Below are 71673 nucleotides of genomic sequence, written 5' to 3' on the forward strand. Positions count from 1 at the left end.
AGGAGCTATAGATCAACCCCTACGTAGAACTCCTAGCTACTTATAATGACTAGAGATACTATACCGTAATCGCGGGCGAACGAGGCGTTATTCCGAGGATATATATATATATAAGTAAGACTATAGACCTTAAGTCGTAGAAGGTTATACTACCGTAGTAGAGTAACCTAGGAGACATAACATTAATCTAGATCGATACGATATAAGGCTCTATCTAGATCTATAACGTTTATAACCCGCTACCGTAGGGTCGGACGAGTAGGGAACTAGGGACCCTCGCCTACCTAGAGCGGACCCTAAGCTAAGATACGAAGTAAGTACTCCTCGGCGAGTTTAACCTCTACTACCTATAGTAGGAATTCGACTTCACTCCCCCGTACGCGGTTTTAGGGGGAAAGCTACTAGATATGACCGTACGCTACGGAATAGCCTTAGTAATACTAAAGGGAATAGAGACGTAGAAGGCCCGAACAAGTATAAGTATAATCGACCTATACTTTCTATTACGAGAACTTAAAGAGAGACTAGTCTAATGCCGACCGAACTACGCGCTAGAGGCCTCCTTAGACTATATCTCTATTTAAACGACGCTAGGGGTGAAGGCAATAGAGGAGCTAGTAAGTAAACTAAGCCGTAACTAAAAGAAGGTACGCTAGGACGATATAAGAGACTTCCTAATAGTAAACCTACCGTAGTATAGGGAACTCGAGACGATAGCTTAGCTAAATTAAGTAGCGGACTAGATTACCTCGGTTATATAGTAAGTAGCGGAATAATATACGCCGTTACTTCGGCCCTTAACGTAGTAGAAGGCCTTCTAGACCCCTAAGTACACTACGAAGGTAAAGGAGGCTAGAAGGGCAAGGCGATAGTAGACGAAGGAGTATACCTAAGAGACGTAGGAGCAATACTATTGCGCGATATAAGAGAAGAAGGCATAGATAAGACGCGATAAGCTATAGGACTAGAGAGTAATAATCGGGCTCGTTATAGAAAACCCGGGATAGATATAGAGACTAGCTATATAGGCACGACTACCTAAAGAGTAACGAACCCTTACTTCCCTCTAATCGTAGACCGCGAAGGGATTGCCTAGACTACGCCCCGGGGTAAGATAAAAGTATTAGCCGACTATTTCTTTTCGACGTAAGTAAAGGTAGACCTTACGGATAACGACCCGAGTATATACTCGGAACTCCTAGATATAGATTAGGCGGTTAGCTCTAATATAGTAATAGGAGTTATAAGTAAGCTAGAAGGACAAAAAGCCCTAGGCCTAGATAGGATACTAAATATACTACTAAAAGAGTATAGAGAAGAGATCGCGCCGAGCCTTATAAACCTATTTACCGCGTACCTACGGCTAGGTTATTACCCGAAGCCGTATAGAGAGTCTATAACAGTAGTGCTACGTAGACTATAGAAGGAGGACTATACTTAGCCTAAATCGTATAGGCTAATCGTACTTCTAAATACGATAGGGAAGGTTCTAGAGAAGATAGTAGCCTAGAGACTTACGTAGCTAGCCGAGAACAACTACGTACTCCTAGTAAGACAGATAGGGGGAAGAAGCTAGCGATCGACACTAATAGTAATAGAGCTAATTACGGAGCGAATTTAGACCCTCTAGTACTACGGTAGGAACCGAGCGGCGTCCTTACTATCCCTCGACATCGTAGAAGCCTTCGATAATATCTTATACTAAAGGCTAATATATATCCTATAATAGAAAGGTATCCCCTAGTAGGTCACGAAGTTCGTCTACTCCTTTCTCTAGAAACGGACGATATACCTAGTCCTAGGGAGGTATACGTCCGACCCGGTAAAGGTAGAGGCTAGAGTACCTTAGGGATCTACTCTCTCCCCTATCCTATTTCTAATATTTATGTCTAATCTAATTCCCCTACTTACCTCTCCGTAAACCTTAGTATCGGGATTCGTAGACGATATAAACATTCTAGCCTAGTTAGACTCGATAGCGGAGAACTGTCGCCTCCTTAAAGATAGGTATAAGAAATACGAGGAGTAGGTAAAGAAGTATAGTACCCGGTTCGCCCCTAAAAAGTACTAGCTTATATACTTTAGTAAAGCCAGAATATACTATAATAAAAAGGCGGCGGTAAGAATCTAAGGCTACGAGACTAAGCTATTAGCGGAGCTACGAGTACTAGGGATCTAGCTCGACCCGAAGCTAAGCTAGATTGTATAGATTAAGAAAGCCTAGAGTCGAGCGTAAGTCAATAAAGCCTCGATAAAGAGGCTTACGGCATCTATATAGGGAGTAACATTCGATAAGGTAAGAGTAATATATAAGGCGATCGTTAGACTAGCTATATTATACGGGGTATAGATTTAGGGAATAGGAGGCGTAGGTAAGCCGATCCCGAAACGGATAGAGCAACCCCTAAATAGGATATAGGTAGGTAACCTACGTAGGATACTAGGCGTATATAAGACAACGTTAATAAGTACGGTAGAAATAGAGACGGGAACACTACTAATCGGCCAATATATCCGGGGAATAAGAATTTAATACGCGGTAAAGACGATAGATTACCTAGTATAAACTACGATATAGGAGGTAAAGACTAAGATAGAAAGCCGCTACCGGAGAGGGGCTAGATATAGGACAAGCTAAAAAGAGGATGACCTTACTACCTTTACGGCCGTATAGATAAGTACCGAATGGCTAGCACGAAAAGAGGAGGAGCGTAGGACTCGCTAGGTCGGCGGGAGTAAGGCTAAGACCTAAAGTCTAGCGGAATAGATAGCGAGCTACCTATAGGAGTAGGACTAGAAAAGGAAGCCCCTAAAGATAATAGGCCCGATCGTACTCTAAGCCTTCTAGAGACATAATTACTAGCTATATAGGGACCTAACAAGGGCCGAAGTGAGTATAGCAATCTAAATTAGGTCCAAATATATTAGATTAAGCGCCTACCTATTTAGGGGACGCGTACTAGATATCTAAAGCCTAGCCTACTAGTATAGCTATCTATTATAAAACCTAGAATATATACTACTACGATACCCGTAGTAGGCTAATAGTAGGAGAAATTAGAGGCACTAAGCGGGAAGGAGAGACTATAAGTTAATTATTAGAGACAAAGGTAACATTCGCTAAATCTCTCGGTAGATACTATAGTAGAGATACCTCTAGTAGTTTAGCCTCGCTAGCGAGATAGAGGAGTAGATAGATAAGAGGCGGAAGCTAGGGGGGTTATAGATAGGGTAGTTATTAGGCTAGGCCTATAATACTAGCGTACCCTTAATAAGGGAAGTCTAAGACAATAACGAGGGGTAAAAGATAGGCGGGAAGGAGGAGGCGTTTTTACTAATACGGTTTCCCCTCTATATATACGAAAATAAGATAGTATAGCTATATAGGCCAAAGGGCACTATAATAGCTTAATAGAATATCTATATATATATTATAGAACCGTAGCCGGCGCGTAAAGTATATTAGATTGTACTTTTCTAGAGCAAACCGAGCCCTATACCTCCTAGCCTAGTCCTCGTAGATCTTATACTTCTTTTCTAGTAGCCTATAGTTCTCCTTAGTCGAGGACGACTACGCTAGGATGTTTATATTGTCTACGAAGCCGCTCGTAGCGGTGTTCTAGGATTCTAGGGCTAGGAGTAGCGTCGCTATAAAGAAGAGGAACAGAATAGGTACTAGCGTTAAGCCTTACGGGATTCTAGTATAGACTACTTGAAATAGGCTTCTATACTAACCGACTAGGATCGACGTGCTACGGGTTTAGAGGTAGGACCGTACGTAGTTAATAAGCTACTTAGGGAGTCCTTTCGACCTTAGGATATAGAGTAGCCGTAGGTATAATACGTAGTTAAAGGCTCCCGATATGTCTAGACTAAGTAAGGATACTACCTTATCCCTATTCCTATACTAGATAGCCTTTACCTAAGAGGTAATAAGTTCTATCGCGGATAGCGTCGATCGCTATAGGCGCGTACCTATCTAGGTGTCCGGGAGTAGGGAGTACTCCTCTACCGCCTCGGATAGTCTCGTTATAACTAGCTTCTTAAGCGTCTTCCTAAGAGTATTAAGGAGCGTAATTAGGCGGTACGACTTTACCTACGTATAGTCTTCCTTTTACGGCTTACGTAGGACTACTATCGTCGATTATTTAAATACTATCGGGTAGTATCCGGTCTATAGGCAGGCGTTAAAGATCGCTACGACTACTAGGGCTAGTTGATCTCTATACTTCTTTAGTAGCTCGTTTAGGATCCTATCCGGCCCCGGGGCTTTCTTCGCCGGTAACTTCCTAAGTATAGCGGTAACTTCTCCCTCGGACACCTCCTATTAGACCGCGATACTAGGGGCTAGGGGAGTAGAGCTATTTATATCGCTTAGGTTAGCCTCGACTAGGGGCGGGAAGAACTTACTAGCTAGTAGACGCGCCTTAGCCTCGGGGTCGCTAACCGGGCTACTAGGCGATTATAGCGCTAGGATAGAGAAGGAGGGGCCCTATATAGGGTCCTATCGGGCCTATTTCGCTAACTTCTACATCCTCGCTAGCTTACCGGCGATTTCTTCTACTATAGCTCTCTAGCCGACTACTTTCTCCCTCTGTATTATAGCTTTCTTCTATTAGTATACCTCCCTATATACGTTCTAGGCCTCCTCGCTATAGCTACTCGTCTATACCCGGCGGGCTCTCTCTACTTCTCTTACTACCGTAGTGTACTCTAGCGTCTAGTATAGTTTAGACTATATCGTTAGTTAAATAGCGGAACGTAAAGTAAGGTCGCTTTTCTTATTTCGTCTATTAACCCTTAGACTGCCTCGTCTATCTCGTCTTTACTATTATATTACTACTACGTAATCTAGACTAGCCTCTCGGAGTTATCGAGGTACGTGTTAAACAGGTACGGGTAGATAGTAGCGGAGTGGAGTAAGAGATCAATCTTCAACTAACTAATAGCACGAGCATGTAGCAATATATTAGGAACCAATATGTTGATTGTGTTAGATGTCTATCTAAGCTAAAGGGGAGAGAAGGTATCTCCCTACAAGCTGAGTCATTATGGATGCCTCAGGCTGCCAGATCACTTCCTGATTGTTGACTCCCTTTGAGATGCTACATCTTAACACTCCCACTCATCTCGTATGGGAGGTTACAGTCTGCTCACTTCCTGTCAATAGTACTTGGACCTTTTTATGACAGGTTCAGCTGGCTTACAAACCTCTGGAAGTGTGGACCAGTCTTTGGTTTTGTAAACCCGTCTGCAACCATCTCAGAGGTTGGGGTGTACTCAACAGCAATAAGCCTCCTCCACCAAAGTTTCCTAACAGCGTTATAGGCAATGTCAATGTGCTTCGACTTGTCATGAACATGTGCATCTTTCACTAGGGTGAGGGCAGCTTGATTGTCACCTCTTAATTGGACTGGTCTCAAATTTGATACAGTCTCCTGGTTTCCAGTGAGTCTTGGTTGATGGGAACAGTCTCCCACTAACTCTGGACAATCCATTTCCCTCAGCAGTGAAGCTAGGAATTGGGACTGCTTCGCACATGCATTCATAGCCATGTATTCAGCCTCCATTGTGGATGTTGCTACAGACTTTTGCTTCTTGCTCATCCAAGAAACTGGTGCCCCACAGAGGAAGAAGACATACCCAAGGATTGAGACTCTGTCTGCTTTGTCCATTGCATAATCAGAATCACAGTATCCAATAAGGTGTCCTTTTCCAGACTTTGAGAACTGAAGTCCTAGATCAGGGTATGATCTTAGGTACCTAGTGATCTTCTTCAAAGCCTTCATGTGGTAGGTGGATGGGTCACTCACAAATGAGCTCATCCTTCCTAGGGCAAAAGCAATGTCTGGCCTTGTGATTGTTGCTGGCCACATCCAAGTACCATTAATACTCTGGTACTCTGCCTTGTCACACCTCTCATCCATGTGGCTTGAAGGTTTGAGGGCCTCATAGCTGTCCATGGGTGAGTGTGTAGGTGCTGCCTTCTCATGGTTCATTCCCATCTTGGCTAGGCTGTCCCTAACAAAGTGTCCTTGGTCAAGTTTCAGGATTCCTCTCTTCCTGTCCCTTGTGACTCTCATGCCAAGGATCTTTTCAGGTTCACCTAGATCTTTGATCTTGAAGATCTTGCCAAGTTCTCTTTTGAACCAGAGAACATCTGTCAACTTTGGTGCAGCAATTGGAATGTCATCCACATGTATAAGGATTATGATCTCCCTCTTCTTATGGATAAGTAGGCATGGATCCACTTCTGACTGTGTGAATCCAATCTCTCTGAGCTTTGACACACAGAGTTGATTCCAATCTCTAGCTGCTTGCTTAAGTCCATACAAGCTTTTGAGGATTTTGAACACCATGTTTGGTGGAAGCTCAACTCCTGGTGGTGGTAACATGAAGATGTCTTCATGGAGGGTGCTTTCTGTGAATGCATTGTTCACATCCACTTGGTGAAGATGAAGATCCTTCTTACACACAATAGCCATAAACACCCTAAGGGTGTCCTGTCTTACTGTAGGTGCAAATGTCTCCATAAAGTCAACACCAAACTTCTGTGAGAAGCCCCTTGCAACTAGTCTAGCCTTGAACTTTTCAATAGCTCCACTAATGCTTCTCTTAATATCAAAGACCCATCTTGATGTAACCAGATTTGCTCCTTTTGGTGGAACAGAATTTTCCCAGGTGTTGTTACTCTGTAGAGCATCTAGTTCCTTTTGGATTGCTTCCTTCCAAAGATGTCCCCATTTCTTGTCATTCACAGCATCCTTGTAGGATTTTGGAATTGGGACCTCTTGCTTGTATGCAATGGCTTCTACAGTTGCTGCAAAGGCCATTTCCTCAACTTCTTCCAGGAATTCGCTATCCCATGGTATTGAACTGTCCACTGATTGCATGGCTGCAAAGAAAGCTTGGTGAAAAGCAGCAAGGTTCTCTGAGAGGTCCATTGCTTCTCCCACTTCAGTGGTTAGTTCGGGCTTAGGGACCATGGATCTTGGGGCTTTCTGTTTCATGTCATAGCCCTCAACATCATAGTCAGCCTTTCTCTTTCCAAGGGATGATTTAGGGACCGTCACTTGTGACCTGGTAACGTCTATTTCCTGGGGATCTAGGGAGCTTCTCTCAATTGGCTGATCGATTTTCTGAAATTCCCCTACGTTCTCCGGAGGCTGGGGAAGTTGCACAAACAGCTTTCTCGGCTGAGCGACTTTAGGGCTCTCAATTGGCTGATCTATTTCGGGGGGGCTCTGATGGACGCCTGAATGGTAGGTAGATTGTCCTAAGGATACGTTCTTCCTCGGCCTTCCTAAGGGCTTCCTAGCTGGTGCACTGCTTGGTAGATTCAATGTTGGAACATTGAGACCCATATCACCTCCAGGCTGGTCCTCAAAGAAGTCTGCATGTGTCTGTTGTTTAACAGCTCTCATGTCTGGTTCCCAAAAGAGCCAGGCTTTAGCTGTGTTTTCAACATACCCAATAAACACTGCTTCTTTACCCCTATTCATTAGCTTGTCACTTCTTGCCCATTGAGGTTGGGATCTTGTGTCCATATAGACAACAGCTTTGCATCCCCAAACTTTCAAATGGTTGATGGTCGGTTTGATACCATCAAAAGCCTCATCTGGTGAAACCTTGAACCCATCGTAATCTGGGCCATTTGGCAGTTTGTTCCTCATATAAGTTTGGGCCTCTAGTGCTTCAGGCCAAAATTCAACCGGCATTTTAGCCTCTTCAAGCATTGCCCTTATAGAGTCCTCTGAGGATTGTATTGACCTCTCAACTGGTCCATTCTGTAGAGAGTTGTATGCCTCAGTCGGCTCGAGCCCAATCCCCAAATCCTTCTCCCACTGCTTCACTAATGCAATAAGTTCTTTTGCATTGTCAAGTCTTACTGCTTTCAGCTGCGCTGATGATTTCCTCTCTGCTTTGATTTTCCAGTTCTGGAGAGCAACTGGAGCATCTTCTCTTTTCCTAAGAGGAAAGGTCCACTTCTTCCTAGAGAAGTTGTCAACAATCTCAAGCCAGTATTTGAATCCTAGTCTTGAGATTGGTAGTGGGCCACATATGTCAATAGATACAAGGGCAAGTCTTTCAGGTCTTCTCTCTGTAACTTTGCCTTTGTACTTCTTCATCTTTGCTATTGAGCATACTCTGCACTGGTGAAAGCCATCCTTAGGGATAGGAATGGGTTCTTTCAAGTCTGTTACCTTGTGAAGATTCTGGAGCAAATTCTTCCCAAAGTGTGCAAATGTTCTATGCCAAAGCTCCCACTGCTTCAGGTCGGTCTCTGATTGAGCAGTCACAAAGGCATTCTCCATTGGTGGTGCACATGATGAGTAATGTGCCCGTTCTTGTAGGAGAGGAGAAATCTCATCAATGAATGGAACCCCCCCAAGGAGCTTTGTCTGGACAACAGTCTCACCAGAGGGGGAAACAAGAGAAAATGATGGAGGTTGCACACCAAACTGCTTGCTAAACTGGTTCTATGAAACCAGGTTCACTCCTAGCTTGGGTACAAGCAGGACATCTTCCAAAACAACTTTTCTGCCAGCTCTCCCACTCATCTCTGCATTCCCAATATGAGTGGCCAATAAAAACCCACCTCCCACTTTGATCCATTTCTTCCTTGTCAAGGGAGTCATAGATCTAAAGAGGCAGCTTTGGTCAGTCATATAGGATGAAGCACAGGAGTCAAGTAACCACTCTGACGAGGGGAACTTGCCTTGGACTTCTGCAGTTGAGTGAGCCACTTCATCATACTCATCATCATCAGACATTGTCTCTGGGGATGAGCTGCATGGTGACTCTTGGGCGGAGAAACCTTTTCCAGTCTTCTTTGCTTTAGAGGTATAAGACTGGGCCTAGTTCTTCTGGAGTGACAGCATGTCAGAGCTGAGTTTCTTCACCATTTTCTTAAGTTCTTCCATAGAGGACTTCTCTCTTGGTGTCCTCCTTGAAGTGGGTGGTGGAGTTCTCTTCTTCTTGACATGTGTTGTATTCTGGGAAGATGGTGGTTGGGAATGAGATCTAAGGACCTTTCTTGCCTCAGGCAAACTAGGGCAGTCCTTGATCAGATGATCCTTCTCACAGAGAAGGCAGGAGAGTGGTCTTGCTAGACCTGAGGGCTTGACCCAGGTGGCTGCCATGCCATACTCAGCCTTAGAGGGATCCAACCTGGCTTCTTGAGCTTCAAGGATCTTTAAGGTCCTTTCATGATCCATCTTTGGCTGAGCCATGATAGTATCCCTGGCTACATGGTAGTCAGGTGGCAGTGAGCTTAAGAGCTGGGTCATCCTCACATCAGCTTTCCTGTAATGCTGACCCTCTGGGTCAACATCAGCAATCCTTTTTCCAAGAGAAACCAGGTGTGTCCATGCAGATCTGATGGTGAACTCTTCACTCATCTCAAAGGTCACAAATTGCTTTGTGAGCTCATGTGCATGGGTTGGTAGCACCTGGCTATACTTGTTCCAGAGATACACCCACTTCTCAGCAGCTCTTCCAGATTCACATGAGCCCTCAAGCTCAAATTCATCTTCTTCTGTGATCCTACTAAGGATACTGAAGTTGCATACTGCATTGTGTCTTGTCCATGTTGGCGTATTGAGGATCTCTTTGGTTGTAGCCTCTTCTTGGAGTTTCAGAGTCTTGCCCTTGATGTTGTCAAAAGACACTTCCATTAGGTCATCAATTGCAAAGAATGCTGATTGGCTCTCCATCTTGTATCTCTGAAGGTTGAACCATCTCTTCCAATTGTCCCTCCCAAGAATTTGGATTTTGCCTCCCTTCTCCTCTGTCTTCTCTTGGTATGAATCCATAATAAATTGGATGTAATGAAACAAGGTGTGTATGTTCCAAGGTGGTGGCTCAGATCCTGCTGAGGCTTCTGGTGTAGAATGGGAAAGTTCGTAGGTGTGGATACCAAGGCCTGCTTGGTAAAGTAAAGAAGGAGCGGTGTGAGGTCTCGAGGCTAGGACACAGGTCTGTCTCTCCTAGCAGAGCTTCAAATGACTTACTTGAAGTCCTTCTTGATAGTATCTCGATGCAGTTCTGCCTACAGAGTATCTTCAAGGTATTGGCTTTGAGTAAGCCGCACAGAGTCCTTGTCTGGGTTACCTATCACTTAGTATCGAACTAAGCTCCTTGATAGGATAGACGGGGTAGACTTCTGATTCCCAGATGTTTTCTGCTACGATAGCAAGGGATACAAGTAACCTGTACTGATATAGGTTGCTCTTATTCCTGCACAAACCCGGGCTCATAACCTGTTGAACAGGTACGGGTGGATGGCAGCGGAGTGGAGTAAGAGATCAATCTTCAACTGACTAATAGCACGAGCATGCAGCAATATATCAGGAACCAATATGTTGATTGTGTTAGATGTCTATCTAAGCTAAAGGGGAGAGAAGGTATCTCCCTACAAGCTGAGTCATTATGGATGCCTCAGGCTGCCAGATCACTTCCTGATTGTTGACTCCCTTTGAGATGCTACATCTTAACAGTACGCCTAGATATTAGCCTAGTAGGCCTTTCCCTAGTTTAGCTTAGGGGTTCTCGCTAGTGTACGTTATATCTATATCGTAATAGAGGTCCTAACTAGTATATAGTCTAACGACGCCTCGAGTTTATGTTCGATCCTATAGTAGGTTACTATATAGTAGTAGCTATCTAAGATCTAGGAGAGGTCGATCGTGCCTTAAAGTCCCCCTCTCTTCTAGGTACCTAGGTCCTTCGGAGTATTAAGGGCAATTACGTTACTCGCTATTAAGTCGATTACTTCGTCGGCTATAGGGTACGGCTATATAAGGCTTTCCTAGGAAGGGTAGTATATATTAAAGTCTCCTACTATAATATAGTACCCTTATCTCTTAAGTATACTATCTAGGTGTCTATAGACCCTAAGGTCGCGGCTAGACCTCGAGGCTAGCGGTTGTATATATAGGTTATATATCTAGGTACTACCTACGTAGAGGGAGGTAATATCGCCCCCGCCTTCTTCGTCTACGTAGTATACTACCTCCTAGTCGGATTCTAGTATGTCCTTACTAATATAGAAGCGCGTACGGGGTCTACCGTCGCTTCGTAGATATATCGTATAGCCTAGTAACTTATAGGTCGTTAGTCTCTTATAGTACGGGTTAGTCTATAGCTCCTAGATTACTAGGACGTAGCAGACGTACGGGTCCGCCTCGTATAGGGAATAGTTTTATACTATATCCTTACTATAGTTAACGTTATACTAGATAATACTAAGCGTGTCAAGGCTAGTTATCGTTATCGATAATTATTTTCTCTATAATGTCCTATATTCTACTACCTAGCGCGTCCTAGTCTACGCCTATTAGTTATATACTAAAGGGGAGCCGGGCCTAGTTAGATTCCCTCGCCATAACTAGTAGAGTATATAGCCTCCTATACGCTCTAGGTTACGTATTCTTTATATTATTCTCGGCCCTAGGGCGCTTATACCCGACCGCCGCTAGCTAGTTCCGGTATAGACTAGCCTTACGGTCGCCGTAGAATCTTAGGGCGACGGTTCTGTTTGTGATTTCCTTGTTTTTCGCTAGTTTCCGCTATAGGCATTCTACGCTATACGATAGGTAGTGCCCCGGACAGTTTACGTACCGCCTCGTAGCCAATATATAGTCCCTAGATATATAGTCTCCGATATAGTTCGAGTAGGCCTACTTATTTATATATACAGGTTTAGTGTCTATACTATTAGCATTTGAAGCATTAGAGGACACGAAAGGATAAGGAGTGCTTTTCGACTATCTTAAGGCTATATTACTAGATTAGGCCTTATTCTATTACTAGATCCGCCGCTTTCGCGTCTTATAGCTATACGATTAGCGCCGAGGCCTTCTTACCTTCTAGCTATTTCCTATAGAGCTAAGTCGCCTTCTAGATTAGAGAGTTAAGAGTGACCGGGTTGTCCTCTTAGAGACTACGTAGGTGACCTGAGTTAGTTAGGTCGAACTCTTTAGGTATATCGTAGACTAGGATCGTAAATTACTTCGTTAAGACCTTTACTAATACCGGAACCTTAGATACCTACTATAGCTATACCTCTAGGTGCCTCCTAGTAGTAGTAGAGCTAGTATAGATCTATAGAGTACCATTAGACTATTAGTTTACTACGACTATCCCTAGTTAATTAATTCGCTAGGCGAGCTCCTTATTCGATAGCTTCGTAACTTCGGCCTAGTCTTCCTTTACTACAATATGGATTATAACTATATCGTACGTTAGGCGGGGGCCTAGTGTCGATATCGCGACCAATACCTAGCTATAGGGGTATTGACTCCGGGTGGCCTTATTAATCGCCTAAGACGTCGTCCTTATTTATTATTACCCTCGGTAATATAATAGTACTAGCGCCGTACGTAGCTAAGTAATCATTACCTATAGAGACCGGTATAGGAGCTAATCGTTAGTTTCTATACTTTTTACGTCCTCTATAAGTTACTACTAGTTATCTTAGGAGAGCTTTACCTATAGAGCCGTAGGCGCCGGTAGTACCGTAGCCTAGGCTACTATTACCTAGGAGTTACCTAATATAGCTAGGCACCTCCGCGGCGTTTAGAGCTAAAGAAATAGGGTGAAGAGAACTTTAAGCTGTCCAAATTAAATAAGGTAGAACTCCCTTAACTCTAGAGGTAGTAGCCTACTTTATAGATCGTTAGAATAGCCTTAATAAAGGCTTTCGAATATGCCGTGTTTAGCAATGGCGCCGATAGACGTCGTCTTCTCCATTCCTAAGGGATAAATATAGTATAAAGATATATTCAACCTTACGGTATATATATACTAAAATATAGAAACGGAGTAACTATACCGATAACTTATATATCCTTTACTATTTCAAACATCACACACTTTTATAGGAATGTATTATTACGTTACTTAAGATATAGCAGAGCCTCGCGCATTATAAATAAGGCAAAGTACCGGAGTAGATCCGGCGCCGCTGTTTCTATCTCGAGTTGTTGCATAGAAGTCTCTAACGGTCGTCCGTAGCTTTGTCATTCCGAGAAGGACCGTGCCGAAACTGTCATCAACAACATCCACAGAGACATTTCATCACCAGAACAATCAATTGTCCATCTGCTCGCCTGGCAACCACGCCACCGAAGGATTATCGCCGCTACTCACTGTCCTGATACTCCCGGACCACGAGGTAAACTGAGAGCTCTGAGACTCGTGGGAAGACAAGACGCGTTGTCAACGCGTCGACAACCACTACCACTACCAACACATCCGGAGCCACCAGCTAATGTAATCCGGTGGCGCGGTACTTCACAGAGGGCGTGACAAGTAGTACAGCAGATTCCTAGGTCTGGACATCATTCCGCCTTTCTTGGGGAGGCGTTCGTGCCACTGTAGCAAGTCAACGTTCAATGCGAGTGGCCGCGAGACGAGGGCAAATGCGTATGGCATTGATGATATACAGCACGACGGCGACGAACTCAATCCCGATGCTTATTGTCAAGCTTGTGCTGATCCCATTCCCGGGCGATCAGACATATCAAAGTTACCATACGCCGTTTCCACTGCCAACAGTAATGTGGTCTTCAATCGATTGCATTCGTTCTTGGATTGCTATCGGAGACGAAAGCAGGTCGCGAAGCCTTGCGTGGCCATCTCTCCCTTTCAGTGCATCGATCAAAGATGACTAACCATTAGCTATAGCAAGCATGACTATAGCAAGAATTTAGCCTTGGCAGCGGTAGGCAGTAGCGACTCATGACCCGGTTTTTGCGCCTCCTCAATCTTCCACATCCAGACACATGAAACGCTACGGGCCACATCCGCCTGTCAAGAAGCACAGCGTCGTTCCTCGCAGCAAGACATCCTGGATCTCAGTTGCCGGCAGTGGGCTCGCAGCAGAACAGCTTACCACCCGCAGCTTCACCTTGCTCGATCGTACTCTGCGAAAAGCTGCAGCTTCTGCGACATGATGCGACGACCGAGCACACGTGTCGACGGCACCGTACTCGTACCTGAAGCCCTTCCAATTTGAGCACGGCCTCATGGTCCTCGATCCTGGTCTCTGTCCTGCTTTGCACCAAGCTTTGGCTGTTGAGACGAGGGCTTCTATATTTCATGCAGATTCAAGGATGTCGCCTCTGGATTTCGATCAAGGTCTTTCTGGAATATGGCACTCAACCTCTGCTGCCTATGGCTACCAAATCTTTTCGACGACTTCCACTTCACTTCAGGCCGGGCTACGTACAGTCGACAAGGATACCATCCAGCAATACATGGCCCAAGTGTGTTTAGGCTATGATAATTTCTAATCAACGCTATGGTCTACACCTCCCCTCGGACTCTCGTACTGGCGTTTTTACTATGGTTGACAACATCCCAACCCGCGCAAGCCGCGGAAACAGCCTCACTCGTCCTAGGCACCGCAACACAAAATCAGCAGAGCGTCGTCGTCTACACAGCGCAAGCACTACCTTCAACAGACACACCAGCAGAAGCCATCTTCTCCGCTGCACTACTTGTGCTTTCCGCCTACTACGAAACGACGAGGCCCACAGATACAGCACCAGCAAGTTGGCCGGAGACATTAGCCATCAACGGGATCATACTGGACATACAGTCTGCACGGCCAACTCCGAAACCTTCATCAGCCACAAGTCAGCGTACTATGGTCTCCACTACAGCCCGCCCAAAATCAACAATTTCCTCAATCCGGTCATCATCACGACTTACGACGACTTCCGCCCTGTCTTCATCAATGAGTTCGAAGACATCTAGCACTACTCATACTTCGACCACAACACACAGATCGTCATCGACACCGAGCGCGGTGCCCAATGATGACAGTAACAAAAATAGCAGCGACGTGGATCGTATTGCTGCTATCGTCGTCGGCACCATTCTTATCTTCATCGCACTGGCCTTCATGCTCTTTCTGATCGGCATGGTCTTTCGAAGGAAGAAGAGCACTGGTAGATTCTCCAAACCAGCAAGATACTCAGTCGCCTCCATGATGACTGGAACCCTACGAGGTGGAACTAGCGACAGAGCATCGCGCCGAGTGCCCACCCCGACTGCCGTCAGAACACTCAACGAAGCCAACGAGAAGGCCTTAGCAAGCGAAGACGGCCGCATCAACAACGACGCAGCATGCCCAGCGCCGCTGATAGCCCGGAACAGCACCATCCGCCCCGTGACAGAAAGCCCAGCAAGTTCCACCTGGTCCAGCCGCCGCTCCGTCGAACGTTTTCGAACTAAACACCTCGTCTCTCAAGGCCAATGGCGCGACAGCCCCCACGAGCTTCCCGGTGTTGAAAGCGCCCACGAGCTAGATGCAACGCCCATCACCCCTGGCGGCATCTCAAGACAACCCTCCTTCAGCTCCTCCGACGCAGACGACTTCACACCTACACCCACCCCGGCACCTTTCTACCGCGACGAAAGCCCACAGCCACACTCAATGGTCGTGATCCACAGTCCCACGACTTCATCGTCCGGCTTCCGCGACTCGGAATCTCGACATCTTACCTCTTCCTCAGGACGAGGAGAATCCCGCGACGCCATCACGCCGATCGTCACACCCGTTGCATCCTATCGCGACCGGAGGCCAGCAAACCTGACCCTGTCTGGCGCTAACAATCGATTCCGAGACCAGAGATTGGTGCCTATGGTCCACTATCACGATGACTCGCCGGATGGTGTATCACCTCTATACAGAGGTCGGGTGTCGCCATTGTACAGACGAAAGTCTTCATCGCCGTCGCCGGGCTATGGGGCGAATGGTGGGTACTCGCCTAGTCCAAGCCCGGGTACAGAGGGAGGGTGTCGCCTCTAGTCCACTATCCGAGTTTTGGGAAGCTATCAGGTTTTGACTTTGGGAGTGATGAGGGAAGGCCGAGGCCGAGTGCGCAGTTGCAGCTACAAGATGGGGATGATGACGGGAATGATGGATGGAGGGCAAATGGCGATAATGTCTTTAGACGATATGAGATGGGGTGAGATCGTGGTCAAAGTTTGCTGGGGTGAAGAGTATGTTAATCACAGCTTCTTGTAGATAGTCATGGTTTGGTTTGAGCGGATAAGGATACCCGGTTGCCTGCAGGTGGTGATGACTACTATGTAATTAGATAATGACAAAGGTTGTTCATGATTGTGAGCCATCTAGATTCAACGTGCAGCCTACTGTTCCATAGCTATGACCTCTTGTATGAGGTCCTCGAGGTTCGAACTTCAGTCAAACTACTAGGTCTTGAGGCGGGTAAAGCCAGTCTGGCATCGCTGTACCTATCTACTGTCCCAAACCACTTGCAACACTCGCGTGAACGCTCATAAGCTAAGCTATACAACACATACTCGCAAAGACGCTGCAGACCACAAGTAATTGCAATCACTGCCCGAGAGTTGATCGTTTGCCACTAACTCACTCACCCGAAAATCGTCTGCCAGCTCTTCTCTTGACTGACATCCATCCAGTGTGCTCTTTCGCCCCCTCCACCAGCTGAATCTAGCCTCTCCCACGTCTCTTTCACGATGTCGACCATCTGCAGCACAGGCTTTTGTGCATACTTCCTGCTAAGAACGAGCATTCGCGCCTCCACCACATATCTCGCGTCGATGACTTCGTTATGGCCAGGAGACGAGCCACCCGCGGCGACGACAGGAGGTAGACGCAGTTGACTCGCGGCGCACATCAGGATCATGGGAAGGAGCCGGCAAGCCGCAGATGTAATCGCCACAGTCTTGACGAGGTCGAGAATATGGATCGCGATCGCTGCGAGCCAGGCGTGGACTTCATCAGGGTATTTTTCTCGAGAGGGTGTGATGATTGAAAGCGCGGCTGGGATGGTGCCTAAGCCCAAGGTCTCTCTAAGCAGCGCTGGGAAAGCGCCATAGATCTCCAGTAAGCCTACATATCTGTACGCATCAGCCATTTTTGAGAGGTCAATGCGAGGTGTTCTTGGGTCGTCGTAGTCGACGATGTCATCCGGCGAGGGAAGTTGAAGCTCTAAGAGGAGACCTTCCAATGTCTTCGTCCAAGCATCATCGATCACGCTCGGGCGTTCGTGGCCTCTTCTCTGAATGGGGAGACCACTTTGTTGTGGTCCGCGCTGCCTGCGGAGCACACGGCCAATCTCAGCGAGGAGGAAGCAGACATCATCCATGACAGCCGACCAAGGGTGAGGTGTCATTGGCTTGTCTCGTGTTGGCAGGGTAAGATCTGGCGCTTTGAGTCCTGACAATGGTGCAAGAGGTACTGGATCGACGAAGCTCGTCAGCATTTCCCAGTACATCATCGCGCTGAGAAAGAAGTCCTTGTGCGGCGATGCTACCAAGTCGTTCCTCTGTAGTTGTCCTTGTAGCAGATTTCGAGCAACTAGCAGGTACTGTAGGCCAAGACTGCTCGCTTGATGCCATGCAGCAGTAGGTCCAAGCAGCAACAGACTGAGCATTACTGCGTCCACGTCTACTTCTTTACTTCGCTTCTGCAAGGCCTGAAGATCTCGCTGTAGAGATGTCCATGCCTCAGAGCGTTTGCCGAGTCCGAGCGCATTGAGGTATGGATACCAATTCGCCAGATGGGCCAGTGACATGAATTGCACCGCCAGATGGACCGTCTGACTCTTCGGGTACAAGTCAGCCGTCAACGTCCGGAATGTGTTCAGATCGGAGTCGAAGCAAGAATACACGGTGCAAATATTGTTGAAGTAATAGTTGACCAAGTCATGGTCGGAAAAGCCTGGTACCTTGCTCGGTTGCGACAAGCGATAAAAAGTTTGGAGAAGTCCCGTGGAGCCAGAAGCACGACTTGACTGTTCCTTCAACTTCCGCTTCGTGTCCTCGTTCTCTGCTATCCGTGCTGGTAGTACGGACAATGTCTGACTTGCTTGGCCAGGAGAGTCGTCGGGACAAGTTGCCAGATTGGGCATGAGGTCCTCAAGTGGGAATGAGAAAGGATATGTCAGACCACCTTCTGCTGCCAAGTCGAAAGATGGCTCCATTAGAGGCGCTGTGAATCCGAAGTCTTCGTAGCCTGACAGATCGATATCTGGCCACTCTGGGACATCCCCCATCTCGTTGGACGCTCCACTCGGGATGGGCATGGCGGAAGCCTGCGCGGCCGTGCTGATGGTCCGAGCATCCGCCTCGGGTGGTGTCTGGTACATTGCGCCGACACCGAACTGCGAATTGCTGCTTGACGATGAGGCCGACTGTGCTACCGAGTTGCTCTCTGTCTGCGGCCGTTTCCGCGGTTGGTCGTAGACCTCGTGCTTGTTCGACCACCTGATCTGCTTGACATAGCCAGGACACTCGACACCATTCGCCGTGCACATTCTACATGCTGGTTTGGCCTCGTCGCACTTGACATGTTTCGACTTGCACCTCTGACAGCCGCCACGGGACTTGGGGCTCTTCAAGGTTCGCTTCATGGCACCAGCTCGTGGGGATGGCGGTGATGGCGGTGATGGTGGTGATGATGTGTTCTGCAGACTTGCCCTGCCAGTCCGACGAATTTCTCCCTGATGAGGCCAGCAGGCACCACTTGCTGCTGACAGGCATTATCTGTGCGGCGGCGGAAAGTGCATTGAAGTGAGCATCACGCTTTCTCCGCCTCCCAGTACTGGCACCCCCCCCCCCCGATATGGTGGATTGGGAACCCCAATGCGGTCTAGACCGCTTTCCGTCAACGTGTCACCGTGTCACCAGGGGTCTGACCCAGCCTCTTTGCTTGCTTGCTATCTTTAACAGCTATCCTACCCCGAACATCATTCTTCCAAACGTCCTGATTGATGTCTGCGTCCATCACCTTACTGTCATATCTACCTGTATCAACACAGCTTCTGATATAACTGCTTCACTGCGGACATTCCTCCCCGCTCAACGCTTACCCTTCAAGCGATGACGAGGCACTGAAGACTTGTACATGATGTTGATGTGCTAGCAAAGACCGGCGCTTCTACCACTGCAGTCCCTTCATACCATGGCTGGAAAGTCAACAACTCCGAAGAAGGCCACGCGCGGATTCTGAGGGACATGGCCTGATGAAGATCCCTGAACGATCAATTGTCATCGCCGTGTGATTGCCCCCGAAGCTCCACGCGGCAGGAGACCTCATGACATCGACCACATCATTGTATCTCAATGCCCTCGGAGACGAACGAGCGCACGAGCGAGGCCTGAAGCACGACGTGCGGTTGCACTATTCGGGAACCTCCCTACAGCTCGTTATCCCCCGTCTGAATTATGCTCGGATGCTGGATACAGCCCACATCGCTTGAACCAACAACTAGATGTGCGCTTCTGCCAGCGACGGCTCTGTCTTAGCGATGCAAATATGTGCCAAGGTGAGCCTCGCATGTCTCACAGCATCAGGTTGCATGCTTCTATCGAGCTGTATGCTGTCTGATGATCTATCCGGCAACGACAGCCGTAGTCTTATCCCTACAGTAGGTCAGCCAGCCACTTCGTAATGCTCTGATCATAGGCTGCAGCCGTGAAGGGCTGCCACTAGATATGCTTCCAGTCGTACAGGAACAGGCATAGCAAACGAGGGATGGACCTGCCGTAACAGGAAGGCATTCACGGCATGGCATTGAGCCCTTCCAGAGACAGCGGAGAAACCTCGTGACCTATTCTCTCGTGGAAAGGTGACTGTCCTCGCTCAGTTGCTCATACGTTGAAATATATGCATCGCATCGCAAGCAGCCGACCTCCTGGCCTACGAGACCAACCTTTTGGTAGAAGAACATGGCCGGCGTGCTTTCAGACGTCGATACACGATCGAATCAGAGCATCGTAGGAGGCCAGACGATTGTTGTCGATGTCTGTGGGCCAACCTCCAAGTGCTCTCGAGGGAAGAAGCTGCCGGGTGTACGAAGTCACGAGTGTCCTTCACTCGCGACGGCATCAACACCGCGGCCCATCGACTGCTTCTACAGTACATGCATCGATGTGCGCGCTCCGCTTCGACAGCACCTGCTTGCGTTGAGGTGATTGGAGCACGTTCCACGCAAGTCACAACCATCATTTGGACTTGAGCTCGGCGGCCATCCGCATTCACGTTACCTCCACATAACACGGCCCATCCCTCGACTCCTGTTCACATCTCTCACGATCTTCCTCCGACAATTCGCCCTTATCATGCACCTCAAGAATGTCTCGAGATGGGGCTTTGACTCGCCTGCTCCAGACATTCAACCCTGCCTTCCGACCTTTCTTGACCGGGATACCTCCATGCCAAGACGCCTCTATCCCGGTACCATTGGAGTGATAATTGTTCCAGAAGACCGCATTGCCTACGATGGGACGGAACTTCAATCCTGGTTGCGCATCGCAAGTGAGGACTCCTCTTGAGCACCAATCCAGGGCTGGAGGAGACGGCCAGGATGGAAAGGAGGTCTGGGAGGTGTCAGCGTGGGTTGAGTAAGCCGTGAGAGTGCGTGTGTAATTGGCGAGAACGTATGTCTTACCTCACCACCTTCGCAGGGCCCTCCATCGGGATCTCACATGCTACATACACGACAAAGTCGAGATCCTCGGATTCAGCATCGCTTCATGCCAATCGTGGTGAGGACGTATATACTCGTTGATGCCGTGCTTGACTGCATGAATATCCTCCACCCGGTCCACCGGCATGAAGCTCTGGAAGTCGGCGACTCGTTTGCGAATACATGATACGACTGCGTCGTCGTTGGGGAGTTTGGCCGAGACCGACGTTCGGAAGTTGCTGTCGTACTCTTTGCCAGCCGGACCGACTATGGCTGAGGGCTTGTAGTGTGGCTCGGCTAGTGCGAGGAGGTGTGAGGATTCATGTTTGGAGAGGAGGTTCTCGATGTATAGCATCAGGGGGTCTGCGGAGATGAGGCGGGTCGTATGGTGATGGTCAGGACATCCGGCTGCGTAGCGCTCGACTATGTCCGCTATGGCATCTGTTGAATTGGCGGCTGGGGCTGTTGTACTCGTTGATGCGATGTCTGGCAGCAGCTGAACCGTCTGCCAAAGCATGAGTCTGGTGCTAATCTGCGGCCACTTGTCGACGAAGAGGAAGACTGAAGTCGCTACCAACGCTGCTCTCGTCCATGTTAACCTGCCGCCCGTGGATGTCGAAGGCTCCACTATCGTGGGAGCCTCTTTTCTGTCCGAGTCATTCCGTAGTGCTCAAGGCCACGATTTACCATGAGTGGCACGACTCCCGTCTCATCCCCTGGCTCCATTTTGTGCCGATATCGAACCACTTTGGACAGGATCTGTGGCATGTGCTCGACTTCATGATGGCGCATGAGGATCATGCCAGTCACATGGCACACTCTGCGCGATCTCACACTTCGCGTGCTGAGGCCTATTGACATGGAGCTTTACCTCTTGCGATTACTTCTGGAATGGGCTCGGATGGTCCAAGCATGAACACGGTTCATACTACGCCAATTTGGACGTAACTCATTAAGTGTGCGCAACTGGGGAGCCGATGGCATGATTTCTACCGTCTATTTCGAGACCGACATAGGGTGTTACGTTGTTCCTCTCCACGGATCGCCGTCAATGACTTGTCCTCCAACATCATGGACCTTTTCTTCACCGCTGGCAAGCTTAGACTGCTCGGAATGTAGCACATCGGCATCCAGACTCACGCTGGACGCCGAGTTCAATGCGTCCAACGTATCGTTGATCATGATCACTGAGGCACAGTGCGCCGCATGTCCGAAGCCACGAACTCTTTTTGGGATCACGATCTTGGTCTCCGGGGCGCGAGCCTCCTTCATCCAGTTGTATATGCAGTGTGCCAAGTGGTGGGCGTGTACGGTATAGTACAGCTGACCCGTATCCGTAAACATTGCGATGTCTTCTTCTTCGGAAATGGGAGAACTCTTGTCCTGCTCTGCGTAGTATGGCCACTTGTAGTCGAACATTGCGGGTGCAGCATAGCGAAACGCATCGGTGATCTTGTCATCTCGGCAATGAGCTGGTAGCCAGGCAAGCTGGACGGGATCGTAAACGCAGTCATTCAATTTCGCCTCAGCGATTGATGCCCCAACGCCGGTGCTGAGCCGTCGCTCAGCCTTCGGACTGACCGTGTCCTTCTGTTGGTACCACACAGTAGCGTGGTCTTCTCAAACGATCCTCGCTTCATCCCCTCTTCAAGCAACCTGTCCTCGTCGGCGTTTACCGAAGAAGTGACTCAAGCCTGGTACTCCCTCATCCCCGGAGAATACCGCCTCCTTCCCATCGAAACACAGCCCACTAACTAACCTCGCATTTGAAGACGGCAGCGGATTCCTCCAAATCGTGCCCTCAATCCAGTCCCATGCCAACCTCCCACCACCTCTACTGTAACAATCCCACGCGCGGAAGGAGATGTCGAAAACGTCTACACCACCGCCGTCTTCCACCAGCTCCATTGCCAGGAACACATCCTCAGGTCCTTCCTGGTCTACGACGGCACGTCAGAACACGCCCTGCATTGCTTCGACTACCTCCGCCAATCCTTGATGGGCTGCGGCGACACAGCTCTAGAAGGATCCGATCCGGGGACCAAGGGGGCGCACGCAACGCACGGGTGGGGAACGACGCATACGTGCAAGGACTGTGATGCGTTGAAGAGGGATGCTGTGGAGAGATGGATTCCGATGGCGCCGACGGGTTGGAGGGAGAGGCATGGCATGTTTCCCGACTCTCGTGGCGCTGGAAGACGATAATGTGATATGTTGTGGTTCCTGCCCCAGGTAGGAAGATGACGGGCGGTTAGGTCGCTCTCGCTTCGCGTGTGAAGACTGTCGCACCTGTGATAGTGGCAACCTGTAGGCAAATGTTGTGTACATCATCAATGATCGTGCTGTGATGCCCAGTCACGCAGCAATTTCAACACTGCACTACGAAGCAGTGGGCTAATACGTACATCAGTACTCAAAATCATCATCAGCAGCCGGCTTCTTATCCTTGCCCACCGACTCCTGCGCGCGGTACATCTCCGCCACCTGTCGACTACTCGTGGCCTGTTCCGCATTCTTGTCATCTCTCACGCGAATGAAGCGCGGGAAGCGTAGACTGACGCCCTTGTGAGTGCCGTCATTTCCAAACTCTGAACTCGCAGCGCGGTATCTCGGACTGAGCGTGAGATCGGCGGTCTTGACCTCCCAGACGAACTTCGGCTCGAACCATACATCTGGCTGGTCGTTCTTGCCCGTGGAGTGGTCGTAGAAGGGCTTGGGTCGGTCGATGACAAGTGGCGAGAGTGTGTCGTAGAGCTCCGCTAATAGAGCTTCGGAGAAGCCAGTGCCGATGTTGCAGACAGTCTCATATTGCTCGGAGCTAGTGTTGTAGCAGGCTAGCTGGAAGGCACCGTACCAGTTGGTCCGCTTGCCTTTGCCGTAGTATGCCCCAAGGACGACCAGATCCAGCGAGTCGCCTGCGCCTGAGAGGTAATCTTTCTTAACTTTGAGCCAGTTCTGCGATCGGCGTGATGGCTCGTAGTGCGATTCGACACCGTCTAACATCTTGACCATCAGTCCTTCGCAAGATGCCTTGATCGAGTCATCCAGCAGAGTCTGAATCTCTTCGATCTCACGAGAGTTGCCGTATTGTGCGAACGCGAACTCTCCCTCGACTTCGTCAAAAGCAGTGTACATAGCCTCGCGACGTTCACGGAATGGCTTGTTGACCATAGCTTCGCCGTTCAGGTACAGTATGTCGAAGGCAAAGACGCAGACCTTGACCTTGATATCCTCTGTCTTGACGTCCTTCTTCTTGCGCGTCATGAGCTGTTGGAAGGGCAGTACGTGCTTCTTCTCGACATCCCAGGCGACGGTCTCGCAATCGAGCACAAAGCTCTTTGTCCCCTCCTTGACCCACTTGGGCAGTCGTTCAAGAATATCCGGGTACTTCTTACTCAAGTCTTCACTGTTTCGCGAGAAGATATTCGATACACCACGATCGCTCTTTCCTGCAGCCGGAGCAACAGTGGCGGCAAAGTCCTGCTCAGCATCGTGTGCAACGAAGTGAATTTGCGCACGTTCGCCATCGTACTTGTACTCGCAAGTGAAGTCCTTGCCCTCAAAGCGGTCGAGCACTTCACCGATGGACTTGGTGGGCTTCGCCAACATGGGCTTCAGTGGTACACCAGGTCGCAGCTTGAGTGAGTCGCGAAGCTTCCAGATGCCGTTCTCCAGTAGTGCTGGCACAATGACCTCGTAGGCTGGCAACTCGTTGTAGACTGCTTTGAAAACCTCTTCGCCCTTCTTCAGCTGCTCCTCGGTAGGCACCTTCTTGCCGTCCTTGGACACTTCATGTGCGACCATGGCGTGAGAGAGCGCAACCTGAAGGTTCTTGTCTGCCAGGCCCAGTCTCATCTTGCCTTCCAGGGCGCGGATGATGAATTTCGACTCGCTCGGGCCACCTTTGTCCTTGTTGATGTCGATCTGCTCTCCTTTCTTCATGTTGACATCAGCGCTGGACAACAGCTTCTTGATGCCATCGACTTTACGACCCTGAGCGCCTTGACCTTCAACAGTAGCAATCCTCATCAAGCCTTCATGGACACCTCGCACAGTCAAGGGCTTCGGATTGAACATAGTAGGTTGATTGCCACGACTCTTCGCAGCAACAAGTCCCAGGTCGCCGATCTTCTGCTGGTCATCTTTGATGATCTTCAAGCTGCGTCCTGTGCTCTCGCCGATAGCCTTCATGATCAGAGACTCTCCAATGCCAAGTTCGATACCTGCATAGTCGGCTGCGAGTTTGCCAATCATGAGGAGTACGGTGGGCAGGAGATCTTCGGGTGTAAGTCGAAGCACTTGTCGTAGGAACAATGAGCAATGAGCGAGAATCTCGAGTCGCTTGGTGGTCATCTCGATCTTAGAGAACGTGGTGCATAGCGCAGCATATGGCACAGGATCACCAGCTTTCCAGTCCGGATACGGGTCTTTGCCAGATGATTTGAGAGTGCTCTGGACCTTCTCACGAGCTTTGGCTGCCACTTCTGGCTTGACTTCTTCCTCATCTTCAGACACTTCAGCTTCGGACTCACTGCCAACCTGTTTCTCGTCATTCTTATCGATGTCGTCCTCGTCAACGGGAACAGCAGCTGCCTTCGACTTCGGTTTCACCGGTGTCTTCGTCTTAGGTTCTGGCTTTGACGGCTTCTTCTTTACGGGCTCGTCGTCTTCGTCGTCTAGATCGATCGTTTGCTTCTTTGCAGTCGATTTGGCAGAAGTCTTGCTGTCCGACTTTGCAGGCGTAGGCGACTTCGACTTCTTCGCAGGCTTCACCTCTTCCACCTCATCATCGTCCTCTGCAGGCACAGCCTTGACTTTGGACTTTCCGTTCGTCTTCTTCGCCACGCCCTTCTTAGTGCCGGCTGGAGCAGGTTTCTGGCGCTGCTTCTTGGTCGGAGGCTCATCGTCATTTTCATCAGCCTGATCCTCGCCATCCTCTGAAGCTCGACGCTTCTTGGGTGTAGCAGATGAGGCCGGCTCCTTCTTGACTGGTGCATCATCGCCCGAGACATCCTCCTCCTTCTTTGCGGTGTCAACATCATCCATTTCAACATCTTCGTGCTTGGTGGTTCCATTCGTTTCTGGTGTGGATGCCTCAGCTTTCACATCCTCCTCTTCATGCTCCTTCTTCGGCTCGGCCTTGGACGAGAACTTCAGCTTCGCTTGCTGTGGCTTCGCTGCTGGTCCGCCATTGCTTCCGAAGAACTTGCTATGACGATCGTCAGCATACAGTGCCACGTCCAAGGGAAACAAGGTGCATCCAACCGCACCCAAGAGTCTGCTGATTCATAACATACCCGAGAGTGGCCTGCTTGGGCGCCATCTTGCCAATTCGCGTTCTGTCGGTCCGAGGTACGACCCAATGCTTCCAAAGTGATCTCGAGTCCCGTGCTGTAGCCTGAGGTTCTGGCGTGGGCAGCTGGTGGGCGATGAGGACGACTTGGGAGGGATCACGTCGATATATCGCCCTGCAGAACGATCGTGGCAGCGGGCAGCGAGACCATAGCATTCCACAGTCACATGCAGAGTTGATGTTGGAGTAAAGTGTCGAGATGGAGGTGGTGTTTCGTGTGACGCGTAGAGTGGACGCGGTAGAACTACGCGATCAGCATCTCGGCCTGGAGCTTGCCTTCGCCGACATCATTGCATCACCAATTTCTGTCTACATGTAAGTTATCATAAACACGACAACTTTCATAATCTAACGGTATTAGGTCTCGACCTTGACGATACTCAATCACAGCCATCCTGGCGTCCACCTTCTGCAAACCATCCTCGTCCCCATCTTCAACACCACCAACCGAACCGCCACCGCCACCGCCTCGCCTCCTACCACCTCCCACCATGTCACGAACACCCGAGCAACCCACTCTCACCCCGCGCTTCTGCTTTAACCAGACCGCGCTCAGAGGTAAGCTACCACACACCCACTACCACCTATCCCCTCAGCTCACGCTCATACAAGCCCTTCTCGCACCTTAGACTTCCTCCGCACCTCACGAACAGCCGTCGACGACACAATATCGCAAAATCTAAACGCCCTCGTAACACCAGGCTCGCACCCATGGGACCCATCCTCAACCTCCCAATCACAGCCACGTCCCACAGGCAAGAGGCCTATAGCACCATCTGCATGCGATAGCTTCAAACAACAAGTCCTCTTCCCTTCCTGGCAGCGCCGGAGCGACGTCCTAACCTATTGCGCCGGCGTCGCCACCTCCCCAGACCCCGAAGATCCCGACCACCTCCTCCGCTCAGACGAAGACGCCCGCGCTCGTGAACGGCAGGTAGACGAACGTCTCGATCCCTACAGCAGTCGATACTTTCCCCGAGAAGCGCGGACAGAGGCGCTAGCGGGGTTGATAAGGAACGAGAGAATGGTCGAGAACATAATCCGTGCGAGGACGTGGGGACTGGTTGGAGAGAGATGTGAGAATGATGGGCAAGGTGCAGATCAAGCTCTGGATGAGTGGAGGAGACATAGGGCGGAGAGTGCTGCCAGTCGCGTGGTGGAGAAGATACTGCCAGGCGGACGATAACGTCACTTGTACAGCACGGCACAAGCCTCGACGAGGCCAGCATGACAAGATACAGATAGACAGCATTACAGCATGAGTATGATGTACAGAACTTAGAACTCAGTAGGAGTGGGTAGTACTAATCTCTACTCCCTCCTAAAGCAAAGCACATCATAACAATCCAAGCAAGCAATCAATATGCCACGTGCCCTCCCATATCCGCTCCTAGTTCTTTCTCCCTCTCTCAAAAAGTACAGTGGTAGTCCTCGGGTCTGCCATCCATGCAATCATATCTACATCTCTCAAAGTCCCTACCATCCCTTTTTTCGAATCCCATAATACTACAACCCGTTAATCAGAAAGAATGCATCCATTTCTAGTCTCTCCGCGTAACGCCTTGGCCCCATCCCGCTATGCAAATGGTATGATGGTCGTCGTGAGTGGAAAAGCAAATGCGAAAGCCGTAGAGGGTATAGTGGCTCCCGCTGCAGTTTCCGCCTTTCGCAAGTAGTGTTCAACGCCGATAGTAGTAGTAGTCGCTCCTGTTCCGAAGTTCATCGTGAGCGTATCTTCAGAGAAGTCGTTATCACAATTTGGTCTTTATCGCCCGGAACTCATTGTGGTCGAAATCGAGGTCGTGTGAGCATGAGATCTTCAAGGCCAAGTCCTTGATAGACGTGAAGGCCTTGTAGGTGTGCTTGGTCTCGACATCGATGTCTCCAACGCCCCCATGTCCGGTATTTATGACTTCTCCTGATTGTTCGAGGTACCGCATGAGTCCTTACTCCCGTGCCCCTAATACCTAAAATCCGCAAGGTCCGATGAGTTCTACTGCGGGACTCCCTTCCGCAGCTGCTGACCCTGCGCGCCGTAGCCGTTGGGCATGGACATGGGAACACCACCTGGGTCCGCCTGATCCGAAAGCGCCAGGAGGAGTTGCGCCAGGCATCTCTTAGTCGCGGCATCGTCTCGCAAGACTGGCGAAAAGGTCGCATCTCGAAGTGGTTCTGGTAAGCACTGTCGTAAGGCCTCACGGGCACGGGCGTTGTCGGATAGTCTGGAGGCGTTAATACAAACCGTGCTGAGCTGATTAGCATCACTTACCGCAGGAAGCACCTGACGACATGCTTAAGGAGTCTGACTGTCTGCTGATCCACAAGCTGGGTGACCATGTTCGACAACACCGTGCCGACCGCGTAGAAGCGCTCGTAAGTCTGGCAAATGTACTGCAAGCCCATGTCGTCGAGGAGGATCTTTTGAACGATGAAGATGGCAACAGTCTTGCTGAGCTCCGACCCGGTCTCCATGATTCGCAGACATAGCGGAATGATCTCGGTGGTGAGGAGGAAGTTGATCACCTCAGAGCTATCATTTTTGACCAGCGCCCCGATTACGCCGAGTGATGTCAATCGTAGATATTCGAATGGCCGAGACTTCGAGGTTGTGTTGAGAAATGGATATAGAAATAGTGGTATGTGGGCTGCAAAGGCGGTCAGTCGTGGGCGCTTTGGCGCGTCGATCAAGATCGCATACCGTTCAGAAACAGTCCTCTGGTCTCGCTATGCGATGCGACACATTGAAGCAGCGCCAGGGCGTTGCATACTCTGTTCGAAGCAGCTGCAGTGAGCTGCGATGGGTTCAGCAGAGGGTACACGGAGATGATCTCCTGCAGGAGGGACGTCATGACGCCTGCCTGTTGTCAGTTGTCGCGCGCTCCCAGCTTCTTCTTCACACAACATACCAAAGGAGTGCCATAGTATGAGCGCCAGCTCAGGCACTTGCTCTCTCTTTTTGCTGAGCTCAAGCAGAGCTGCTTCCCGCGTGTTCGCATTCAGAACTTGCGCTATCCACTCCAGCACTCGTCTGTTGTCCTCTGTGATGTTGTCGCCCGGACCAATGATACTGCCGCCATTGTGATCGCCTGGACCTCCCGAGCCACCCAGTGGCCCGCCGTTGTTGTTGATGCCGTTGCCGGCGCCGTTCGTCGCATTGGCTAGGGGATTCGTGTTTCCGCCGTGTTGACCAGCTGCGCTCATGGTGCGCCCGTAGTTTTGCTGCTGCGCGGCGGCGTTCGCAGCAGCTGCAGCCTGCGTCTGAGCAGCATACTGATTGTGCGGTGCTTGCGGCAGGTGCTGCCAGTCGGGCTGTTGGTGATACTGGTTCTGATATGCTGGGTGATGCATGGTTGTCGAGGCTCGGCGCGGAGGCACATGCGGTCCTCGTCTGCGCGCCTTCGCTGGTAGTGCTGCTATCTGGCGGTTGATTGTGGCTGTCGGGTGGTGGAAGTAGTGAAGCGATGGGTGCTGTGAGGGAGTCGTATACTGTTCTGAGGATATTGGAGGTGCAGACCGCTGCAGCAGGGCAACTTGGAGCAAGAGCTACCCAAAGCGCTCGAGTCCCGATCGCGGAGACAGCCGCTAGCCGCCAAAGCTTGGGTTGAACGTGCTCGAACGAACGGTTCTTTGTATCACAACATGTGTTTGTGTTACTGTTACTGCACGCTACAATGGATCTAGTGATGGCTCGAAAGTGGTCTCGTTGCGAGAAAGTCCTCGGCTCACGCTGTACAAGGCAGCACAGGCTCAGAAAGCCCCTCTGCGCGTTCTTTCTACACAGTGTTCATCAAAGAAGAGCAGTATCATACAATGTCACAGCCATCCCACATCACTTCGCCTTACTACGAGCAGACTTCCTCTCGCCAGGAATGGTAGCCTTCACTTCCTTCTTCGGCGTCGCCTTGGCCGCTTTCTTCGGCGCAGCTTTGGCTTTCTTCGCTTTGGCACGTTTCTCGTCTTCATCGCGCTCCTCAGCACCATCAACTTCCTCTTCCTCCTCAACAGGCTCCTCCTTCACCTTCTTGGCTCTGCCGCGTCTCTTTGGAGGGGCAGACACATTGTCTGTTTGCGGCTCCTCGGCCTTGACTTTCTTGCCACGCTGCTTCTTCGCCGGCATGACCTCTTCCTCTTCATCATCCTCGTCCTCCTCCTCAGCCTTAGCTTTCCGCTTTCTGCCCTTTGCAGGCTTCTTCTCGTCATCCTCTCCATCAGAAGCGACATCCCCAGCAACCGCCCCAGTCTTCTTCTGAACAGCCGGCACAACCGCAGAAGTACGTCCCCCAACCGTAATGTGCGTGATCTTATTCCCGTTCGGCAGGACATTTGCATCTTTCTTGCCCTTGTCCCATCGATACTTCATCAACCACGTATCCGGGAACTTCGAGCTATCCGCTAACGTCTCACACGCAGTCGTACACACATCGATCAGCGCATCATGTAACTTCTTGATCTGCCCCTCGCCAAAGGTATTGCTGTACTGCTCCGGATGTATTCTCGCTTGGTATAGAACCTCATCGGCGACCCAGTTACCCACACCACTGATGTTCGCTTGATCGAGTATGAGAGCTTTCACAGGAACCTTCTTCTTGCCCAGCAATTCCGCAAGCCACTCTACCGTGACCACATCTTTATCAACAACAGGGTCCGGCCCGTTCTCCTTCAATGGTGAGTTCTGCCGTATCTCCTCAGCAGGACACTCCACCAGGCCTATCCGTCCCAGTCTCCTCGCATCCACGAACGCAACCTCGACTGCCTCCCTGTCTCCTTCCGCTTCGCATTTGAGTAGGAACTTCGTCCACTTCGGATTCGGCGGCCACTCTTCCTGCTCATCCTTCTTCTTCGCCTGCTTATAGTATCCCGTCTCTTCAGTACTATACTTGATCCATCCACTCATCCCCAGATGTAGCACCGCCTGTGGGGGCTTATCGAACGTAAGGTAAAAGTATTTCCCCTGCTGTCCTGCAGAGACGACTTTCTTGCCTGTCAATGCTTTAGAGAAGGCCTAAGATACATAAATCGTTAGCGATACTCAATCGCTGTGCACAGCAGTGCACCCTGTGGTAACCCCACCGTTCGTTGCGTACCTGAGCCGTCGTACCGCCCTTCTTGCCATACACGATATCATCATCGAAGGGGACGCATTGGGTGATGGTGCGGGAGACGAGGTGTTTGCGGAGATAATGGACTGTACGGGCGATTTCGCCAATTTCTGGCATGATATCTGTATTGCACTCCTATTGTTGATGTGGAGTGGTGACTTGGGGTATGGATGTCGCGTTAACACATCAATATCAAGAGCAACCAACAATCATGAAGCGCGACCCTGAGCTCCAGCTTAGGCTCAACTCTCGACGCGCCCTGCGCGCGAAGTCGCGTTCGCGTTCGAACGCCATAATTATAATAAATCCAACCGCAGCGACGTTCGAAGCTTCAACCAAAAAGGCACGATGTCCCATACAGATATCAGCTTCATGCGTAGCATTCGTTGGTCTAGACCATCTCATCGCGCGCCTGTACTTACAGCCAAGCAATCTCGATCTCGAAGCAAGGACGATTGCGTGGCAGGAAGGGATGATCGAGCATCGGAGTTCGAAAATAGAAACAAAAAAAGAAAGGTGAGACCTGCGACTCGTGCGTTGCAGATTTGTGTGGGTCAGTCACAAAAGCAGACTGTGGGGTCTGAACAAGGGAACGACAAGTTGGTAGCACGGTAGGTTTGCCTGATGAGTATGAATGCACTCTTCACGTCTCGATTGACCACTCTCTACAGTAGGTAAGTATCTCCCATTCCCCTCCTCCTTTCCCATTTAGACATTTGTTGCGCTCCATCCCAACAGCAAGCAACTCCAGTCCAACTCCGCGCCAATGCAGCTCACATCGTAACATGAGCGAAAAGACGTCAATCCGTGATACCATAATGCATGCCCTAATCACGCAGAACCAGAACCGCCCCCCCCGGCGCTCCTCCAAATGGTATGTGCTCCAGCATTGATCCAAAATTGCTCCGATAGCACCATGCCTGCCCAAATAAAGACAAACTACAAATGAGACCCGACCGCGGCGAACAAGTTCCTGTGGCCGGGCGAGGTATTGACATACGAAAGATCGCTGAAAGCTACGGGTGACATAGCCAAAACTGCGCCGATGCTAGATCGCGTCAAGATTGTTGTAAAAGTGTAAGGAGCCTTTCGCTGAATAGTCGCTCAAAGCAATAAGAAATGGTAGTTGAAGTTGTCGATGAAATGTCGATGAGGTTATCGTTGTGGTTGGTCCTGGTTGCGACGAGCCTCGCGTAGGCGGGCACGTTCCTCTTGCCGCTCGGCAGCTTTCTGTGCGTCAGGATCCGTCCGTGGTGGTCGGTCAGTCTTTGCGTCGTTGCCGCCAGGTAGAATGCGGCTGACGTTGTATGCGAGTGACTCGATGATGATCTTTCGCAGTTCAGCGTCTTCCTTCATGTCCTCGGCGTTCAATCGGAAGCGCTCTTGCTTATCCATGTCTCTTCGGCGCATGGCCTTGATCTCGGCGACAATGTGCATGAGTACACCTTCCGGGCATCTGTTGCGCGGAGCGGCGTCACGGGCAGGGTTGCGGACATATCGTCGAGTGACATCTTGGCAACCATCGGCAGAGAAGGCCATGCAGTAGCTAAGCTTCTTGCGCCAGCCTGTATGTCGTGTCAGTGGCTTGAGCGATGATCGCCATGTGGTGGAACATACCTTGAGTGTAGAGCAGTGGAGCATCCCACGATCCTTCGCAAACATCGACATGCACCCACCGCTTACGGTGAGTACTGTACACTTCGGTCCAGACGTGGTCTTCTGCGTTCCATACCCACCGCACCCGGCTACCGATAGCTCTGCACAGCATTGAGAAACAGTTGGCCCATTCGCCGACCCGGCCACGCCTGGTTTGTAGCAGTACGAAGGCGTCGTTGTATCGTGGAAATCGCTCGTAGGAAAGACACTGTGGGTTGCTGCATTGGTATAGCTCGACTCGGCTGGCTCCTCGTGCAGACTCGTCCGGGATGGGTGCTACCATGCCCTTGCCCACGGTTGGGGAGTAGCATGTCGCACACTTGGGGTTGTTGACCCACTCGAAGAACTCATTCTTGAACCACTCCATCAAGGCCTGGACTATGCAGTCTTGGTAGCCCCATTGTGCCTTGACGCCTAGTGATGCAGCTTCGGCTTCCAGTACATCTGATCGTTCCTGTGCAGTGTCGTATATTCGTTGCAACGGAATGCTACCGAGCGCCTCGTCTAACAGTCCTGGGTTCTCCCATTTCATCGGTGTATTTGATAGTGAAACCAGCATGTTACGCATTCGTATCGACTTTGCGTCTGTTGGCGGGGTAGGCGTGATTGGGATGTTCTTCAGTGACGAGTACGATGGAGGAGGTGATTGTGTTCGTGGGACGCCTTCCTGTCCTGGTATTGAAGGAGCCTCTCGTGAAGGTGGAGGTGGTGTTTGGGACGAAACATCGTGGGCCTGTCGCGGCGGTAGTGCGGGCGGTTGTGATGGTCGGACTACAATATCGGTATTGATTCGCGAGTTTCCCCGTCGCAGCGAGCCAGGTCTGCTATTCAACTCGTTCATGCGCTTCGTCGAGAGGGTGCGTCGGAACTGTGCAGTGAGGTCGGCAGCCCATGTGTCGGGCAACGGCTGCGACGAAGGGACCGGCTTGCGACGAGGCACGCCACTGTTTGGGGGCGGTTGGTCGGCCATGGTCGCGGTGTCTCGCTCGCAGCGGAAGGGAGTGTGGTGAGGGTCGTGTTGAGCGAAGGAGAGAGGGTGGTGGATGTGAGTCCGCTCGAAGGGGTGGCAGTGGCAGTGTCGCAATGTCGAATCCCGCTCAGCCCTGCGCCTCGAGGCCTCGAGGTCAAGTCACGGGCTCAAGTGCCGAGGGGACCACTTTCGATGTTCGTTGATGGATGTAGACTGCAACTGGCAATATCTCGTCGCCGCGAGAGTATGCAGTGTGCAGCGTGTTTGCAGGCGCGAGAGACGTTGGCAACGGCGTCGACGGTATGTTGGGTGTGAGAGAGAGATCCGTTGGTGTAATCGCAGGCTCGCAGCCCGGCTATTGCTTAATCCACCATGGCCACTGGCCACTGGCCACGCAACACTACGCGTAAGCCTCGACGAGTCTACCCAAACTACGCCTTGGCGCAATCGAAAGAGATCGCAACGTGCTTTCAAGACTCTAGTTGGTGCAGATTGTTTGTACAGTAGGCGTCGACTCTATCCATCTGTCGAGACGAATCTTTCACTTGTCTGGCGTCGAGGTCATCGTCGCTCATAATCACCAAAATCCCCCAGCTTATTTTGGGTGATTCGATCTGTCCGCACCGAGCTCAGGTCTCTTGATGCATTGCAGGCATAATACTCCAAAGGTGGACTGAAGGATCTTCACAGAGGTGTGTTGGTCCTCTCGCACATTCTAACGTTCTTATGACAGCTTAGCAATGCATTCGTAAGTGGACTGAATCACGTTATGCGTAAGATACGCCTCTGCCAAGGTGTACCCTAAGAGGGAAGAGGCGATGCAAGACGAGGAAACGTAGTCTTGTCTACGACGACAAGACTAGCAGGCTGTGCGTGTACTGATGATTGGAAGATGTCTTGGATAGCAAGACATGACTTTGTCACGGTGTAGTGCTCCGTGCGATGGCAAGGAGTCGTAGTTGAAGTTGTCTCAACTATCTGCAGGAGCGTTGTTGTTGTTTTCAAGTTTGGCCACTGCGGAAATATGCTGCCCCTGAGCCTGCATTATCCTCCGAGTAGGAGGTATGGGCAGGCGTCTGTCAACAAGAAGAAAATCGAATCTGCTTCTCGTTGAGAACAATTGACTCCGACCTCTCCAAAGATCCTAGTGTACGGCGTTCCTGACTCTTCCTCGAACTGCGATAACACTTCACGCCAGCGCAGCAGGTAGACCGCGTGTGCGAGCTCCAGTCTCCTCTTTTGCAATGTCGTTGAATCGCTTCCGTGATGGGTGGTGTTGCTGCTGTGGGTGATCGTACTGGCGAGTAATGAAGCGAGCATTACACAAGTCTGTAAAGAAGAGTTGGCTTGCCGGCGAAGGAGTAACGGGAATTTGAAATGGTTGCTGGATGTTGACAGGAGGCAGGCAGCAGTTGGCTGCTAGCAGAAATTCTGGGCGCAACGCGAACGTGATGCGGACCACTAGGTGCGGAAAGCGCTCATGAATGCGCTTAAGGCTAAGACATGTCAGTTTTACGTTTAGGTCAGTACATGTATGTCAAGTACTCACATGTTGGGGTAGGTCGAATGGCCTGGCATGCCGCGAACGAGTAAGGTCACTTCTCTCCCTTGTATAGCTGCCTGTTCTAACAGCTCAATGGAGAGAGTCTCTGGCAAGGTGTTGAAAGAGCTATGGTAGATTGGAAGAGGGTACCATGACTTGTGTCCTAATCATCTTGTGAGTATGTGCAACGGCCCAGGTATGGCATTGTATAACTTACCACTGAAGACGATGCTGTGGCATGTACCAGGGTGTGGGAAGACGTCTCTGCCGGCAGTGAGCTGTTCCTGGAGGCGATTGGCCTGAATACAATCATTCCGCACGATCTGGTTCTCGATGTGCAAGATAGCTTGGCGAAGAGGTGTTACGTGGCTGCTAGTTCTCGCGATCACAATCAGCATCGAACCCATCGGGGAATGCTGATGCACATGTTGGCGCTTCTTGAAGAACAATTCAGCAGGGGCATATGCTGGGCATCGCTGGGCTTTGATGCCTTGCTGCGTCAACTTGTCCTCCAGTTCGGCCGTTGACGACATCACAATAGAAGCTTCCCCGTCAATCGACGACTGTGCCGGAGGAGCATGCTCGTCGTGGATGGCCAGTTACCCCAAGCGCTGTTGTAACAGATGTGCACTTGGGTGTTGAGCAAAGTCGTCAGGGACGTGGCCTTCATTTAGTGGCAAGGCACTGATGAGCTTCGCGTCATCGTGCTTTGGAAATCCTAGTGTCGACCACTTGGAGGGTGGTGTTGTCTTCAGGAGCTTGCTGCCACCGATCTGTCCGCCGCTATCTCCATATCAGACCGCGTGGATTGAAAATTGAGTGGCGGGTGTATTTTTGGCCTTAGGTAAGATCACGTAAATATCTCGGCTAATCAAACACACCCACTACTTTCATTCCCTAAGGGTCTGAGGACAAGCCGGGCTCTAAAGCCAATCCACTACTATAACTAACAACACGTATATATAAAGCGTATATTCTCGCGTTCTAATAGTACGAGGCCTATTAGAAAGTATATACGATAATATCTAGATAGGTAATATTAGTAAATAGACGCCGGCTTTAGGTTATATAGAGCCTAAGGAGAAATATCGCTAAGGCGGATTACTATAGCTTAATAATATATAGTAATCTATTTACTACTTCTACTTCTACTTACTATATAACGTGCTTTACTACCGAGCGGGCTACACTACCGAGCGGGCCACTTTTGCTAAGAACTGTACCACTTCTACAGATATAGCTATACAACTACTATTATAGCGTATATTGTCTTTAAACGAGGCTAAACTAATCTTAGCTGTCTAGGCTACGAAACGCGACGTAATAATCACGAATCGACTTACTATAAAGGTATACGACGCGTCTCGAACTATACTAGGGTATCGATTGAATAGACGACATCCTCGGGGTGACTACGAGCCTAATTTAAAGATGCTTATAGAGCTAGAAGAGAGGGTGATACTTAAGTATATACTCGAGCTAGATCTTAGAGGTTTCCCGCTATTCAAGGCTAGTATACGAGTAATAGCCGATTCATTACTATAAGAGAAGGGTCTTAAGCCCACTAGTCTTAATTAGATAGATAGGTTTATTAGGCGGTATCGTAAGCTAAAGGTTCGTATAACACGTAGATATAATCGTTAGCGAGCCCTAATAGAAGATCTAGACGTTATCGAGAAGTAGTTCTTGCTTATACGTAATATAAAGGAGAAGTATAGCATCCTTAACTAGGACACCTACAACTTCGACGAGACAGGGTTTATAATAGGTGTTATTACGTCTTAGAGCGTCGTTACGGGTTTAGAAAGGCGTAGTAGAAAGAGGAAGGTCGTTTAATAGGGTAATAGAGAGGGAGTAGAGAGATAGCGTATTAGATAACTCTTATATAAATCAAGATTAGTAAGCTACATAAGTCTAACGAGGCCCTTATATAGCGGAAAGTACAAAAGCGTAAGTACATTTAGTCTAGAGGGTCTCTAACCTTCGATAAGGCGTCATAATTAATACCTCTAGAGGATACTAGGAGGTAGGAAGTAAGTAGAGAGCCGCTAGATAGTGTTCGGCTAGTACTAAGGCTACAGCGCTATAAGCGATATAGCGAGTCGGGGCATAACGTACGTACCTATTAAGTAGACTAAAGTCTCTTTACGTTAAAGACCTACTTAGAGGTAACTATATTCGCCTCCCTTAGAGCGATAGCCGTTTCCTAGGTATTATTACTTAATAACGAGAGTAACGATATATAAAGTAGGCTACTACCCCTAGGACTAAGGGAGTTCTACCTTATTTAATCTAGATAGCTTATAGCTCTCTTTACCCTATTTCTTTAGCTCTAAACGCCGCGGAGGTGCCTAGCTACATTAGGCAACTCCTAGGTAATAGTAGCCTAGGCTACGGTACTAACGGCGCCTACGGCCCTATAGGCGAAGCCCCCCTAAGACAACTAGTAGCAACTTATAGAGGACGTAAAAAGTATAGAAACTAACGATTAGCTCCCTTACCGGTCTCTATAGGTAATGATCACTTAGCTACGTACGGTACTTATACTATCGTATTACCGAGGGTAATAAGAAATAAGGACGACGTCCTAGGCGATTAGTAAGGCCACCCGGAATTAACACCCCTATAGCTAGGTATCGGTCGCGGTATCGATACTAGGCCCCCGCCTAACGTACGATATAGTTACGATCCGTATTGTAGTAAAGGAAGACTAGGCCGAAGTTACGAAGCTATCGAATAAGGAGCTCGCCTAACGAATTAACTAACTAGGGGTAGTCGTAGTGAACTAATAGTCTAACGGTACTCTATAGATCTATACTAGCTCTACTACTACTAGGAGACACCTAGAGGTATAGCTATAGTAGGCATCTAAGGTTACGGTATTAGCGAAGGTCTTAACGAAGTAATTCATAATCCTAGTCTACGATATACCTAAGGAGTTCGACCTAACTAACTAAGGTTACCTACGTAGTCTCTAAGAGGACAACCTAGTCACTCTTAACTCTCTAATCTAGAAGGCGACTTAGCTCTATAGGAAATAGCTAGAAGGTAAGAAGGCCTCGGCGCTAATCGTATAGCTATAAGACGCGAAAGCGGCGGATCTAGCAATAGAATAAGGCCTAGTCTAGTAATATAGCCTTAAGATAGTAGAAAAGTACTCCTTATCCTTTCGTGTCCTCTAATACTTCAAATGCTAACAGTATAGACACTAAACCTATACGTATATAAATAAGTAGGCCTACTCGAACTATATAGGAGACTATATATCTAGGTACTATATATCGACTACGAGACGGTACGCGAACTATCCGGGGTACTACCTATCGTATAGTACGGAATACCTATAGCGGAAACTAGCGAACAACAAGGCAATTACAAACAGAACCGTCGCCCTAAGATTCTACGGCGACCGTAAGGCTAGCCTATACCGGAACTAACTAGCGGCGGTCGGGTATAAGCGCCCTAGGGCCGAGAACAATATAAAGGATGCGTAACCTAGGGCGTACGGGAGGCTACGTACTCTACTAGCTACGGCGAGGGAATCTAACTAGGCCCGGCTCCCCTTTAGTATATAGCCGATAGGCGTAGACTAGGACGTATAGGGTAGTAGGACATAGGACGCTATAGAGGAAATGATTATCGATACTAATAACTAGCCTCGATACGCTTAGTATTATCTAGTATAACGTTAACTATATCAAGGATATAGTCTAGAACTATTTCCTATACGAGGCGGACCCGCGCGTCTACTACGTCCTTATTATCTAGGAGCTATAGATTAACCCGTACTATAAGAGACTAACGACCTATAAGTCACTAGGCTATACGATATACCTACGAGGCGACGGTAGACCCCGTACGTACTTCTATATTAGTAAGGACATACTATAATCCGACTAGGAGGTAGTATACTACGTAGACAAAGAAGGCGGGGGCGATATTACCTCCCTCTACGTAGGTAGTACCTAGACATACAACCTATATATATAACCGCTAGCCTCGAGGTCTAGCCGCGACCTAGGAGTCTATAGACACCTAGATAGTACGCTTAAGAGACAAGGGTACTACATCGTAGTAGGAGACTTTAATATATACTACCCTTCCTAGAAAAGCCTTATATAGCCGTACCCTATAGCCGACGAAGTACTCGACTTAATAGCGAGTAACGTAATTGCCCTTAATACCCCGAAGGACCTAGGCACCTAGAAGAGAGGGGGACTCTAAGGCACGATCGACCTCTCCTAGATCTTAGATAGCTACTACTATATAGTAACCTACTATAGGATCGAACATAAACTCGAGGCGTCGTTAGACTATATACTAGTTAGGACCTCTATTACGATATAGATATAACGTACACTAGCGAGAACCTCTAAGCTAAACTAGGGAAAGGCCTACTAGGCTAACATCTAGGCGTACCTCGATAACTCTAAGAGGCTAGTCTAGATCGCGTAGTAGTAATAGAATAGTAAAGACGAGATAGACGAAGTAGTCTAGAGGTTGATAGACGAAATAAGAAAAGCGACCTTACTTTACGTTCCGCTTACCTAACTAATAATATAGTCTAAACTATACTAGACGCCGGAGTATACTACGGTAGTAAGAGAAGTAAGGATCGCCCGCCGGGTATAGACGAGCAGCTATAGCGAGGAGGCCTAGAACGTATATAGGGAGGTATACTAATAGAAGAAAGCTATAATACGGAGGGAGAAAGCAGTCGGCTAGAGGGCTATAGTAGAAGAAATCGCCGGCAAGCTAGAGAGGATATAGAAGCTAGTAAAATAGGCCCGATAGGACCCTATATTAGGCCCCTCCTTCTCTATCCTAGCGCTATAATCGCCTAGTAGCCCGGTTAGCGACCCTAAGGCTAAGGCGCGTCTACTAGCTAGTAAGTTCTTCCCGCCCCTAGTCGAGGCTAATCTAAGCGATATAAATAGCTCTACTCCCCTAGCCCCTAGCATCGCGGTCTAATAGGAGGTATCCGAGGGAGAAGTTGCCGCTATACTAAGGAAGTTGCCGGCGAAGAAAGCCCCGGGGCCGGATAGGATCCTAAACGAGCTACTAAAGAAGTATAGAGATCAACTAGCCCTAGTAGTTATAGCGATCTTTAACGACTGCCTTTAGACCGGATACTACCCAATAGCTTTTAAACAATCGACGATAGTAGTCCTACGTAAGCCGCAAAAGGAAGACTATACGTAGGTGAAGTCGTACTGCCTAATTACGCTCCTTAATACTCTTAGGAAGGCGCTTAAGAAGCTAGTTATAACGAGACTCTCCGAGGCGGTAGAGGAACACTCCTAACTCCCGGACACCTAGATAGGTACGCGCCTATAGCGATCGACGCTATCCGCGATAGAACTTATCACCTCTTAGGTAAAGGCTATCTAGTATAAGAATAGGGACAAGGTGGCTTCCTTATATAGCCTAGATTTATCGGGGGCCTTCGACTACGTGTTATACCCGCGGCTACTCTATACCCTAAGGTCGAAAGGACTCCCTAAGTAGCTTGTCAACTTCGTACGGTCCTACCTCTAAAACCGTAGCACGTCGATCCTAGTCGGCTAGTATAGAAGCCCATTTTAAGTAGTCTATACTAGAATCCCGTAAGGCTTAACGCTAGTACCTATTCTATTCCTCTTCTTTATAGCGACGCTACTCCTAGCCCTAGAATCCTAGAACACCGCTACGAGCGGCTTCGTAGACGACATAAACATCCTAGCGTAGTCTTCCTCGACTAAGGAGAACTATAGGCTACTAGAAGAGAAGCACAAGATCTACGAGGACTAGGCTAGGAGGTATAGGGCTCGGTTTGCCCTAGAAAAGTACAATCTAATACACTTTATGCGCCGGCCACGGTTCTATAATATATAAGCTTCTATCTAGATATAGGGGCACACGACTAACCCGGCAAATCAGCTTAGGATCCTCGGACTATAGGTAGACCCGGCGCTACGGTAGAGGAAGTACGTATAGGTAATATTACGGAAAGCTAAACAGAATATAGCATTATACTAGAGGCTTACTACGTCTATATAGGGGGCGGACTTCCGGTAGTTACGACTTCTATATACGGCTATTATACGGCCAGTCCTTACCTATAGTAGCTAAGTATAGTCCTTAGGCGAGAGGGCCTACCTATCGAAGGGACTCGTCGCGCCGCTAGCGAAGATCCAAAACCAATGCCTAAGGAAGGTCACCGGGGTATATAAGTCGATACTAACGAGGATACTTAAGTACGAGACCGCTATACCGCCGATCGACCTATATATCTAGAGACTACGGACCTCCTACTTAGGCAAGTCGGTATAGTACCTAGTATAGAAGGTTATCGCTAGTATAGTCGTAAGGGCCCGCGAATTAGTACTAGCGTATAAGGGTATTCGACCCGGAAACGAGCCGAACTACCGGGTAAGGGACGAATAGCTAGTAATATAATAGGAAGGTAAGAAATTGTTTATAGAGTAACTATAGAAAGAGAGGTAGAACAACCAGGTTGTAGGGTATAGTAGACGCCCTTAGCTAGCGGGACAACCTAAGGAATAGTTAGCTACGAAATCCGCGGTCAAGCACCCCCCGAAGCTTATCTACTACCGCCTTATAAGGGTATAGAGTAGTATAGTAACCTAACTACGAAGCGAACACATCGGCCTCTAGGGGTACCTATTATAGAGGAATGTTCTAGGATACATAAATACTAGCTACCCCTACGGCTATCGCTCCTAGAACGTACGGCACGTACTCCTCGTCTATCCGAGGTAGTCGCTAGGAAGGGGGGAGTAGATAGTAAAGGCGAGGAACCGGACGATTAGGGCACTTCTTAATAACGCTAAGGACCTACGGCGTATTACGAACTAGATACTAGAGAAGGGCTAGCTAGAACAGTACCGCCTAGTAGGAGTAGTATAGGAAGAGAGGATACGACGTAGCGCGACGAGACCGGCTAGGAGCGGGGGCTAACGGGGTAGTAATATAGACTACGTACGTTTAGAGGAAAGCTTATCTAGATAAGGAGTAGTCGGGGGCGGGAAGGGTTTTTACCTATTCGGGTTTTCCTTTGTACATAACAATAGATATATACCTATATAGGCCGGATAGGGTCCTAGAATAGGGGAATGACAAATCTATCTATCTATCTATCTATCTATTAAGTAGACTCGCTAGATAGCGAAGAATCTAAAGAGAAATTGTCCTCCTAAGAACGATTCTATAGGATATTATCGTATTAAGATACCGTCGCAATTAAAGTAGAAGTGGTATAGTTCTTAGTAAAAGTAGCCCGCTTAGTAGTATAGTCCGCTCGGTAGTAAAGCACATTAAGACATATACTTTAAAAGGTAAGTACTTCTTCTTCTTCCTCTTCTTCCTCTTCTTCTTCTTTACTATTATTATCGCGTTTCTCTTATACTTATACTTATTAGCAAAAGATAGATATATCGCGATCCGAGCGTATATATAGGTAATAGCCTATTATTAAAACTTAAGGCTACGTACGCTAAGAATTAGGTAACTAATTAGATAGATAGATAGATTATTCACTCGCCTATCTTAGTGCCCTATAGCCTATAAAGGTCTCTCGCTATTTAGGTCTATTTATATAGGTAGGAAATCCGATTAACGGATAAAAATCTCCTCGTCTTTACCCTCCTCCTTCTTTCCTATCTTGTCCTTTAGTTCTCCTTCCTTTAGGGTACGCTAGTGTTATAGTTGTTACCCTATAACTACCTTGTCCGTAACCCTAGCAATGTCCTCTTCTCGATTCCCTTTCTCCCTTCTATTTTCCCGGCTCTTCTCTCTCTCCCTCCCCTCTATCTACCTTTCCGTTTCTACTACTAGGGAGAATTACTCTATATAGTCCTCGTTAAGGATCTATCTTATCACTCTCCTTATATCTTATCTATTCTAGATAATAGCCTAGTATTACCTATCTTTTACCTTCGCCCTCTACTAGCTTCTCCCTTTTACCTACTTAGTATAGTTTAGTACTATATACTCCGGGTTTTAGGATAGGTAGCTATAGGGGTAACGTTTAGAATCGTATCCTAGGACTCTTCTTTAGTATAAGTATACTTCTTTAGTATAAGTATACTCTTAGCCTAATGTACTTAGAGCAAATCTAGATAGCTATACTTACTTCCGCCCTCTTTAGGTCTTTATAGATAAGGTAGTTATACCTTCCGAAGGTCCTAGCCGCTAGTAGGGCTCCTAGCCTTACCGGTTTTTAGTTCTAATACGTTTCCTATTATTACGAGGCTATAGTACGAGAGTATAGGGGTATAGTATTAATAAAGTCGATAGCTAAAGAGAGAAGTAGGTTCTAAGGTCGAGGCCTATACTTAAGAGCCGAGGTGTTACGGGTCGGCTTCGGGCCGAGCGTTACGTAATCTAAGGTCACGTGCCCCTTTGCTAATCCTTTACTTACGGAGCGGCCGTAAGACTACCCCCCATTAAAACACCTTTGTCTCGAAGCGTATGTCCTTAAATCTTCCTTAGTATATATACGAAGGCTTTATTATCCTCTATACCGTCCGTCTTATCGAGTAGCTCTATTTAGGCCGTTTTAATTATATCTTCTATCGTTACATCCCTCGTTATATCTATTAGCTTACCGTAAGCCTTTATGTCGCTTACGCCCTCCTACTATACCGGCGGGTAGTCAACTTAGCCTATACGAGCGTATAAAGGTATAGTCGAGCTAGTACTCTCGCTTAATAACTTACTAGAAGTAGGTACCGAAACCCCTTTAATATTACCTATAGTAATATTAGAAGGCGTATAGTTACTAATAAGAAGAGCTATAGTACCGGTACCGTTAAAGGGAGGTCGTACGACTATAGTTACCTAAGGTACTAGATCTATACTATATATATCTACTTTAGGTCTTATATCGCGTAACGTTTTATTCGGGATCTAACTAGGTAGCGGATAAAAGTTAACCGGTATAGACTTCGCTAGGTTGTTATACTAGAAGTCTATAACTACCTTTAGTATATCTTTATATACTACGCTCGCGGGCTCCTAAGTAGACTTACTATCTAAATATCTCTACTACTTTACTAGTATAGTAATGCCTCTACCCTTCGGCTTTAAATCTAGAATACGCTTAATCTCCTACGTTTTAAACGTATTACCTATATTATCTATAACCTTAATTAGCGGGGACGTATATTATCCTCGGGATCCGCCGGTCGTAGAAGGTTCGCGTAGATCGAGTTATATACTCGTATACGGGTCTCGTCGAGGTTGACTCTATATACGTTCTGTCCTAGTATAGCGGTAATAGTAACCGGTCCGTACTACTTTACGTCGAGCTTCTTAGATAGTCGCGATAACTTCTAGTTCTTAGTATTAATATAGACGCGGTCGCCTTCCTAGTATCTAGGCGGTACGGTACGGTATATATTTATATTATTAGCTTATAGGTCTTGATTATAACGGAGGTACTCGTATAGGTACTCGTAGAAGTCCTTTATCTACTATACGAAGCGCTCCGCTTTCTTAGTACTAATACGTTACTTAGTAGGTATAAGGCGCCTCGGTAAGTTACTATTAAAGTTACTAGTACGCGGATTACGGCTACGCTCGGCGAAGAATAGCGAAATACCTATAGCTTCGGTAATAGAGTTATTCTTTACGAATTTAGTAAGTAGTAGCTAATCTACCTAATCGTTCTAAGCGTAGTTAGTAAAGGTACGGAGGTACTTCTCTATCTCCTTATTCGTATTCTTAGATTAGCGGTCCGTTTTAGGATAGAAGGCGGTAGATAGTTTATTATCTACGCCGACGAGTTCGTAGAGCCTACGCTAGAAAGTAGAAAGCTATTAGCTGCCCCTATTAGTTACAATCGATAGAGGTAGGCCGTAGAGACTGTAGTAGTCCCGTACGAAGATATACGTAATATATTCTATAGTTATCTCCTTTACTAGGATTATATAAGAGCCCTTACCCGTACGGTTAGTAATAGTCAAAACATCCGTATATATTATACCGTCGTAGCTACCCGTACTTTCTAGTAAGCTAACTACGAAGTCTATTACGATCTTATCCTAGAGCTTAAAGGGAATTAGTAGTAGTTTTAGTAGCCTAGGGTATTACGTCTACGAGGGTTTCGATAAGCGGTATTTATAGTACTTAAAGATCTTGTTACGGACGTATTACGATAGACTAGGCTAGACGAAGTCTCTAGTAATAAGCTCGTAGGTCTTCGCTCCTCTAGGATAGCTAGCGGAAGGTATACTATAGTAAGCCTAGAACACCTTAAAGCGTAGATTAGGTACATCCGGAACAAAAACGTTATAGCCGCCGTATCTATTCTTAATATATATTAATCCGCCTATAGCTACGGCATTAGTATCGTCTATACGGTATCGCCTTAGGAGCTAATATAGTTCTCCGGTATCTAGCTACCGTAACGCTTACTATATCTCTAGTTTACCGTAGGCTATACGTACTTCTATTATTAGGTCATTGTCTTATCGCCCGGGGCGAATTTCTATAGGTAAGATATTAAGGAAGCGATGCTTAGGTAGTAGCGTTTGTTCTTAGTACTATCGCCGTAGGTTGTTATTACTAGCTAGAATGTCTTACGGACGACGAGTAAGCGTATCGAGCTTAACATTACTTTTACTAGAGATATATACGATCTTAAAGTAGAACTATAACAAGAATTTAGACTAGCGTACCTAACGGCTGTTTAGTACCTTCGTACTTATAAACTATTCTAGGTTCTTATAATTAGAGTATACGAGAATAGGCTTACCGCTCTCGTCGGTAAGGTACTCGAAGTCGGTCTTATCGCCGTCGATATCCCTAGACATAAGCTCCGGTTTCTACTCCTTAAACGCCTTAACGATAGCGAGTAACTTCTTATTATATATATTATAGTTATATTCCTAAAGTAACATCTTCTTTGACATAAATATAACCGGGCGCTAAATACTATTATTACCCTTTTACGATATAATAGTAGCCGTAACAAAATCTAATACGTCCGTTTTAAGTTTAGTTTCTCTACTAGCTACGAAATACGCGAGTACGATATTATCTTCTATAAAGGCTTACTTTATACGTCGAAGGCTTACTAATAGGTATCATCCTATAGCTAAGGTACGTCCTTCTTAGTGAGTTATATTATAGGATATACGATACCTAAGTAGTTACAAATAAACCTACGATAGAAGTTATAGAATCCTAGGAATAACAAGATGTCCGTTAGGTCACGAGGGGTCTCCTATTCCTAAATCGTAGCGATCTTTTCCTTATCTATCTTAATCCTATTAGTACTAATAATAAGGCCTAGGTACCTAGTCTCCTAGACGTAGAACTCGTACTTGTCGATATTAAGCTAGAGGCCGGCCTCCTAAAGCTTAGCTATCACCTTGTCTATATACTCGATATGCTCCTCGAGAGTGTCGCTAAAGATCAGAGCGTTATTAAGGTACGCGGAGGTAAAGTTATCGAGCTACTCTCGTAGAGTATCGTTAATATATAACTAGACCGTACTAGGGGTATTATATAATCTAAATAGTATAACTAAGCATTCGAACTGCCTATACGGTGTTATGAAGGCAGTCTTCTATTTATCGCCTTCTATAATACGTAGGCGATTAAATACGGCGATAACGTCGAGCTTAGTAAAGTACTTCTTCCTACTAATCCGGTTTAGGGTGTCTTAGATAAGCGGAATAGGGTACCTAGACTTGACTATAATAGTATTTAAAGCCCGGTAGTCAATATATACTCGTAGACCGCCGCCTAGTTTACGTATAATAATAACTAGCGAAGCGGCTAGTAAATTACTACGCTAGATATCACCTTTCTCGAGCTAGTCGTCGACCTAAGCTTTTACTACCTTAGACTCTTTGTTAGATATTAGATATAGGCGTTTAAAAGGTAGTCTAGTATCCTACTTTAGCTTGATCTCGTGATCTAAGCCTAGCCGATACGGAGGTAGCTTACTTAATTCTACTTTTGAGAAGAGGTCCTTTCTATACTAGTAGTAGGCTAGCAACTTCGCTATATCGGCTTCCTTCTCCTTCCTATATAACTTCTCTATAAAGACATCGTAATCTACTACGCTTATAGCGTACACTTCCGCCTAGTACTCTTAGCGGTATCGTAGTATACGGTAATAGGAATCTTCGACGTATATAGCGTAGGCGAAGGCAGCTTTACTAACTATAACTTTTCGTACTATTATAGTATATAGGCCTAATACTTATGTAGTTACGGGGTTAGCTACGCTCTTACTAGCGTAAGTCTCGCGCGGATTAATCTATATCGTATAGACTTTAGCCCCCTTTATACGAGATAGCTTACGGAGTTCGTAGAGGCTAATTTACTTAATATCGCTATTACTCGTACCGTACCTAACACGCTCTACGCTAACTCCTTCGATAGGTTAAGAGACTGGTATAGCGGAGATGTCTAGTCGTTTAAGGCTATTATAGGCTAGTAGAGGGGTTACTAGTATTTCGGTAGGAGGTAAGACTATAGGTAGTATAATATCCTAGTAAAGGGAGTAGCTACGGTAGCTAGTATTATTAAATATAATTCTATATCGCTTCTAGTCCTTATAAGGGCTGTGTTTTACGTACTAACCTAAGCCTAATACGATGTCGTAGTAAGTGTCGGTGACTAGACGCTTCACGATTTCGATATAGCCCTATAGGTTAAGCCCGATACTTGTTACTTTTAAAATAATAGTAGGGGCTTACGAGCCGTCCCCTAGTCCGAGAGTAAAAGGTTTAATATTATATAAATAGAAGTTATATTTTTGCGCGTAGGAAGTGTTTACGAGTTTAGAGTTAGTACTATTATCGAGAAAGGTGTATATATAATATCTATTTGCCCTACCCTCTACTATAAAGTAATACGAGACTTCGGGTCCTTTATCTACTTCTATAGAGGGCGTGTTCGGACGGGCTTATAAGGAAAATGCCTATACTATTCTTATACCGTAATGTTTATATTCGTGTTCGTATTCGTAAGGTAAGTAATAGTGCTTATACTAATATAACACTTCCTATATTAGACTATTATCTATTACGCTTAGATAATAGTCTAGACGTTTTCCGCCGGTAGTACTACTACTATAGCGGTTAGACTATTATGAGCGGTCTTTCGCTTAGGGCGCTCGTAGGGGTCGAGTAGACAGCTAGCTACTCCTAAGGCGTATCCGGTACCGCGGTACCGTAGGTAGCTACCGCTTATAATAATCTAGGTACGCTAATCTTAGGTAAGTAGTACGAGGTTCTTATATTGCTTAGGCCGGTCCTTCTATAGAAGTAAGGCCTAGTTAGTATACGGTAAGCGACTAAGCGGTATACTAGTACTAGTAGGAATCGCTAGCGGTATTACCTAGCCGATAGTAGGCGTAGTTATACCTAGCGTCGCGCCCGGAGGCTTACCGCTAGATAGCTTCTTATTATCCTTATTATCGTTAACCTTTCGAGGCAGGTCGATATCGAGCTGAGCTATCTCGCTCTCTAGGCGATAGTATTACGAAGCTAGGCCCTCGACTGTCTTAAATTCCGTAAGTCCTATAAGACGGGTACGGTACTTAAAGCTAAGCTTCTTCTTTAGCTTAAGAGCTTCCTACCTACGGCTTAAAGCTAGCGGTAGGCGAGCGCGTTCCTTCTAATACTTAGCGTAGAATAGAGAGAACTTGTCTAATTCTCCTATCTTTAGAGCGTCTATATTATTACGTACCGTACCTTCGGGGTTATAGTCGCTAAAGTTACGGTTAAGGAACTTAAGGGCTTTCTATACGGACTTAAAGGGCTTACTAACTATATACTTTCCGATAAGGATCTTCTATAGAATGTGGTTTCGAAGCATCTACTATACTAATCCGGTAGTATATTCTTAAACGAAGCGGAGGGCGGATAGCACGTCCTTAAAAGTCGAGACGGCGAACTTGTTACTAAGTTATATAGTCTACTCGTCGAGGCTTAGGGAGTCCTTACTAGATTTCTTACTAGAGAACTTAGGCTTCGGTATATCGACGCGGCTACTAGTCTTAAAGTCCTTAGATATAGTAGGATTATAGCGGACTACGTCGACGCTAGTATCTACTATCTCGTAGTCCTCCTTAATAATAACTAGTTCCTTACTCTTCTTCTTATCCTTCTTCTTACCCTTACTCTTACGCGGAGGTAGATCGACGTCGGAATCGGAGTCGGAGGATAAGTCGGATAAATCTGGATTAGATAAGTCGTAGACGCGCTACTTACGGTACTTACGGGCGGTAGGCTACTTCTTAGTCCCCTTACCGATAGGCTTATCGGCGGGCTTATTACCGCGGTAGCGTCGTAACTCGGAGAGGGAACGAGTACTACGTTCCTTTAGTTTCTCGGTAGTACGGCTACGCTTAGCCTCCTCGAGTTCCTACTAGAGCGTCTAAATCTTCTATTATAGCCCTACTACGTCTATAGTAGTAGGTACGGTCTTATTAGGTACGAGGCTATCGAGTTCGGCTACCTTAGCCTTAAGTATACTAACTTCCTTCTTAGTAGACTTAGTATAATTATACTATTCGTTAGCCTGCTTCCTATACTTAGTCACGTCCTACTTTACCTTACTTAAGTCCTCGTTTACTTGTTCGAGGTCTTACTTATATTCCTACTTATACTTCGTAGTATATTATAACTCGGTATATACATCCTTAAACTTCTTCTTGTTTAGCTCGTTAGCCTTATATAACGCCGCCCTATCTAGGATGGCTTAGCGATGATCGGCTTCGAGCTTACGAAGTACGTATAAGATAGCTTCTAGTTAATTCTTAACGTAATCGTAAAGCTAGGTCGAGTCGAGTATACGTAGCTACTCGAGTAGGATACGCTAGGTACTACCGCGACCCTAGACGTCTATAAAGTTAACGGCGAAGTCTTTTCGAGTATTATCGTAGGACCTATCGTCGTTCTTATACTTAATAATGTCGCCCTTATATAATAACGTAGTAAGGTTAAGAGTATCGGGGATTTCGAGCTATATCTCGTTACCTTCCTCCTCTTCTAGAAGCTAGTCGAGAATCGCGCGCTCCGTATTAGCGTACTTGGTATAGGAATCTAGTAGGACGGAGTTATCGGACTAGGTATACTAATCGGCTCGCGTAAAGAGTTCTAAGTTTCGAGTTAGTCGCGTATAGCGTACGATACCTTAAGTGTTCGCGCCGCCGCTAGGGCCGGTGCCCTACGGTCTTACTATACTATAATTATAGTACGCCCTTCTAGCGTCTTTACTAGGAGGGAGAGAGAGAGAGAGCACTACGCTACTTTCTACGCTAGTACGAGTCGGGGATTTCGAGGAGTCGCGTTATCGCGATTTTTAAGCTAAGTAGCGCTAAATATAGTAGCGTCCTTATAAATGAGCTATCGAAGTGTTACGAGGCTATAGTACGAGAGTATAGGGGTATAGTATTAATAAAGTCGATAGCTAAAGAGAGAAGTAGGTTCTAAGGTCGAGGCCTATACTTAAGGGCCGAGGTGTTACGGGTCGGCTTCGGGCCGAGCGTCACGTGATCTGAGGTCACGTGCCTCTTTGCTAATCCTTTACTTGCGGAGCGGCCGTAATACCTATAGGTAACCTATAATCCTTTCTACTTAGCTTTACTTCTTTTTCCCTTTATCCCCTATATTAGCTTACTCCCTTAGAGCTTCTCTCTATTTAAGGGCTACTAGGATTTTCTATAATGTTTTTAGGTCTACTTCCTTCTATAGGATTATATATAGCCGGTTAGGTCTTCTCCTCCTCTCCTACTAGGTTCTTATCCTTTAAGTAGCTACTTAGATAGTTCCTAAGGCTAGGTATACTATTTTCTTCTCTACGTATTAACACCTTATACCCTAGAGGTACTCCCTAATAGGGGCTGTACCTAATTCCATTTCTATTGTCCTATAAGGGGTTGACTTATATACCCCTAGTACTCTCTTTAGGTAAGCCACCTACGCTCTATTAAGGGGGTCCTTAATTCTCTTCGGGATATATTTTTCCGCTACCTAAATTACTACTCTATATAGTATTACGGGCTTAATAATAGCCTTATATATAGTCTAGGCCTTTATAAAGGTCTCCCCCTAGGTTAACGTAGTAAGTCTCTCGATTAATTATCTATTAGTATCTGCTCTCGCTAACGCCTTCTTTACTTATAGTCCCTAGCTAAGTTTTGGATCTAGCTATATCCTAAGGACTATAAGTTCCCTTATAGGATAGGTCTCGAACCCCTAGATACTTACTAGTACTACTAATTTATGTTTTGTCTTTACCTTACTAAAATAGATAAGTTAGTACTTATCCGGTACGAATTTTACCCTATACTCTCTTACCTACTTTTCGTATTATCTATATCTCTCCTCTAGGAGTACGTAGTTTTCCTCTATAGACCCCGACTATGCTAGGATATTTATATTATCTACGAACCCCGATACTAAGGTATTTACTATTTCTAGGAGTAGGGTCAGGTCGGCTATAAAGAGGAGGAATAGACTTAGGAAGAGTATAGAGCCCTATAGGATACCCGTGTTCGTAATTAGGGTCTCCGGGGCTTTAAAGGACCCTAGGAGGATCTAGGTTGTTCTGTCTTTAAGGAATAACTATATAAAGTACACTATAAGTATAGTGATACAAATCCGCTCTAAATATATCGGAGTTAGGGTATACCTATATTAGAGAAAAGTCCTAGGTATCGAAGATAAGAGTTGCCTATACGGCTACCTATCCTAGAATATCGAACATAGTCTTCTAGTTTATAAAGAATAGAGTATAGGGAGAGGTGGATAGAGGGTAAGGGTAAGGAACAGAAACTTCTAAGCTATAATTAGTAATAAGGGAGACCTTAAGAGAATTATAAGGTAGATTATCTACTAAGAATTTTTGGAGCAATTCTCTCTTACTAGGGAAACAGAGAGATAGATTAAGGAGAGAAAGAAGGAGGAGGAGAGCAGGAAGAGGGGGACAACTCTAGGGTTGTAGACAAGGTAGTTAGAGGCTAACTACTATAATACTAGTATACCCTAATAGAAGGAAAACTAAGAACTTATAGTAAGGAAGCTATTAGAGAAGGAGAGGAGGTTTTTACCTAGGAATAGGTTTCCTACCTTATATAGTAATATATATAGACATAAACCCGTATAGGCCGGAGGGCACTATAACGGGCTAATAAATTATCTATCTATCTATATAAAGTATACTATCTAGGCTAGAATACTTTTTATTCTAAGGATATATAGGAGCCTTACGTAGAGCACGTTATCGAAAGCCCCTAATATGTCTAGTAAAAGTAGTAAGGCTACCTTATTATTACTACAGTACTAGATATATCCAATTTGTTCTATAATCAGTTCGACTACTATAAGGATAGATCTCTTTTATCTCCCCCCTATTTACGTTACCGGGAGGAGGTTATATTCTTCTACTATTTCGGTAAGCCTTCTAGCTACGACCTTCTCTAGAAGCTTCCCTAGTATATTTAGTGTTAAGATATAGTATCTTAAAGGGAGTTAACAATTAGGAAGTAATCTAGTAGCCTAAGGTATCTACGATAACTTAGCTTATAGGGAGATACCTTCTCTCCCCTTTAGCTTAGATAGACATCTAATACAATTAACACATTGGTTCCTAATATATTGCTATATACTCGTGCTATTAGTCAGTTAGAAATTAATCTCTTACTCTACTCCGCTACTATCTACCTATACCTATTTAATAGGTTATAAGCCCGGGTTTATATAGGAATAAGAGCAACCTATATTAGTATAGGTTACTTATATCCCTTGCTATCGTAGTAGAAAACATCTAGTAATCAGAAGTCTACCCCGTCTATCCTATTAAGGAGCTTAGTTCGATACTAAGTAATAGGTAACCTAGATAAGGACTCTATACGGCTTACTTAAAGCCAATACCTTAAAGATACTCTATAGCCAGAACTATATCGAGATACTATTAAGAAGGACTTTAAGTAAGTCATTTAAAGCTCTGCTAGGAGAGACAGACCTATGTCCTAGCCCCGAGACCTTATACCGCTCCTTCTTTACTTTACTAAGTAGGCCTTAGTATCCACACCTACGAACTTTCCTATTCTATACTAGAAGCCTTAGTAGGATCTAAGCTACCACTTTAGAACATATACACCTTGTTTTATTACATCTAATTTATTATAGATTTATACTAAAAGAAGATAGAGGAGAAGGGAGGCAAAATCCTAATTCTTAGGAGAGATAATTAGAAGAGATAGTTTAACCTTTAGAGATATAAGATAGAGAGCTAATCAGCATTCTTTATAATTAATGACCTAATAGAAGTGTCTTTTAATAATATTAAGGGCAAGACTCTAAAACTCTAAGAAGAGGCTATAACTAAAGAGATCCTTAATACGCTAATATAGACAAGACACAATATAGTATATAACTTTAGTATCCTTAGTAGGATTATAGAAGAAGATGAATTTGAGCTTAAGGGTTTATATAAATCTAGAAGAGCTGCTAAGAAGTAGGTGTATCTCTAGAACAAGTATAGCTAGGTACTACCAACCTATATATATAAGCTTATAAAGCAATTTGTAACTTTTAAGATAAGTAAAGAGTTCACTATTAGATCTGTATAGACACACCTAGTTTCTCTTAGAAAAAGGATTGCTAATGTTGACCTAGAGGGTCAGTATTATAGGAAAGCTAATATAAGGATGACCTAGCTCTTAATCTCACTGCTACCTGACTACTATATAGCTAGGGATACCATTATAGCTTAGCTAAAGATAGATTATAAAAGGACCTTAAAGATCCTTAAAGCTTAAGAAGCTAGGTTAGATCCCTCTAAGGCTAAGTATAGTATAGTAGCTACCTAGGTCAAGCCCTTAGGTCTAGTAAGACTACTCTCCTACCTTCTCTATAAGAAGGACTATCTGATCAAGGACTGCCCTAGTTTGCCTAAGGCAAGAAAGGTCCTTAGATCTCATTCCTAACTACTATCTTCCCAGAATATAACACATGTCAAGAAGAAGAGAACTCCACCACCTACTTCAAGGAGGACACTAAGAGAGAAGTCCTCTATAGAAGAACTTAAGAAAATAGTAAAGAAACTCAGCTCTAACATACTGTTACTCTAGAAGAACTAGGCCTAGTCTTATACCTCTAAAGCAAAGAAGACTAGAAAAGGTTTTTCCGCCTAAGAGTCACGTAACTTATATAGCGCATCCCTAGAGACAATGTCTAATAATAATAAGTATAATGAAGTGGCTTACTCAACTATAGAAGTCTAAGGCAAGTTCCCCTCGTTAGAGTAGTTACTTAACTCCTATACTTCATCCTATATAACTGACTAAAGCTACCTCTTTAGATCTATAACTCCCTTAATAAGGAGGAAGTGGATCAAAGTAGGAGGTGGGTTTTTATTAGCTACTTATATTAGGAATGTAGAGATAAGTAGGAGAGCTAGTAGAAAAGTTGTTTTAGAAGATGTCCTACTTATACCTAAGCTAGGAGTGAACCTAGTTTTATAGAACCAGTTTAGTAAGTAGTTTAGTATATAACCTCTATCATTTTCTCTTATTTCCCCCTCTAGTAAGACTGTTATCTAGACAAAGCTCCTTAGGGGGGTTCTATTTATTAATAAGATTTCACCTCTCCTATAAGAACGGGTACATTACTCATTATGTACACTACTAATAGAGAATGCCTTTGTGACTACTTAATTAGAGACCGACCTAAAGTAGTAGGAGCTTTGGTATAGAAGATTTGTACACTTTAGGAAGAATTTGCTGTAGAATCTTTATAAGGCAATAGACTTAGAAGAACCTATTCCTATCCCTAAGGATGGCTTTTACTAGTATAGAGTATGTTCAATAGTAAAGATAAAGAAGTATAAAGGCAAAGCTATAGAGAGAAGACCTAAAAGACTTGCCCTTATATCTATTAATATATATAGCCTACTACTAATCTCAAGACTAGGATTTAAATACTAGCTTGAGATTGTTAACAACTTCTCTAGGAAGAAGTAGACCTTTCCTCTTAGGAAAAGAGAAGATGCTCTAGTTACTCTCTAGAACTAGAAGATTAAAGCAGAGAGGAAATTATTAGCGTAGCTAAAAGCAGTAAGACTTAACAATACAAAAGAACTTATTACATTAGTGAAGTAGTAGGAGAAGGATTTAGGGATTGGGCACGAGCCGACTAAGGCATACAACTCTCTACAGAATGGACTAGTTAAGAGGTCAATATAAACCTTAGAGGACTCTATAAGAGCAATGCTTAAAGAGGCTAAAATGCCGGTTGAATTTTGGCCTAAAGCACTAGAGGCCTTAACTTATACAAGGAACAAACTGCTAAATGGCCTAGATTACGATAGATTCAAGGTTTTACTAGATAAGGCTTTTGATAGTATTAAACCGACCATCAACTATTTGAAAGTTTAGGGATACAAAGCTGTTGTCTATATAGACATCAGATCCTAACCTTAATAGGCAAGAAGTAATGAGCTAATAAATAGGGGTAAAGAAGTAGTGTTTATTAGGTATATTAAAAACATAGCTAAAGCCTAGCTCTTTTAGGAACTAGACATAAGAGCTATTAAACAACATATATATATAGACTTCTTTAAGGACTAGCCTAGAGGTGATATAGGTCTTAATGTTCTAACATTAAATCTACTAAGTAGTATACTAGCTAGGAAGCCCTTAGGAAGGCAGAGAAATAACGTATCCTTAGGACAATCTACCTACTATTTAGGCGTCTATTAAAGCACCCCCGAAATAGATCAGCTAATTAAGAGCCCTAAAGTCGCTTAGCCGGGAAAGCTATTTATATAACTTCCCTAACCTCCGGAGAACGTAGGGGGATTTCAGAAAATTGATTAGCTAATTAAGAGAAGCTCCCTAGATCCCTAGGAAATAGACGTTACTAGGTCATAAGTGACGGTCCCTAAATTATCCCTTAGAAAGAGAAAGGCTAACTATAATGTTAAGGGCTATGACATAAAACAGAAAGCCCTAAAATCTATAGTCCCTAAGCCCGAACTAACTACTAAAGTAGGAGAAGCAATAGACCTCTTAGAGAACCTTACTGCTTTTTACTAAGCTTTCTTTATAGCTATATAATCAGTAGACAGTTTAATACTATAGGATAGCGAATTCCTAGAAGAAGTTAAGGAAATGGCCTTTGTAGTAACTATAGAAGCCATTATATATAAGTAAGAGGTCCTAATTCCGAAATCCTATAAGGATGCTATAAATAATAAGAAATAGGGACATCTTTAGAAGGAAGCAATCCAAAAGGAACTAGATGCTCTATAGAGTAACAATACCTAGGAAAATTCTGTTCTACTAAAAGGAGCAAATCTAGTTATATTAAGATAGGTCTTTAATATTAAGAGAAGCATTAGTAGAGCTATTGAAAAGTTCAAGGCTAGACTAGTTATAAGGGGCTTCTTACAGAAGTTTAGTATTAACTTTATAGAGACATTTACACCTATAGTAAGACAGGACACCCTTAGGGTGTTTATAGCTATTATGTATAAGAAGGATCTTTATCTTCACTAAGTGGATATGAACAATGCATTTATAGAAAGCACCCTCTATAAAGACATCTTTATATTACTACTACTAGGAGTTGAGCTTCTACTAAACATAGTGTTCAAAATCCTTAAAAGCTTATATAGACTTAAGCAAGTAGCTAGAGATTGGAATTAACTCTGTGTGTCGAAGCTTAGAGAGATTAGATTTATATAGTTAGAAGTAGATTTATACCTACTTATTTATAAGAAGAGGGAGATCATAATCCTTATATATATAGATGACATTCTAATTGCTATACTAAAGTTAATAGATGTTTACTAGTTTAAAAGAGAACTTGGCAAGATCTTCAAGATCAAAGATCTAGGTGAACCTGAAAAGATCCTTAGTATAAGAGTCACAAGGGACAGGAAGAGAGGAATCCTAAAACTTGACTAAGGACACTTTATTAGGGACAGCCTAGCTAAGATAGAAATGAACTATAAGAAGGCAGCACCTATACACTTACCTATAGACAGCTATAAGGCCCTCAAACCTTTAAGCTATATAGATAAGAGGTGTTATAAGGCAGAGTACTAGAGTATTTATAGTACTTAGATATAGCTAGCGACAATCATAAGGCTAGATATTGCTTTTACCCTAGGAAGGATAAGCTCATTTATAAGTGACCTATCTACCTACTATATAAAGGCTTTAAAGAAGATCACTAGGTACCTAAGATCATACCCTAATCTAGGACTTTAGATCTTAAAGTCTAGAAAAGGCCACCTTATTAGATACTATAATTCTGATTATGTAATAGATAAAGCAGATAGAGTCTTAATCCTTAGGTATGTCTTCTTCCTCTTTAGGGCACCAGTTTCTTGGATAAGTGTCTATTAAGTTGTTTCGTACTTATAAAGTATTCTAGCTTCTTATAATCGGAGTAGATAATAACGGGATTATTATCTATATCCTTCGTATTCTCGAAATCGGTGTCTATATTATCGTCTAAGTTAACGGTAAGCTTAGGTCTCTATTCTTCGAAGGCGAGGACGATAGCTAATAGTTCCTTATCGTAAATCTCGTAGTTATACCCCTATAGTAACATCTTCTTAGACATATATACTACCGGTCTCTAGACGTCTCCGTGTTTCTATAAAATTACTACCGTAGTAACGAAATCTAAGGCATCTGTTTCGACTATAGTTTCTAACCCTAGTACGAAGTATACGAGGACCGTGTCCGTTAAGAATACATCTTTTAATCCTTAGAAGGCTACTTCGTATTCTATTATCTAAACGAATAGTATCGGTTTACTATTCTTACTAGTCTTTATTAAATTCGTAAGGGGTATATAGATTTTGGAGAAGTTCTATATAAACCTTCGATAGAAGTTTCCGAACCTAAGGAATGCTTATATATCCTTTAGACATATTAGAGTAAGCTAGTTCTTAACTACGTCGACCTTTTCTAGGTCTATACGAACACTATCGACTCCTATAATAATACTAAGGTACTTCGTCTCTATTTAGTAGAACTCGTATTTGTCGATATCTAATTATAGCCGGCTTTACGTATACGTTATAGTACTTTACGTACGTATTATATATGTTCCTTGAATGTGTCGCTAAAGATTAGGATATTATCTAGGTATACTAAATAGAAGTTATCGAGATACTCCCTAAGCGTATCGTTAATATATAATTAGAATGTTTCTAGAGTATTATATAGGCCGAAAGGCATTACTATATACTCGAATTGACTATAGCAAGTACTAAACGTAGTTTTCTATTCGTAGCCCTCCGGAATATAAAGACGGTTAGAGGTAGAGATGACATCGAGTTTAGTAAAGTACTTCTTCCTATTTAGGCAGTTTAGCGTTTCTTAGAATAGCGGTATTAGGTATCTACTTTTGACCGTAAGGGCGTTAAGAGCTCTATAGTCGATATAGACCCGTAGACCGCCGCCTAGTTTACGTACAATTAGTACTAGTATAGAAGCCGGGCTCGTGCTTCGTTATATCGCTCTAGATTATAGCTAATTATCGACCTACTTCTTAATTACCTTATTCTTACGAGACGACATTACGTATAGCCGCCTAAAAGGAGGTGACTTAGTTGCGTCTTTAAGGTGTATTTTATAGTCTTTACTAGGGCGGTAAGGTAGGATCTTCGATACATCCTAACGGTTAAAATAGTTATCGAAATCGTATAGTTCCTAGGGTAAGTAGACCTTAGTATCTTAGTCCTTATTAAACAGGTACGGGTAGATAGTAGCGGAGTAGAGTAAGAGATCAATCTTTAACTAACTAATAGTACGAGCATATAGCAATATATTAGGAACTAATGTGTTAATTGTGTTAGATGTCTATCTAAGCTAAAGGGGAGAGAAGGTATCTCCCTATAAGCTAAGTTATCGTGGATGCCTTAGGCTACTAGATCACTTCCTAATTGTTGACTCCCTTTGAGATGCTACATCTTAACACTCCCACTTATCTCGTATAGGAGGTTATAGTCTACTCACTTCCTATTAATAGTACTTGGACCTTTTTATGATAGGTTTAGCTAGCTTATAAACCTCTAGAAGTGTAGACTAGTCTTTAGTTTTATAAACCCGTCTATAACTATCTTAGAGGTTAGGGTGTACTTAATAGCAATAAGTATCCTCCACTAAAGTTTCCTAATAGAGTTATAGGCAATGTCAATGTGCTTCGACTTGTTATAAACATGTGCATCTTTTACTAGGGTGAGGGCAGCTTGATTATCACCTCTTAATTAGACTGGTCTTAAATTTGATACAGTCTCCTAGTTTCTAGTGATTCTTAGTTGATAGGAACAGTCTCCTACTAACTCTAGACAATCTATTTCTCTTAGTAGTGAAGCTAGGAATTAGGACTACTTCGTATATACATTTATAGCTATATATTCAGCCTCTATTATAGATGTTACTACAGACTTTTGCTTCTTACTTATCCAAGGAACTAGTACCCTATAGAGGAAGAAGACATACCTAAGGATTAAGACTCTGTCTGCTTTATCTATTACATAATCAGAATTATAGTATCTAATAAGGTGTCCTTTTCTAGACTTTAAGAACTGAAGTCCTAGATCAGGGTATGATCTTAGGTACCTAGTGATCTTCTTTAAAGCCTTTATGTAGTACGTAGATAGGTCACTTACAAATGAGCTTATCCTTCCTAGGGCAAAAGCAATGTCTAGCCTTATAATTGTTACTAGCTATATCTAAGTACTATTAATACTCTAGTACTCTACCTTGTCATACCTCTCATCTATATAGCTTGAAGGTTTAAGGGCCTTATAGCTGTCTATAGGTAAGTGTCTAGGTGCTGCCTTCTTATAGTTCATTCCTATCTTAGCTAGGCTGTCCTTAATAAAGTGTCCTTGGCCAAGTTTTAGGATTCCTCTCTTCCTGTCCCTTATAACTCTTATACTAAGGATCTTTTTAGGTTTACCTAGATCTTTGATCTTGAAGATCTTACTAAGTTCTCTTTTGAACTAGAGAACATCTATTAACTTTAGTGTAGTAATTAGAATGTCATCTATATGTATAAGGATTATGATCTCCCTCTTCTTATAGATAAGTAGGCATAGATCTACTTCTGACTGTATGAATCCAATCTCTCTAAGCTTTCACATATAGAGTTAATTCTAATCTCTAGCTACTTGCTTAAGTCTATATAAGCTTTTAAGGATTTTGAACACTATGTTTAGTAGAAGCTCAACTCCTAGTAGTAGTAATATAAAGATGTCTTTATAGAGGGTGCTTTCTATAAATGCATTGTTCATATCCACTTAGTGAAGATAAAGATCCTTCTTATACATAATAGCTATAAACACCCTAAGGGTGTCCTGTCTTACTATAGGTGTAAATGTCTCTATAAAGTTAATACTAAACTTCTGTAAGAAGCCCCTTATAACTAGTCTAGCCTTGAACTTTTCAATAGCTCTACTAATGCTTCTCTTAATATTAAAGACCTATCTTAATATAACTAGATTTGCTCCTTTTAGTAGAACAGAATTTTCCTAGGTATTGTTACTCTATAGAGCATCTAGTTCCTTTTGGATTGCTTCCTTCTAAAGATGTCCCTATTTCTTATTATTTATAGCATCCTTATAGGATTTCGGAATTAGGACCTCTTACTTATATATAATGGCTTCTATAGTTACTACAAAGGCCATTTCCTTAACTTCTTCTAGGAATTCGCTATCCTATAGTATTAAACTGTCTACTGATTATATAGCTATAAAGAAAGCTTAGTAAAAAGCAGTAAGGTTCTCTAAGAGGTCTATTGCTTCTCCTACTTTAGTAGTTAGTTCGGGCTTAGGGACTATAGATTTTAGGGCTTTCTGTTTTATGTCATAGCCCTTAACATTATAGTTAGCCTTTCTCTTTCTAAGGGATAATTTAGGGACCGTCACTTATGACCTAGTAACGTCTATTTCCTAGGGATCTAGGGAGCTTCTCTTAATTAGCTAATCAATTTTCTGAAATCCCCCTACGTTCTCCGGAGGTTAGGGAAGTTATATAAATAGCTTTCCCGGCTAAGCGACTTTAGGGCTCTTAATTAGCTGATCTATTTCGGGGGTGCTTTAATAGACGCCTAAATAGTAGGTAGATTGTCCTAAGGATACGTTATTTCTCTGCCTTCCTAAGGGCTTCCTAGCTAGTATACTACTTAGTAGATTTAATGTTAGAACATTAAGACCTATATCACCTCTAGGCTAGTCCTTAAAGAAGTCTATATATATATGTTGTTTAATAGCTCTTATGTCTAGTTCCTAAAAGAGCTAGGCTTTAGCTATGTTTTTAATATACCTAATAAACACTACTTCTTTACCCCTATTTATTAGCTCATTACTTCTTGCCTATTAAGGTTAGGATCTGATGTCTATATAGACAACAGCTTTGTATCCCTAAACTTTCAAATAGTTGATGGTCGGTTTAATACTATCAAAAGCCTTATCTAGTAAAACCTTGAATCTATCGTAATCTAGGCCATTTAGCAGTTTGTTCCTTGTATAAGTTAAGGCCTCTAGTGCTTTAGGCCAAAATTCAACCGGCATTTTAGCCTCTTTAAGCATTGCTCTTATAGAGTCCTCTAAGGTTTATATTGACCTCTTAACTAGTCCATTCTGTAGAGAGTTGTATGCCTTAGTCGGCTCGTGCCCAATCCCTAAATCCTTCTCCTACTACTTCACTAATGTAATAAGTTCTTTTGTATTGTTAAGTCTTACTGCTTTTAGCTACGCTAATAATTTCCTCTCTGCTTTAATCTTCTAGTTCTAGAGAGTAACTAGAGCATCTTCTCTTTTCCTAAGAGGAAAGGTCTACTTCTTCCTAGAGAAGTTGTTAACAATCTCAAGCTAGTATTTAAATCCTAGTCTTGAGATTAGTAGTAGGCTATATATATTAATAGATATAAGGGCAAGTCTTTTAGGTCTTCTCTCTATAGCTTTGCCTTTATACTTCTTTATCTTTACTATTGAACATACTCTATACTAGTAAAAGCCATCCTTAGGGATAGGAATAGGTTCTTCTAAGTCTATTGCCTTATAAAGATTCTACAGCAAATTCTTCCTAAAGTGTACAAATCTTCTATACCAAAGCTCCTACTACTTTAGGTCGGTCTCTAATTAAGTAGTCACAAAGGCATTCTCTATTAGTAGTGTACATAATGAGTAATGTACCCGTTCTTATAGGAGAGGTGAAATCTTATTAATAAATAGAACCCCCCTAAGGAGCTTTGTCTAGATAACAGTCTTACTAGAGGGGGAAATAAGAGAAAATGATAGAGGTTATATACTAAACTACTTACTAAACTGGTTCTATAAAACTAGGTTCACTCCTAGCTTAGGTATAAGTAGGACATCTTCTAAAACAACTTTTCTACTAGCTCTCCTACTTATCTCTACATTCCTAATATAAGTAGCTAATAAAAACCCACCTCCTACTTTGATCCACTTCCTCCTTATTAAGGGAGTTATAGATCTAAAGAGGTAGCTTTAGTCAGTTATATAGGATGAAGTATAGGAGTTAAGTAACTACTCTAACGAGGGGAACTTGCCTTAGACTTCTATAGTTGAGTAAGCCACTTCATTATACTTATTATTATTAGACATTGTCTCTAGGGATGCGCTATATAAGTTACGTGACTCTTAGGCGGAAAAACCTTTTCTAGTCTTCTTTGCTTTAGAGGTATAAGACTAGGCCTAGTTCTTCTAGAGTAACAGTATGTTAGAGCTGAGTTTCTTTACTATTTTCTTAAGTTCTTCTATAGAGGACTTCTCTCTTAGTGTCCTCCTTGAAGTAGGTGGTGGAGTTCTCTTCTTCTTGACATGTGTTATATTCTGGGAAGATAGTAGTTAGGAATGAGATCTAAGGACCTTTCTTGCCTTAGGCAAACTAGGGCAGTCCTTGATCAGATAGTCCTTCTTATAGAGAAGGTAGGAGAGTAGTCTTACTAGACCTAAGGGCTTGACCTAGGTAGCTACTATACTATACTTAGCCTTAGAGGGATCTAACCTAGCTTCTTAAGCTTTAAGGATCTTTAAGGTCCTTTTATAATCTATCTTTAGCTAAGCTATAATGGTATCCCTAGCTATATAGTAGTCAGGTAGCAGTGAGATTAAGAGCTAGGTCATCCTTATATTAGCTTTCCTATAATACTGACCCTCTAGGTCAACATTAGCAATCCTTTTTCTAAGAGAAACTAGGTGTGTCTATACAGATCTAATAGTGAACTCTTTACTTATCTTAAAAGTTACAAATTGCTTTATAAGCTTATATATATAGGTTGGTAGTACCTAGCTATACTTGTTCTAGAGATACACCTACTTCTTAGCAGCTCTTCTAGATTTATATAAACCCTTAAGCTCAAATTCATCTTCTTCTATAATCCTACTAAGGATACTAAAGTTATATACTATATTGTGTCTTGTCTATATTAGCGTATTAGGGATCTCTTTAGTTATAGCCTCTTCTTAGAGTTTTAGAGTCTTGCCCTTAATATTATTAAAAGACACTTCTATTAGGTCATTAATTATAAAGAATGCTGATTAGCTCTCTATCTTATATCTCTAAAGGTTAAACTATCTCTTCTAATTATCTCTCCTAAGAATTAGGATTTTGCCTCCCTTCTCCTCTATCTTCTTTTAGTATAAATCTATAATAAATTAGATGTAATAAAACAAGGTGTATATGTTCTAAAGTGGTAGCTTAGATCCTACTAAGGCTTCTAGTATAGAATAGGAAAGTTCGTAGGTGTGGATACTAAGGCCTACTTAGTAAAGTAAAGAAGGAGCGGTATAAGGTCTCGGGGCTAGGACATAGGTCTGTCTCTCCTAGCAGAGCTTTAAATGACTTACTTAAAGTCCTTCTTAATAGTATCTCGATATAGTTCTGGCTATAGAGTATCTTTAAGGTATTGGCTTTAAGTAAGCCGTATAGAGTCCTTATCTAGGTTACCTATTACTTAGTATCGAACTAAGCTCCTTAATAGGATAGACGGGGTAGACTTCTGATTACTAGATGTTTTCTACTACGATAGCAAGGGATATAAGTAACCTATACTAACATAGGTTGCTCTTATTCCTATATAAACCCGGGCTTATAACCTATTAAATAGGTATAGGTAGATAGTAGCGGAGTGGAGTAAGAGATTAACCTTGAACTAACTAATAGTACGAGTATATAGCAATTTATTAGGAACCAATATGTTAATTGTATTAGATGTCTATCTAAGCTAAAGGGGAGAGAAGGTATCTCCCTATAAGCTAAGTCATCGTAGATGCCTTAGGCTACTAGATCACTTCCTAATTATTGACTCCCTTTAAGATACTACATCTTAATACCGATTATATTTAGGAGTACGATCGGCCTATAGGACTTTAGCTTTATATAGTCTTTCTTCTATAGCTTCTTTAGGACGACTATAAGGGACCGCCTAAATGGCCGTAGGTAGTACTCCTTACGTAGGCAAGCCGTAAATAGTTCGGCGAGGTATAGGGTGACCTCTTCTTTATATTCTTTAAGGAGGAGGTTTAGGATACCGTCGGGTCCCGGGGCCTTACGGCCCTTTAGCGTTCCTATAATCTTCTTTATCTCCTCCTCGCCTACTATCTAGTATATATCGAGTAGCTCCGGGTAGATCGTTCCCTCTATATCTATTAGGTCGGCCGTTAACTATATCGTAAAGAAGTAGTTAGCGAACGCCTTCGCCTTTACTTCCGGCGTTATCTATATTATACCTATCGTATCCTAGATTAGGGGGAAGTATAGTGTCCTATCCCCGTCTCCGGCCTATACCTACTTTATAAGCCGCTATATCTACTCCGGGTTCTCTATTATAAGACCTATAGTTACCCTCTAGTCTTGTCGCTTATCTAGTCGTATTTAGGCCTTCTTTGCCTAACTTGCTTCCTAGTACTCGTCCTACGCTTCTTAGCTTTACTCCTTTGTCTATTTTTGCCTTACCCTCCTTACGTCCTTAAATTTAGCTAAGTACTCTAGGGTCTAGAAGGGCTTCTAGTACTTCGAGGGCCTTAGCTCTAGTATATATTCCTCGGCCGCCTACTATATCGTCGTTATTATCTGTTCTACCGTACTATTAAGCTCGGCTTCCGTCTTCCCGATACTAGTATTATTTAAGTACTATTTAAGTAGATTCCGGATCTCCTTCTAGGGAGCTTTTTCCTAGTTAAGGCGCTTTTTACCCCGAAGCTCCTCTTCTATCCCCGTCGCTATCGTTATCTAGATAGGGATATAGTCTAACCCTACCTCTAGGGTAAGGTTAGGTCTATACTCTACTAGCCTTATTACTACGTCCCTCGATAGGAAGTTTAGGTCGATAGTACTCGCGCTTATTCTTACCTTCTACGTCTCTATACCCTTTAGGGTTACGAGCTTTATATCCCTACTTTCTATAATCTCTAGGAGCTTACTACCTAGATATACGTAAGGGGGGGTATGAATTCTAGACCCTACGTTAGGTAGTAGAGGTTAAAGTCGCCTAGGAGGATATAATTTATATCCCCTTAGTCGAGTACCTAGTTAAGTCGTACTAGCGTACCGAGGTCTCTACTCGTTCTTCCCTAAGGAGGAGGGTTATAGACGTTATATATCTAGATAGGTCCTTAACTCGTAGTAATTTAGATAGTCGTAATATCTCCTTAACTCCCTTCCGGGTACGAGATTACTATTACGGTTCGGATAGAGCTACGACGATATACACGGCTATTAGCTAACGGGATTACGTACGCTATACGAGATCACTCGCTTACTAGTGACTTAGTATTTTGAGGTCACTCGCTTACTAGTGACTTAGTAATTCGAGATACTAAGGAACGAATCTCCTTTATATTTAGGAACGCTAAGAATCCCTTATAGCTTCGAGGCGTTTAACTTACTATTTAATATTACTGTTTAGAATATACTATAACCTAACCTCTACCTTACTACTACTTAGTCTTTATAAGACAAGACAGCTACTACTTCGTCACTTTCCCTTACCTTCTATCGGCTACGAGACAAAACCCGATTGAGGTTAGTCTTCTAATCTTATAATATTATTAGGTTATACTAGACCTAATAGCTTTAGACGCCCTTAACGATAGGAGATCGACAGAGTGACCGGGGATGTTATAGTCTCCCTATAGAGTGTATAGAAGGTAGGGACAGAAGAGCCTTAGAGTGCTTAGAAGTCGTCAAGAAGTAATAGTCTAGCTTAGTATATAAGCGCCAAGAATTATATACCCCGTAATATTTACTACAGGACCTAGCCCTCCAAATTCACCCCTCTACTAAACCTTAATAGATTTACTTCGGCTCGCGACTATATAACTTACGGTACTCCCGCGAGCACCCGCGACTACGCTAGACCCTAGAAGAAGCACGTAGAAGACTCGGAACGTAGGGCAGGTTGGAATAAGGTTTTGAGTAAAGCTACTAAGCGCGGCTTCGTACGGGTTAGCCCTATTAATACGGGGACACGTACTCGCGAGGGTCGCGTATAAATATCTAGCCTTCCCTAGGCCTCTCTTGCTTTCTTCGTCTTTCGTTTTGTGTAGCAATTATACTATACCCTTTTATATCTATACTTCGTACCTATATTCTCGCTTTTACCCTTATATCTTATAGGCTAGGCTCTCGCCCTAACATTACGAAAGACTAACAAACCGTTAACTACTCGAGTCATCCTTATAGGTGACCACGCTACCGATAGAGGTGTTAACCTCGACAACTAGGACACTCTATTCTACTTTAGCGAGTAGACTAACATCCCCTTCTCGAACGCCGCTACCTTCGGTGCCTAGGTAAACGCTAACCCCGACACCGCCTACGCTCTTATTAACCGCACCGTCTCCTCTTTCCGCGAGACCGCCTAGCAGGTCGAGCAAGCGAACAACCAAGTAGTATACCTTTAAGGTATTATAAATACCTTCTAGAACCTCGCCCCGTACGCCGACGATAACCGCCGCTAGTACTTCTCTAAGAAGATTAACGACCTAGACGAGTTCGACGGTAATAAGAGCAAGTTAAAGGCATTTAAGACATAGCTTACTATCAAGCTGTTAGCTAATACCGACCACTTTCCGTAAGAGAAGGACAAAGTTACGTACGTCTTCTCCCTCCTTCGGGGAGACGCCGCGGCTTAGGTATAATACTATATCGATAACGCTACGTAGACTATCGGCTGCCCGGACGTCCTTACCTTAATATAGGACCTCCGTACTGCCTTTAGTAATCTAGACCGTAGAGCTACCGCCTAGAACGCTATCTATAACCTCCTCTAGAAGAACAAGAGCTTCGCCGAGTACCTCGCGGCCTTTAACCGCGATATCGGGTTTACCGGCTATAACGAAGAGACTAAGAAGAGTACTCTCCGCCGTAGTTTGTTAGTAGAGCTTCTTCGAGCCCTCGAGGATAAGGACGTCGGTACTATAAGCTTCCGTAAGCTCGTCGAGACCTACTAGCGCCTCGACTCTAATATAAAACATACCGCCTCTCTCCTCGCTTCCCGTTCTTAAGGTCGTTAGCCTCGTAGTCCCGGAAGCTACTTCGCTACTCTACTAGGCGCCGCCGCTCCTACGGCTCTCCCTCCCGTCTCTATAGGTAACGCTATAGATCTTAGCGCTAGTGCCGCCGTCCCTCGAGTCTAGGGCCTTATTAACGGTAAGCTTACTCCCGAAGAGAAGCTTCGCCGTCGCTAGGCCGGACTCTATACCTACTACGGCGGTCTAGGCTATATCGTAGCTAACTGTCCGTAGCTCGCTACCCGTAACGCCCGTAACCCGGTTCGCGGCGCTATCGGCGCTATCGAGCCTACTCCTACTACTCCCGCTAAGTAGGAAAAAGCCTAGGTCTTCCCTATCGACGCGATAAAGACTAAGAATAACGTTCACCGAAAGTAAAGAGAGGAAAGAAGTTAAGGATCAATATAGTATAGCTAGACCTATATAACGAGACGGGTAAGGACTACGCTTATAAACCGTTCGTTACGAATATAAATATCGGCTTAAAGAAACTCTCTTCTTCTAATCTTACTCTTATAGACACTAGCGTACTAGACGAGTCTTTTATAGACTATAAACTTGCGACCTCTCTTAACCTCGAACCCTAGGAACTGAAGTACCCTCGTACCCTTAAACTCTTTAACGGTACGGAGACTACTACTAGTAAGATTACTTATGTTATATACACGTTAATCACCCTCGGAGGCAAGCGTATGTCGATTACTAGCTTCCTTACGTCCCTACCGTATTAGAAGTTTATCCTCGGCCTCCCCTAGTTTAGACTATACCGACCTATTATCGACTAGACTTCCCTAACTATTAGCTTCCCTCTAGAAGTTCCTCCGGTACCTCCGCCTTCTCCGCCGCCTTAGCGCGGTCCTAAGTATACTAAGATCTTCTAGGTAAACGCCGCTACCTTTACTACTACTACTAAGTAGCCTAAAGCTTAAGTCTTCGCCGCCTCTCTCCGCGATATCGACATCGCCCTCGAGAAGCTCGATAAGAAGCGTATACCTACCGACCCTACTACGAAGGTCCCTCCTTAGGTATACTATAACCTCTACGTATTCGATACTAAAGCCGTAGACGAGCTGCCTCCTTATCGCCCTTACGACTATAAGATTAAGCTAGAAGAAGGTATAGAGATACCGTTCGGACCGCTATATTCTATGTCCCGAGAAGAGCTTATCGTCCTTAAGAGATACCTCGAAGAGAACCTAAAGAAGGGGTTTATTCGAGCGAGCCGTTCTAGCGCTAGTAGTCCCGTTATATTCGTTAAGAAGCCCGGCGGTAGTCTACGCTTCTACGTAGACTACCGAGGCTTAAAAGCTATTATAAAGAAGAACCGCTACCTAATACCGTTGATTTAGGAGACGCTCGAGCGCCTCTCTAAGGCCAAGTACTTTACTAAGCTCGATATTATCGCTACGTTTAACAAGTTACGAATAGTAGAAGGACACGAGTATCTTATAGCCTTCCGTACTCGCTACGGGCTATTCGAGTCGCTCGTTATGCCCTTTAGCGTTTAGAACGGGCCTAGTACCTTCTAGAACTTTATTAACGATATCCTTTAGGAGTGCCTCGATTAGTTCTATACTACCTATATCGACGACATCCTAGTCTATAGCGAGACTAAGGAGGAGCACCGCGAGTACGTCTATAAGGTCCTTTAGAAGCTCGTAGACGCCGGCTTATAGCTCGATATTAATAAGTACGAGTTTAAGAAGACCGAAGTCAAGTTCCTTAGTTTAATTATTACCGTAGACGGCATTAAGATAGACTAAGAGAAGATCGACGCTATCGTTAAATAGGATGCTCCTATAAACGTTAAAGAGGTCTAGGGTTTCCTAGGCTTTACTAACTTCTACCGCCGCTTTATCTACGTATTTTCGGGCGTAGTACGCCCTTTAACGAAGCTTACGCGTAAGGGTAAGAAGTTCGCCTAGACCGACGAATACTAGGAGGCTTTTGACTTACTTAAAGCGAAGTTTGTTAAGAACCCGCTTCTATAGCACTTCGATTTCGAACTAGAGACCCGTATAGAGACCGACGTATCCGACGGCGTAGTAGGCGGTGTCCTACTATAACGCCGCTCGCCTAAATCCCCCTAGTTACCTATCGCCTTCCTCTCTAAGAAGATGACCGCTACGGAGTATAACTACGAGATCTACGATAAGGAGCTTCTCGCTATCGTTAAAGCTTTCGAAGAGTAGCGCCCCGAGCTCGAAGGCTCTACTATACCCGTCTAAGTAAGCTCCGACTATAAGAACCTCGTCTACTTTATAAAGAGTAAGCTACTTAATCGTCGCTAGGCCCGCTAGAGCGAGTTCCTCTCCCGGTTTAACTTTATAATCTCGTATACGCCCGGTAAGGCCAACTCGATAGCCGACACCCTTACCCGCCGCCCTAGTAACTCTCTAGGTAATCGAAGAGGGGCCGGCAAATCGTAGAGTAATAAGTTATTAAAGAGTATAACCTCTCTTCCGAGCTTCGAGAGTACCTATCGAACGGCTAGCCTACGCTTACCGCTCCTTTACTACTCTCGTACTCGCTCCTACCTACCTTAACGAGAGTAGTGACGATAAATCCGAGCCTAAAGAGAACGCCTCGGACGCTAAGGACTTGAACGACGATAAAGAGGGCTTAGTAATAACCGACGGCTTATCCGAATTAGACTTTAGGGGTTTAATAATAAGGAGTAGCCCGAAGGCATTATAGTACGAGTACGAATAGCGTACGATACCGATACTAACGAGATAAACAAACAACTTACCTTTACCGTAGACGCGCTAAGGAAGCTCTACGACATAATTATCTATTTATAAAGAAGGCGCGAGGAATTCCTACTACGAATAGGTGAACGACGACTACTTAACCCCTACGAGTTTAATAAGACACTCGATATATTACGAAGTATAGTCTAGGACTACCTAACTATTAACTCCTAAGAAAGCCTTACTATAGTCGTTACCGAGAGACTACTAATAGAAAGCCGAATAATAGGACTAGGATACCTTATACCGTTAGGAACATTTATGTCGGACGAATTACGACACGCTATATAATACGTACGATCTCTCTACTTAGAAACGTAGAAGATCTAGGAACGTTACCGAATATAGATATAGATATAGAAAGGCTCGCGTAAGGTTTAAGCGGAGGCCTTAAGACACGAAGTACGACGTTCTATATATAACAGGGAAAAGGATCAACTCCCTAGGAATAAGCGACCAAAGGGAGTTATACGACACGGAAAAGGCTTAAGTATTAACTATAGTATTTCGAACGAAGATTATTATTAACGGGCATCAAATATATACTATAATAGATTCCGGAGCGAGCGGGAATTTTACCTCCGAATTATTTGTTATAAGACACGGGCTAGCTACCCGTAGATAGAAAGAGGGTTATAAATTAATCGCGGTAGACGGATCATCCTTACCTAGTATAGAGCGCGAGACGATACCGCTACCACTTGCTATCTAATAGCACTACGAGGAAATTATCTTAGATATTACTAATATAGCTAGTTATAATATCGTACTTAGGATGCCTTAGTTAAGAAAGTACAACCTAGTAATCGACTAGAGAATAGGAGTACTTAGACTTAAGTAATACGATTACGTTATCGCGATTAAACCTACGTAGCGGTAGCGTTTACTAGTAGATAAGGTAAGACAGCTAAACAGAATATAGCTTATACTAACTAGAAGGACAGAAGAACTACCTTCGACTAGGATAGATACCGACTTAGGATAGTTAGGTTACGAGATCACCGGAACGGATAGAAGTAACGTACTATCGAAAATGTCTACTTCGGAACTAGATATTCCTCTAGTATATTGTAGATAGTTACGACTATTTAGAGAAGAGGAAGGTAAGGACGCCTTACCTAAGTACGTACTATAGGATTATAAGATATATATTTAGCTAGGAAAAGAGCCTCTATAGGGACCCCTATACTAAATGTCCGAAAAAGAGCTCGAAACCTTACGAGAATAGCTAAAGGAGAAGCTAGCTAAAGGATAGATACGACGATCTACCTTAACCGTAGGAACTCTATATAT

The 71673-nt window shown here is 45.0% G+C and overlaps 8 protein-coding genes across 8 annotated transcripts; 2 read left to right on the forward strand and 6 right to left on the reverse strand.

Annotated features, from left to right (window-relative positions):
• Nucleotides 1-14305: 14305 nt before the first annotated feature.
• On the forward strand, nucleotides 14306-15820 carry CLAFUR5_00220 (uncharacterized protein; the record flags this gene model as incomplete). Its single annotated transcript, XM_047899368.1, has 1 exon — nucleotides 14306-15820. One exon carries the CDS (start codon nucleotides 14306-14308, stop codon nucleotides 15818-15820), a length of 1515 nt encoding a protein of 504 aa, XP_047757200.1.
• Nucleotides 15821-16409: 589 nt separating this feature from the next.
• On the reverse strand, nucleotides 16410-18413 carry CLAFUR5_00221 (Beauvericin cluster-specific repressor; the record flags this gene model as incomplete). Its single annotated transcript, XM_047899369.1, has 1 exon — nucleotides 16410-18413. The coding sequence occupies one exon, from the start codon at nucleotides 18411-18413 to the stop codon at nucleotides 16410-16412; it is 2004 nt and encodes a 667-aa protein (XP_047757201.1).
• Nucleotides 18414-20297: 1884 nt separating this feature from the next.
• Nucleotides 20298-22379, reverse strand: CLAFUR5_00222 (uncharacterized protein; the record flags this gene model as incomplete). Its single annotated transcript, XM_047899370.1, has 4 exons — nucleotides 20298-20382; nucleotides 20567-21055; nucleotides 21496-22087; nucleotides 22148-22379. The coding sequence occupies 4 exons, from the start codon at nucleotides 22377-22379 to the stop codon at nucleotides 20298-20300; spliced, it is 1398 nt and encodes a 465-aa protein (XP_047757198.1).
• A 498-nt stretch (nucleotides 22380-22877) lies between these two features.
• On the reverse strand, nucleotides 22878-25980 carry CLAFUR5_00223 (DNA ligase 1; the record flags this gene model as incomplete). The annotated part of the gene is made up of 2 exons (XM_047899371.1): nucleotides 22878-25680; nucleotides 25769-25980. The coding sequence occupies 2 exons, from the start codon at nucleotides 25978-25980 to the stop codon at nucleotides 22878-22880; spliced, it is 3015 nt and encodes a 1004-aa protein (XP_047757199.1).
• A 926-nt stretch (nucleotides 25981-26906) lies between these two features.
• Nucleotides 26907-27086, forward strand: CLAFUR5_00224 (uncharacterized protein; the record flags this gene model as incomplete). Its single annotated transcript, XM_047899372.1, has 1 exon — nucleotides 26907-27086. The coding sequence occupies one exon, from the start codon at nucleotides 26907-26909 to the stop codon at nucleotides 27084-27086; it is 180 nt and encodes a 59-aa protein (XP_047757204.1).
• A 731-nt stretch (nucleotides 27087-27817) lies between these two features.
• CLAFUR5_00225 (Cell differentiation protein rcd1) lies at nucleotides 27818-31040 on the reverse strand (the record flags this gene model as incomplete). The annotated part of the gene is made up of 7 exons (XM_047899373.1): nucleotides 27818-28046; nucleotides 28094-28469; nucleotides 28523-28678; nucleotides 28731-28982; nucleotides 29668-29886; nucleotides 30100-30826; nucleotides 30909-31040. The coding sequence occupies 7 exons, from the start codon at nucleotides 31038-31040 to the stop codon at nucleotides 27818-27820; spliced, it is 2091 nt and encodes a 696-aa protein (XP_047757205.1).
• A 1038-nt stretch (nucleotides 31041-32078) lies between these two features.
• CLAFUR5_00226 (uncharacterized protein) lies at nucleotides 32079-33549 on the reverse strand (the record flags this gene model as incomplete). Its single annotated transcript, XM_047899374.1, has 2 exons — nucleotides 32079-32488; nucleotides 32541-33549. 2 exons carry the CDS (start codon nucleotides 33547-33549, stop codon nucleotides 32079-32081), a joined length of 1419 nt encoding a protein of 472 aa, XP_047757202.1.
• A 1189-nt stretch (nucleotides 33550-34738) lies between these two features.
• Nucleotides 34739-35625, reverse strand: CLAFUR5_00227 (uncharacterized protein; the record flags this gene model as incomplete). The annotated part of the gene is made up of 3 exons (XM_047899375.1): nucleotides 34739-35045; nucleotides 35099-35255; nucleotides 35310-35625. 3 exons carry the CDS (start codon nucleotides 35623-35625, stop codon nucleotides 34739-34741), a joined length of 780 nt encoding a protein of 259 aa, XP_047757203.1.
• Nucleotides 35626-71673: the final 36048 nt, after the last annotated feature.

The sequence above is a fragment of the Fulvia fulva genome, chromosome 1 (assembly GCF_020509005.1).
Source record: "Fulvia fulva chromosome 1, complete sequence".
In the NCBI taxonomy this organism is placed as follows: domain Eukaryota; kingdom Fungi; phylum Ascomycota; class Dothideomycetes; order Mycosphaerellales; family Mycosphaerellaceae; genus Fulvia; species Fulvia fulva.